Here is a 70707-nt window from a genome sequence, read left to right as displayed (position 1 = left end):
TAGAGCCTGAGTGGGCCAGGGGGCAGACAGAGATGCACATCACCCAGGCCAAGGGCCCTGAGACTGGGAACACAGGTTCATACCTAGCACACTGCTCTAATGGCACCCCAAGTTCTGGACACTGGAAAGGGAGACGATCTGAAGGAGGGAGGAAGCAGGGCAAGCTTCTTTTGGGGAATATAAGGAAAAAACATCTTTTGAGAGAGCACAGAGCCACAGACCATGATGACAGCAGTGTAAGATTTGCAGTTCGTTGAAATACTTGCACCTTCAAGGGAAAGCTTTGAGGCAAAGGGCCTCAGGGCTGGTCCTGGGAACATATTCCACTGCTCAGCCAACTCCGTAGGAGGGAACCCCAAAGATTTCAGGGAGTGGTGGCAGCTTTGAAGAAAAGAGGGAAGCAGAGCTTTCAGGAGTAAGGAAGGAGCCCTCAGAGAAGTGGCCCAGGCCGGGGCTTAGCTCCTAGAGGTCGGCGTACTTTGTCACATCAGCTGGCTACTGACCGACCAGTGGGAAGCCTGGAGATTTGGTGAGATGGTGCTGGTTACACACAACGCTGACGCACTTAGATGAAAGTGGCCAGGAGCCTGACCTGCTCCGCCGTCCTGTCAGCCAGGCACTAGCCCCACCGGGAAGCCTTCTTGATAACACTGCTCCTAGGCCTGCCCTCCTCTGCACTCCCCCACCCCTGCTCCTGCCACACAATCTGTGTGTTGCTCTTCTTCTGATCACCTGTGCTCTATTTCAAATGATGCTTAAATCACTAGCAGCTTCTTCGAGAAGTTCCTTAAGCACCAATCCACAAGCATACGAGGAGACTAACCTCCTATCTAACCCCTAAAACCTTGACCCAGCTTTGTTAGTCACTTCATTTACTTTGGCTGTTAGCCAAAGTAAAATTACTGATTGCCTCATACATACAATAAGCATTTACTGAATGCCTACTACATGCCCAGTACTGTGCAAGGCGGTGACTCCATTGTCAAAGGACTGACTGTACCACACACCAGAGCATACTCCAAAAACCCTCTCCTTCCAGACTGTCAGCTCCCTGTGTCCTGTGTGTCCCTCCACACGGGGCCTGACACATGGCAAGTTAAAGCTCAGTGGATGAGGGAAGAGGGATGATAAGGGAGAGGGAGGGGATCACACCCAGTCTTCCCAGGATGATCATGTAAACAAAGGCTCTTTAAGGACAACAGCTCCCTGGAGGTCCCTCAGGCCTAAGACAATCCCCACTCGGTACAGCTGGACTTCTCTTCCTCTCCTCCACCTTGGGCCTCTCGTCTTTTCTCCTTTCTTCCCCTTTAAGCTTTCCATAATATACAGGAAAACCACATCTCAGCTTTGTGGCTAAAGCTACAGGAGAGATAAGTGTGCCTGAGAGATCCATGCGGAAGTAAACGCTCTTATCCGATTACCCATGTGGATATCCAGGTCCTGGTGGGAAGGCAGAGGTAAGGTGGGCAGGCAACGGGGCTGGGCAGGGAGACCAGCAGAAGAGCATGTTGAGGGCAGCCCATGAACTACGGACAAAGAAAGAGGAGCTGAGCATCGAGGGGCAGGTGAGAGGTGGACACCCTCAGAGGGCACCCGCAAGTCGTGTCAACCCATCAGGACCAGGCCTTCTACCCACTTGCTGGAGCACAGGTGAGGCCAGGTGGAGGGTTGTCCAGGGGACTGTGTTCCGAGCAAACAGGCCCACCATAAAGGGATTCCAAGGTGAGAACAGAAGCAGTCTGCAGCTCAGCAAACTGGGAGTGAGGCCCAGGGAGGGAGGAGGGCCCAGTGAGTCACTCACAAGCAAGTTGTCACAGATGCCACTGGCCACCTTTCCCAGCGTGTTGGCATCGAGAGGAGCTACCAGCATGAGGTCTGCCCACCTCCGCAGGTCAATGTGGAGAACCGGGTCGGATCGGCACTTCCACATCTGGCAGAGGGAAGGAAGTGGGGTCACCGGGCCAGCCATTCTCTCAGTGTGGAGGGAGGAGCGGCAGGTGGGGTGAGGGCCAACATAGACCAGGTACACTAAGTCAGGAACCCAAGGGAGACCACCTGAGCGACCCCCGCCCAAGTTCACTGCCACCCCTCTTGCAGCTAAGCTGGTGAACATTGGCTGTGGAGCCAACAGCCTGAGAGAAACCAGGCCTGAGGAAACAAACGCCCCTTGTCTCTCTGAGCTATTCCCTTTATGGTTTGGTTTTCAAGAGAACTGACATCTGGCAGGGAACTCCTGGCCTGTCTGCTTGAGGCGGATGCTTGGGTTGTCCAAGCCAGTGGAAAGGCTCTGGGCGGTGAGAAATGGAGGGGGCGGAGTGGGGAAGGCGGGCCAGCCAGAAATGTTCTAGGCTGAGAATGTTTAAAAATGCCTGGCAGGGCACCCCTGTGAGGCCCACACTCGATGTCTAGTGAATTGGCCAGTGCCCGCCCCTCTGCAGGAGAGCAAAAGCAGAGCCCAGCAGCCGTGGGAAGTGAGGCGCTCTCCACAGCCCCGATGCTGGGAGCCGCGTGGACAAGGGCGGTGGGAACAGAGCTCCTCTGTGGTTTCATCAGCCCAGATAAGTACAAGGACACTCAACCTCAGGCACAGGGCCAAAGCTGAGGTCTGCCTGAGGTGGGAGGAGACTGCGGGCCTCCTTCAGGCCAGAGCTAGACAGATGTTTTCCTCATCGCCTCTGTCCAGGGAGCCCTGACCGCTGACTTGAGCCTGGCCTGTCTGCTCCGGCCACCAGAACCATAGGCTGCAGGGAGGACGGTCCTGTCCTACTGGTACAAACACGATGGAACTCAGCCCTGGGGCCCCCAGCACTGACCTCCCATTCATCAGCGTCGCTGTAGAGGGTGACAGGAACATCCTGGGGACTGTAGAAATGCTTGGCTCTCTCAGTTGTGACCACTGCTACTTCCAGCTGTCACCAAGAAAAAGTGGAGTGGGGGTGGAGAAGGAAAGAGAAACTTACCAGAGCCACCGGCCTGGAGGCCACACAGGGCCAGGCCAGCAAGAGCTTTCCTCACAGCCTGGCTGTGCGGAGGACTTCTCCCTCAGAGGCAGCGAGCCCCATGTTTGCATAGCTACTTCCGCTGTCACCCGAAGGTCAGGCCTCACCAGGTGCAGCCGTTTCACTTCCCTATCTGAGGGGCTGCCGAGGAATGAGTCACCAACTGCCCAGCGTATATAAAGCTGCAGGCTCCTGCCGCTCAGGCAGAGACAGACAGGAAGGGAAATTAGGGCAAGAGGGACACGCAGGCCACGGCAGGCAGGAGGGGCCACCCCAAGGAGGCTCACAGGTCCTGAGCTCTGGGCCACACCACAGCTCTGCCCTCTGCAGGCAAGGCACTGGGGAGCTGGGGTCCTGCATGTGGTGTCTGCAGCCATGGCCCAGCGAGAAAGCAGGCAGAGTCCCTTGCCGTACTTCTAGGAACAAGGCTTTGTGGGCTCTGGCTGCAGACAGGCTCCAGGAAAAGCAAACCTGTGTGCCCTGCACTCATGGGGCAAGAGTGATATTTACCTTCACACTACTCATTTAGCAGATAAATTAATAACGCAAACAAGAGGGATGGTTAAGGTGCTTAACAGAACAGAAATAGCACATGATAGGGTGAACAGCACTAGACCAGTTCCCATCATTTGTAAAACGAGACGTCAGACTAACAAGCATGCAGATTAAAGGGGCCCAGAAGAGGTGGCTGGGAGCGGAGGGGTGTAGGAAATCACATCTTTGGGGGACATTTATCCAGGAGGGAAAAAAGTCAAGGGTGACAAGGACAGAATCATCAACTACCCAGAGCAAAGGTCATGGGTGGCAGTGTCTGGGCTAGATGTGCTCTTTGGCCTGCATGGGGTTACAAACATTTTTTTAATTTTTTGCTGTGCCACGCAACATGTGGTACCTTAGTTCCCCGATCAGGGATCGAACCTGCGCACCCTGCAGTGGAAGCACGGAGTCGTAGCCACTGGACCACAAGGCAAGCCCCGGGTTATAAACATTTTTAAGCCAAAATATACAAATTGGGAGATTTCACATAGAAAATCCAATTTCCTGGCTCCTTTTAAAAAACTGAGTGCTCTGGCACTGCCGGGCCCACATTCCTGCTTGATAATGACTTGGTGGGACTTGGTGGGGCTGCCTCTTTGGATGCGCCGTGTCCATGCCATTTCAACCTAGTCCCTGCCCCTCCCTATCATCTCACCAAGGCTCCCTCTCCTCATTTGTTTCCTGCCTTTTGTGGGTTGTCAGACACTGTTCTGCACAGTACCTAGGAGTAAAGCTGGAACCAGGGAGTAGAAATCTCAGAGAGGCAGACTGCAGAAGAACTTCAGAAGGTCTGGTGCTCCCAGCTCTGCTAAAGAGCTCTCAGAATTGTCCATTCTCCCGTTCACTCCCCCTTGGAACCTACCATCCCCCAAACTTGCACAAAACCTGAGGGACCTTTTTAATGGTCGTTTAAACCAAACTCCTGCTGAGCAGGGGAGTCCCTTCTAGGATAGCCCTGAACGAGCCTGGTCCAGTTCTGAACAAGATGGCAAATGAACAGGGCTGCTGTCCCTCCACGGAACCCAGCCCTGAAGATGTCACAGGACCAGCACAGGTAGGGAGAGCAGAGAAAGGCAGGATGGTGCTGAGACTCTTAAGACACAAGACAGTAATGACGTAAGGTGTGGGGCATAGTAAGTTAGAAGTAACCACAAGAAGAATAATATATAACTTTCGAACCAGCAGAAGAAAATTCAATCTACACAAAAAAGGATAGGGAAAGGAAAAAAAAAAAAAAACCAGAGAGAACACATGATAAGTGGAAAGCATTAAATAAGATGGAAGAAGTAAGTCCTAATAGAATAGCAATTATAGTAATTATATAATTGGCTAAACTCCCTGATCAAAATTCAGACTCTCATACTGGATGTTTTAAAATCCATCAATCACATCAAAATGTGTCTGAAAAGACACATTTAAGACAAAAAGATATATAAAGCTTAAATAAAAGAATAAACTTTCAGTTAAATAAAGTGGATTAAACTCTACTCCCTCTCAAAAGCCCACTGAAATAAAAGTAAAGGGATTTTTTTAAAGGTATGAATCACCAGAACAAAGAGAAGAGGACAAAAACATAAACAAAAACCCAGCAGTTAAGATATGTCAACACGTAAGATATGGAAGTGGAAGGAAGCATTAACAGATCAGATTAGATCAGACAGGATCAGATTTTTTTTTTTAATGAACATTCAGGGAACAAAAAAGAACTCTTGGAAATTAAAATTACAAATAGTCAAATAAAAAATTCAGTATAAGTTTAGAAGAAATTTTCCAGAAAGTAGAAGAGAAAGTTAAAGAGATGGATAATACTATTAAAAAAAGATGAGGTGGTCCAGTGGTTAAGACTCCACGCTTCCACTGAAGGGGGCGAGGGTTTGATCCCTGGTTGGGGAACTAAGATCCCACATGCCGCATGGCACAGCCCAAAAGAAAAAAAAAAAAGGACTTCCCTGGTGGCGCAGTGGTTAAGAATCCACCTGCCAGTGCAGGGGACACGGGTTCAAGCCCTGGTCCAGGAAGATCCCACATGCCACGGAGCAACTAAGCCCGTGCGCCACAACTACGGAGCCTGCGCTCTAGAGCCCGTGAGCCACAACTGCTGAGCCCGAGTACCACAACTACTGAAGCCCATGCACCTAATGCCCGTGCTCTGCAACAAGAGAAGCCACCCAATGAGAAGCCTGCTAATCGCAACGAAGAGTAGCCCCCGCTCACCGCAGCTAGAGAAAGCCCGCGTGCAGCAACAAAGACCTAAGGCAGCCAAAAATAAAAATAAATAAATTAAAAAAAAAAAAAAAAAAAGATGAGATCAGAAGACCAACTCAAGAGGTCCAAAATCTGACTAATAATGAGTTCCTGAAAGGGAGAACAGAAAAATAGAGGGGTGAAAATTACAAAAGAAATAAAATGAAATTTCCCCAAACTGAAGAACTCAGAGGTAGGAGCCATCTCTTCTGCCTGTAGAGCTCTGAGAAGGTGGCAACCTGTTAGGCTCAGGGAACCTGAAGTCTCACGTCCCTGGCACCCACTGAGTGTAAGTCAATGGAGCCTGAGCCCACCTCAGCTCTCCTGGAAGCCACATCCTCCTACTGAAGTATATGGGGTTTGCAATCAGCAAAACCTCACAAGTTCTTTTCACCCATGTTGCTACTAAACCACAAGCCCCAAACTGTACTTGCATTGTTACTTTCCCAAATGCAGTCCCTCACATTTCCCTGGTGAATTCCACCTTTCCAGAGTTGGCCCAGTGTTTGCTCAGTCTATGTAAAGAGCTCCAAAAATCTCAATCCTGTTCCTCCTGGCCTGTTCTCAGCCAGTATCACCATCAGTAGCCCCAAGACACAAATCCAAATGATGAAAAGAACAAGGTCAAGAGCAGAGCCCTTCGCCAAGGTCCACAGGTTGGGGGGCTGGGATGGGAAAGAATCAAGAATGAACCCTTTCCAAGTAGGATCTTTCCCTGATTATAAACATGCTGATAACATTACCAGGTGGTCCAGGGGGATGTCCTAAGATTCCATCAAAGGCCTCACCAAATCCAAAAATACTTTGTCCAATATCCAAAATAAAATAAAATAAAATTGATATGGCTTGTCCCCAGTGAGCCCAATCAAACCCCAGTAACAACCATTTTCTAAGTGCTTTTCTAAGGGCTCACAAGCTTTGGCTAATTTGTGGAGCCTACCTCTTCCGCCTTTTTGATAAGTGGACATTAGTCATCTCCAGCCTCTAGCCCCTCTGCTGTTTCCCACACATCCTGTAGGTCACCAACCGCAACCTCAGCACCCCAGGACAGAACTTGCCAAGTTCAGGAGATGAATCACCCAACTTGGGTTCAAGTCTCTTCTACCACCATTTGTCCTTTTTTGAACTCAAAAGAAAAAAATGGAAGCAAAGTGGACTCAAGAGTCCCTGCCATTTCTTTCTGTCCCCCCACTAATGTTATACCATTGGCCTCCAGGACCAGGCATTGTTCCATTGCTCTTTTTCTAAATATATGTAACAGCCCTCTTGGTCATTCTGAGTTTCACTGCAAGCTTCAGCTCACTCTGGTGATCTCTGGACCATATTCTACCTTTATCTTTGGTTATATGTCCTCCTTTCCATTTAACTGCTTTCCAGTCTCCTTCAACAGACGGCTTCCCAGGTAGCCATATCAGTTTCTGGTCACTGCCTTCTTTTCCTTAAGAGGACTACTTTCTTTCATTTCTAAGAGCTTCCTGACCATCCTGAACAATTTGCCACTTAAGATCACCCCAGTTCATCCTCTCTCTATTCTGAAATTTGGAAAGCTGCTTCCTGAAGATCGAGTTCCCCTGCTCTCCCCAACTCCCAAACGGCCTGCCAGTTCTCAAAGTGAGGATTGTGCCTAGGACCAGCCTTCAGAAACATTCCCAGTTTGGTGATGGCCCTGTTCAGGGGCTCCCTCCTCTCTCTCAGCTCTACCCTTTTCTTCCCTCTACATCTCCCTCATAGTCTCCCCCTGGTTCCTGGGGAGTTCCAACCAGGGGTCCAAGTAGGCCTCCCACCCTGGTCCATAGCTGCAGCTTGAGATCTTCCCTTTAAGCTCTTCCCCTAGTCTCTCAATCTATCCCTCTCTGGTTACCCTCCCAGGTTACACTGTCATTGTTAGGGAGCTTCTTGGTGTCAATGTCTTTCCTAAAGAGTAATGTGAAGAGTATGTAATGAGCCCATCCTTCCCAATGTCCCTCCCTTGACCCCTATCAAGCAGCCACCTCTCCTTGGCAGTGACCCTGACCCCAGTGTTGTCTGGCAGGCTCAGGCTAGTTTTTCTGGTTTTAGAGGTATGTCACTTGATCTGATTCTTCAGTTCTGTGGGCTTTGTTCTTTCATTTTTATTCACTCTGTAAAAAGGTCCTGGGAGCCAAGAGCTAGGCCCTGGGTTGGCACACATTAAAAAAAAGAAGGCATGTTGTGTTACCTTCTGAGATACTAAATAACTTGGACTAGTCACTCATTCACCCTGACCTTTCCCTCAGCAAATGCTAAGGAGTCTTGGCAGAGCAGAAAACTCCTGAGGACAGGAACCCTCCTTGGCTTTCTCTTACACCCTCCTGGGTCATCGTAGAAGCGGGGCTGGACATTAAAACAATCTCTCACACACATCAGAGTTCCTGAAAGGCAGCTCTGTGCTTGGCCCCCTGGCGAGACCCCTGCCAACAGTTTTTATGTCTTAATATTTTTAACCTGAACTTCTGTGTGATGTGACCAAGGCTTGGCCAGACCCTATTACATAAGCTGCCTGCATTTTGCTTAGCATTTATAGAGATTCCTTCCTGAAACCAGTTGGCAAGTCTGGTGTTCCTTTCTCTGTTGAAAATACATCAGCAATCCCATCTGGGGCTCCTGGGGAGTCAGGGAGGAGAAATGGAAAACAGAATTTGGGGCAATACTTCCATTTTTACTTTTAGGCCCCTGGTCTGGCCCAGGCTGCTTCTGGGGCAGATATCAAAGGGATCTGTGGAGAAGCACTTTCACAGCCACAGGATGAGATAAATCCCATGGCTTGAATGTCCACCTCCAACCTCATCTCTGGCCTCTATCCATTACAACCATGAGCCAGTAGCGCCCTCTCCTCAAGTATGACAACCAAAATGACATTGTCCAGTGTTCCCTAGGGGGCAAAACTGCCCCAGTTGAGAACCACTACTCTACAGAATCATCCAATAGAACTCTCTGCAGTGAAGGAAACATGTGACACCTGTGCTGTCCAGTATGGCAGCCTCTAGCCACATGTTGCTATTGAGCACTTGAGGTGTGGTTGGTGTGACAAAGGAACTGAACTTTTGGCTTTATTTAATTTTAATAATTTAAATTTAAATTTGAATGTGGCTAGTGGCTACCGTGTTAGATAGCACAGCTCTGGCATATACAAGTAAAGAAGAGCCCCAGCTGGAACCCCCAGCTCAGTGGCTAGAAAAGAGCAGGTGTTTCTAGTAGGGCATGTGATGGTGGCTCCACAGGAGACTGATGAGGACTCTAAAGAGGAAACACCAGCTATGACTTAACCTGGCACAAGGCAAGGAACCCAGAGTTTTAGTGGCTTAGTCCTCTGGGCTGATACACACAGCAGAAGACCCTGACATTGGGCCTCCCAGTGTTGACACTGGTAGTGCCCGGGGCCTGGGGGCCAGCCAAGAAGCTGGCATGACCCTGAGCATGGGGGTGGCGGGCATACTCTAGAAAAAAGGACTCCGGGTGCCGTCAGCACATGGGGTTGGGGGGGAGGGGAAGCTGTGGAGGAGGTGGCCTCATTAAATCCCCGAGGGAGTTCCGGTTGGCTGAGTGGGTGTCCCAATGGTTCACAATGATGTCTCCACTTGACAAACATTTACTGAGCCTACTACACACATGGGAGCCAGAGCTGGTAAGAGCTCAGTGTGTCTGTCTAACAAGTGGGTGGGGTATATATGACCCCTGACTATAAAGCAAGACAGACCAGGCAGGAGTCCACAACTGCCTGGGGATTCTCAGCCTCATGGCCGTGTTTAGGTGGAGTAGAGAATGCCCATAATCTGAGCTCAAGTCCACTTGCTGATGGTAGTCAGGAAACCTGCCTTGAGCCCCAGTTCTGCCAGCCCACTGGCTGGAGGAATCTCTGGCGAATTCTTCCTCTCTGGCCTGGTTTCTCCTCCGGAGCCGTGAGCCATCTGGATCACAGGGCCTCCAGGGACCCCTCCAGCTCACTGCACCTCCCAGCCCTCTTGTGACCCTTGTCCTTTCCCACCAGGCTCTGCCACCAAACCGGCCTCCTGGGGGAGCTGGTATTCTAGTCGCATGGCCCATCCTGCCATTCAAGCAGGGCATAGCTGCCAATCCCTCCCCAACTAGAGAAATTTCTGAAGAATGAAACTAGAGAAGCAGACTGCAGAGGCTCTCCATAGGGACGCTATTCTGGAGTAGCAGGGAAGGACCCGGGGTGCAAGAGCCCTTGGCCCAGGGCTGGCTGCCTCCAACCAGTGGCCTGCAGAGGTCACTCCCTGGGAGAGCAGACCAGGGAAGGATGGGGCTAGCCAAGCCAGCGCAGGTCCAGAAAAATGCCTCAGAGTGCTACTGCTGAGTAGACTAGTTTCCAAAGCAGGACCACAGAGCAGGCAGGTGGCCCCTGCCTGGAAAGAAAGAAAAACCTCAAACCAGACCATGTTTCTCCTGCTCTCCTTTCCTCAGTGAGCATTATTTTAAAAAAAAAAAAAGGCATAAAATTACAAAGAACATTCCATGATATCCCCACTAAAAGCCCCACTGACTTTAAAAAATAAAATAAAATAAAATAAAATAAAATAAAATAAGGGGACTTCCCTGGTGGCACAGTGGTTAAGAATCCACCTGCCAGTGAAGGGGACATGGGTTCGATCCCTGGTCCGGGAAGATCCCACATGCCACAGAGCAACTAGGCCCGTGTGCCACAACTACTGAAGCCCATGCGCCTAGAGCCCGTGCTCCACAACAAGAGAAGCCATCGCAGTGAGAAGCCCACGCACCGCAATGAAGAGTAGCCCTCGCTCGCCACAACTAGAGAAAGCCCGTGCACAGCAACGAAGACCCAACACAGCCAAAAATAAATAAATAAATTTATTTTAAAATAAATAAAAAATGAAAAAATAAAACAAAATAAGTACACAGAGAGGTTAGAAAATCAAAATTGAACAGAATGACACAAAATGCAAGTCTCCCTTCCTGCCCCCAGGTCTCCACAAGGGTAACCACCTCCAGGGGGAAGATCACAGGCAGTAACTTGGATATGTGAACACACAAAAGGAATCATACTATATGCCAGCAGTTGGCAAACCTTTTCTATAAAGGGCCAGATACTATTTTAGGCTTTGTCACACTACTATACTCTGTAGTAGCAAGACTGTAGCCATAGGCAATACTTAAATGAATGGGTGTGGATGTGTTCCAATAAAATGTTACAGACACTGAAACCTGAATTTTATATGTCACAAAATAATCTTCTTTTGATTTTTTTCAACCATTTAAAAATGTAAATAGTTTACACATGCATGGTTCACAGGCCATACAAAAACAGACAACAAGAATTTGGCCTGTGGGCCACACTTTACTAACTTCAGCACCTTGTTCATTTCACTTATATCTTGAAGACTGTCCCATATCAGCACACAAGATCCACCCATTCTTCTGAACTGCTGCCTCGGAATCCATGAAGAGGCTGAACCACAACTGCACCACAGCTCTATTGTTGGATATTTTGTTTGTTTCAGTTTTCTTTTAAAATTATAAACAGTGTTAAAATGAACATGCTTGTACACCTGGTGAACTTTTGTACCCTACAGCAGCGGTCCCCAACCTTTTTTGGCACCAGGGACTGGTTTCATGGAAGACAATTTTTCTGCTGGTCGGGGTGGGGGTGGGGGGGTGGGGAGAATGGCTCAGGCAGTAATTCGAGCGATGGCGAGAGGCAGGCAGATGAAGCTTCGCTCGGTCGCCCGCCACTCACCTCTTGCTGTGCGGCCCGGTTCCTAACAGGCCGCAGACCAGTATCGGTCCGTGGCCCGGGAGTTGGGGACTCCTGCCCTATAGGGTTCAATCCTATGGGTGAATCAAGGGCTGTGACCATTTTTGCTTTCTCTAGATATTGCCACAACAGTCCTCCGGAAAAGCAGAATTTACTTCATTCTGCATACGAGCAGGGCCCTCTTCCTGCACCCTTAACAGTCCTGAATGTCCTGACAGGCATTCTGGAAACAGCCTTCTCTAAGGCCAAGGCCTGCCAACTCCCTGGGTGGGAGATTTTTTCCACTTTTAGAAATCCTCTTCTGGCTCTCAGCCCTGCTGACACCTACCAGGCAAAAGCTAGAGAGGTGTTCTGTTTTCTCTTCCATAGTGAGGAGGGTACCAACCAAAGGGCAGAAACTGACTAAGCTAACTGCTCAGACGTAAGTGCCACTCAATTACATGACGATCATAGAACTGCAAAGCAGCCACAGCTCCTATACCCCAGGACCTTCTCTCAGGCTGCCTTTGGTCCTAGTCCTTTTTGTCCTCACATCTAGAATCTTCTACCACTCATGCCAGAAGAGGCCTTGGAGATGTATCATTTGGGTACCTGGCCCCCACTTTATTGCAGGCATAAGAAAACTGAGGCCATAAAAAAGACCTGACTTGCCCAGAGTTCCAGCATGAGAAATCCTCTATGTGCAACACCTCTTTTGAGGGAGGGCTGGCCCCCACTGTCCAACTCCTCCCACCTCACACAAAGCCTCCAAGGCTTCTTTGCTGGTGGCCACACTCGCCAACTGCTGGTGAGTGAGGCAGAAAACCAAATCTACCCCTCCCCATCACTCCCCCATAGTCTCCCTGGTCTGGCTCCAGGTCAATGGTCCTCCTGGGAAGCCTGAACACACTGGTGGATCAGGAGTAATCCTGAGCCAGGTCTGCAGAATCACCCAGCTCCCCGCCGCCCATATCCCAGCTGCTCGTTTGCTAGTCAAAATCTAGGGATCCCTAAGGGAGCTCAGCAAAGCCTCAAGCATGTGAATCCATGACTTAGGCAAAGAGCTGAGAAGGACTGCTCCAAGGGACAAAGACTACTCCTGGGGGTGACCCAGAAGGGGGGCACTGGGGAGATCAGTACCATCAGGGAGTGTGGGGAAGAGCCAGGGGAAAGGCCACCACCCCGGGGCCAACACAAGGCAAGCAGGGATCCCCCTTCGGTTACCAACACCTCACAAGGACTCCACTGAGCAAATCCAGGCTCTCTGGAGAGCTGTCTACCCACAGGATGAGAGGGATGTGGGCCCCTCCACATAAGCGGATGGACGGTGGCTCCACGGCTCTTCCCACATGGGCCGTCTCACCAACCCCAACACCCCACACCACGTGTGGCTGCCCCAAAGGACACGACAACAAGGGAGAAGGAGAGGGGGACGGACAGGAAACAAACAGTGTTAAGCGCTTCCATGTGCCAGGAGCTGCGCCTAGTCGTGGGCACAAGATGGCAGTTTCATCTGTGTCCCCCTCCCCCAGCCTTGCAAACATTCCCAAGGGGATGGGTGGCAGCCATCATCTTTATTTTAAAATGAGAAAGGCAGGCTCCTAGAGGCTAAGTCGGGGAGTCCTCTCTCCTTGTCACCGCCCTTCTGGCTGCCTGACCTTCAGCTTCAACTCCAGCCAGAGACGGAGAGCCAAGTCCCATTCCACACGTGGCCTGTCCCCCACAGAGGCTGGGCTAAAAGGCCTAGGGCAGGCTGGAGAGCCTCCCTGCTTCAGGCAACCCTTTCCTCACACCCGCATAAATGCTGGCTGTGTGGGATGGCAGGAAGCGGTGGGGCTGCCATTTCCCTCTGCTCTGAGGCTGCTCATCTGTTTCCTGGGATAGGACTCCCTGCCCCCACCTACCCCAAGTCCGGAAATTCACTTGCTCTGGGGCTATGGGAAAAGGGAACTGCATGGCTCCCTCCCTCCCCAGAGGGCGGTGGCAGAGGCTGTTGCTGCAGCAACGCTTCCAGGCCTCCCGCCCTCAAGGCTCCAGCTGGCCGGCTCCTACCAACGGCTCTGGGCACATGAGCAGGGGGCAGGCCGAAGGCGTTACTGCCCCAAAGCACCAGTGCCCAGCCTCAGAGCAGCCACAACACTCTCCTCCCTTCCCTCTTCTGGCCTGACTGGCATCCCTGGCTGCCTGCAGGGTGGGGTGAGGGGGTGACTTTCTGGGTATAAGTTTGTGGAAAGTTAAAAAAAAAAAAAAAAGCAGCTTTCCCGCCCTTGCCTGTGACTCCCGACATAGTCATCTGCAAGTGAGCACTGCTCCCTGCTGGACACTTAGGGTACACCCGCCTGCGCCACCGAGTTAGGTGCTATGCAGATACAAGCAAGGAAAAAAGCACAGCCTGGGCCTCAACGGCTTAACACTCCACAAAACTAGTGTCTGACAACACAGGCAGTGTCAAAGATAACCTATGGTTCCACAGCTTGGTCAAGATTCTCTTCTTAACCAAACTTTAGTCAGGCTCCTTTGAGCCACTTTTTCAACTAGGCCTGTCTTCGGGTTTCGTCCTCCAGAGCAAGATCCTGCTAAGTTGGTTTAGCCAGAATCCCCTACCCTCGATATCTGATCAGCCTGGATATCTCATCAGGCTCCTCATCCCCCAGCAGCCCCCACATCACCCTGGGCTGCCTTCAGCAAGAATCCGGTCAGGACAGTTTTGCCAAAATCTCCCTTACCCCTGATGTTTCCTCTTAGTAATTTTCCATACACACACACACACACACACACACACACACACACACACACACACACACACACACACACACACACACACACACACACACACACACACACACACACACACACACACACACACACACACACACACACACACACACACACACACACACACACACACACACACACACACACTGCTCCTTGGCTACAAATCTCCACTTTTCCTTGTTGTATTCAGAATTAAACCCAGTTCTATACTGAGATCTATTTTCCCCTATTGCAATAGTTTTTCTGAATAAAACCTGTTTTTACCACTTTACTTCTAGTTTTTCTTTAATACATCATATGAGTTTTAAAAGGCAGGGAGCAAAACCACATGGGCTGAGGCAGGCCAGGAAGGCTTCTGCATGAAGTGTTTGTGGAGAATTTGAAAAGGCAGGGAAAAGTAGGCAGGGCGGCACAGCCTGGAAGGAGCTGGGCCAAAGCAAAGGCCATCAGGGTGGAGCGTGGGGCAGCTGGAGAGTGGCAGACCAGTGAAGGGCCCAGGTTACCAGACGAAGAAGTGGGGTTATCACCTGCTGGCTTTCACATTTTTTAAAGCCTTGAACTTTTCCCACAAAAGAATATGCCCCAGAACCCCTACATACAAAACTGATCAAAGTTGAGGTGATCTGACCAAAGGCAGGGGGCTAAGCCCCCCACCTCCAACACACTGTGGTGGCCCCTGGGCATCTCTGAACACCGGAAGGAGCAGAGTTTGAAACCAGAGCTGCGGGCAGCAGGGAGCCCCTAAGGTTCCAGTGCATTTGGACTGACAGGACACCCATGGTGTCTAACAAGGAGGGAGGATAGAGCTGCAATGTCCAGGATGGAGTGAAAGCAGAGGCAGGGAGCCCAAGGCAGCCAGGGGGCGCTGAGAACTTGCCACACTTCTCCAGCCAGCTCTTCTCTCATGCTAGGACTTCAGGGAATTCAAAGCCAATGTTTGGGAACCCCAAACCTCCATTCACCATAGCGTTCCTTTCGCAGTCTCCCCTCACTCTCTGTCTACTACCTAATCTAGCTCCTGGTTATACTGTCACACTGGTCTCTGTCTCCTGTGTCCCCCACATACCAATGCACACAGAGGACTTCCACAAACACCATGATTAAGAAAAAGAAAACCCTGTGCACTGCACAAAAACAGGCTGGCCCCAGAGCATCAGCCCTCTAATGCCCGAGGCTGTCTAGTAAGCATACTCACGCCAGGAATGTCCAAAAGCCTTGACACCAGAAGAGGCAACTTCAGGGCTGCAACACTCCCAGTGACACCCACAAGAACACGGAACTGTCTCTCCACCAAGGGTGCAGCAGCTGAACACGTGGCCCTGGGTTCCATGTGCGGTCTGGTGGCTTCAAGTCCTGGGAGCCTGCCAGAACTGGGCTCCATAAAGCTCTGCCAGGATTTAGGATCTAAAATCAGAACAGGGGGCGCCTGCTTCATTCATACATTCAACCAAAATGTATTGAGCACCCTGTATTAGACCCTGGGCCAGATGCTAGGGTTCCTGAGGGGTCAACAGTCCCAGCTTCTGGGAGCATACAGTGTGATAAGAAGGTCAGACACCCTCACCCCACGTGGGTCAGTCACAATGTAATGCGGCCAGTGCCATGAGGCTGTGCTGCCTACGAGTTACTGTCTGAGGAAGTCAGAGACCAAAAGAATAACATTCAGGTTGAGTCCTGCAGGACGAGGAAGTTTTTCAGAGAAACAAGGAAATAACTTTGCAAGAAGGAGCAATCTTGCAGAGGTGAAGAGGCCTGAAGGAGGGGGGCAGGTCTGGGGAACAGAAAGCAGCTTAGCAGTGAGGCTAAAGTGTGATGGAGGTTGCGGGGGTCGGGGGGGTGGCAGTGGGGCGGGCAGGAGGTAAGTCTGCAAAATCAGGTCGAGGACTAAGTGTCAAGAGCAGTGAGGGCTATGGTGCGTTTTCATTTTAGAAAGACGGTGCTGGTGAGAAGTGTGGAGGGGGTCTTGGTGGTGAAGAGACTGGAGGGGCAGACAAAGGAGCCACTGCAGTGGGCTAGGCTGGCTGAAGTGAACGGCAGGGCAGGGTAGGTTCCAGGGATGCCTTGTGGTGTAGAACCCTATGCAACAAAGGGGTTTGGGTGCTCCAGGGAGCTGAGAGATTTGCCCCTCTGTCCCTCCCTGTGGATCAGGCACCACCCTACAAATCCAAGGCCGAGAAGAGACAAGCATAAAAAGGATAAAGGCCACCCCATGAGATCAGCTGCTTGGTTTCTTCCTCCGGCCCTCAGACGTTGCTAGAAGTGAGTGTTCATAATGTGGCTGATGAACACATCAAACCCTACATTCTGGCAGACTGGGCCAGCAAAACATACTCCATCAGCAACAATTACCAAGGACCAACTACATCTAGCACCGGCAAAGAAATTGTGGAAGAGACAGCCGCTGCCTTTAGGGAATCTGCGGATGAATTGAGAAGACAGGAGTGACACCTGAAATCACTTGAGATGGGTCCTTCTCTGGGATGCACCTTTTTGGTGATCACTGATTCAATCTGTACATCAGTTTCCTTACCTTTCCCTCTCCACTTTCCCACGACCACCAACACCCCCAGCAAGGTCCCTGAATGTGTGACCCGGTCTAAACACCAACTGCCAGACAGGTATCGGGCCTGTAGTAGGTCCTGAACATCTGCTGAATGAGTAATAAACTGTACCCTCTGAAGCAGAGTGGGGCAGAGAACAGAAGCCTGGCCTATGAATCAGGAGCCCTGGGCCCTGTCCATGGTTGTGCTCCTGACCTGGTATGTGACCTTGGCTCAGGGTCATTCCCTCCCTGGACATGTCTCTTCATCTGAAAAATGCAAAGATAGGACCAGGTGATCTCTGAAGTTCCTTCCATCAGAAACCTTCTGAGTCAATGCATGAAAGACAGAGGTAAGGGACTCTCTCTACAAGGGGGTCCTGGGAGATGTATTCAAAAAGGGTAGAATCAACAAGGGGAAGGGAGACCAAGGCAGACCCCGAGGAGGAAGTCCAGTGAGTCACCCAATGGTTATCTACGTGGCTGCACACCCATAAGGGCTCCCTCTTCACTCCACAGGCCCCTTGGCTCCTTAGGGCCTCTTTGCCCATTTTTTGCCTTCAAGACTCAGGCACATAACCACATGGGCTGAGGATCATGTTTGGGTCTATTATTCCACTCCTACCTGGAAGGGTCTCTCCAAGGGGCCCAGACCCTTCTCAACAAGCGTTAAGCACAGGCCAGTTCCCTAGAACAGAACTTCCCCCAAAGTTCCATTTGCCAGCGATCTCAATCTCTACTCTACGTCAGGGCCTCAGCCAGGGCCATGCTTGCGCAGAGCAGAACTGAGTCTACACTAGGGCCTGGAGAGCCCTGTTAGCAATTGACAAGGTCTAGAGGGCCTATCAGCCAGCTTCCCAGAACTAATCAGTGTGCTAGTGAGCACCCACAGTAGGTGATAGAGGCACATTCTGGACTCTCCAGGGAAACCCGCCTGCCAAATCCCAAACCTTGACCCTGTCCTACCCCAGCCAACTGGTGCAAGGACATGGAGATTCCTGCAAAACCAGAAGCTGAATTTAAAACCTCCTCCAGGGAACTCCCTGGTGGTCCAGTGGTTAGGACTCGGCCCTCTCACTGCCGAGCGCCCAGGTTCAACCCCTGGTCAGGGAACTAAGATCCCACAAGCTGTGTGGTGCAACCAAAAAAAAAACCAAAAAAATTTAAAAATTAAAAAAATAAAAACAAAACCTCCTCCACATCAAATTGATATCATTCCTAAGGAATAGGTTACTGAAAGCAATCAGTTAAACTTGGGGCAGGAATCCATGCTGGTGACTTCAGCTGCTTCCCCATAGCAGGTGGTACAGCCCAAGATTTACTACTTAGCCTGCTGAGCGATCTTTGTTAAGGACCAAAGCCTACCTATCTTTCTAGAAGAGGGGTGGGGGTGGGGGATATGTACTTGAGGATCAGAAAGTGGAAAATTTAACCAACATCTGAAAGCAAGGTCAAATCAGTTCAATCTGACAGTCCCATGTAGGGTGACAGTTGGCAGGAGTTCTTTCTTTTTTTTTTTTAACATGTATTTATTTATTTTTAATTTAATTCTTTTTTTTTTTGGCCGTGCCACGTGGCATACGGGACCTTAGTTCCCTGACCAGGGACAGAACCTGGGCCCACTGCATTGGGAGCGCGGAGCCTAATCCACTGCACCTCCAGGGAAGTCCCTTTTTTTTTAAAATATTTATTTATTTGGTTGCACTGGGTCTTAGTTGCAGCAGGCGGGCTCCTTAATTGCAGCACGTGGGCTCCTTAGTTGTAGCAAGTGAACTCTTAGTTGTGGCATGCATGTGGGATCTAGTTCCCTGACCAGGGATCGAACCCGGGCCCCCTGCATTGGGAGCGCGGAGCCTAATCCACTGCACCTCCAGGGAAGTCCCAGCAGTTCTTTATGTTTACTCTCAAAAAAAGATCAAATCCCAAACCAGTAAGTCTATTACCCTACCCAGTCCCTGTTAGAACAATCTATTTGCACAGCCAAGGTAGCTGTAGACAGCACCTCATTTTCCTGAGCTCTGCTCTACTCATAGGAACTCTTGAGCAGCAGAAAGAGTTGGCAGGCAGAGGTTATAGGGCTGAAGGCTGTGATTACTGAGCCTCAAGCTCCCAGGGCACCAGCCATGCAGGTAGCCACATGCATACAGTCACAGCCAGAAAAATGACAGCTTCTCTGTCCTTTAGAAAGACAAGGCCAGACAGAGTAAAGAGCCTCAGCTGTGGCAGACTTGTGATGTGTAAGTCTCCTTCTCCGATGAGTTTAATTAGGGCAGAGTTAAGTAAAAGTTTCAGTAATACTTGCCAGTCACAATATGGGCAAGTGTGCAGCCAGGGCAGGACCAGGGCTAAAAAAAAAGCCAGACGGGGTATGAGCCCAGCACAGCACAGGAATGATGAGGAACTGGGGCCTAGGAAAAAGCAGAACCAAATTTGGGTGGGTGGGCAGGGATCCAGGATCCATTAAGAGCTTGAATCCTTTAGCCTGACGTCAAAGTTCCTACTACTGGCACCAAGAGTCTGCTCTGGCCTCATCTCCCACCAGTCAATACAACTCTGCCCCCGTAATAATGAAACACCTATAGTTCCCCATAGTGGCACTCTTCCCCCAAACCCAGTCATTACAAGGAGTCACGTGGCCACAGGGGCACTTTAAACCCCTTCCTCCAAGGAAAGGCAAGGAACTCTTCAGGGAGAGCTCAAGGTCTTGACATTCTGCTAAGACTCTTCTTCTCTCAGGACGTCTCTGGCAGACCAGTGGTTAAGACGCCGAGCTTTGAATGCAAGGGGCTCAGGTTCAATCCCTGGCTGGGGAGCTAAGATCCCATGTGCTGCCAGTGCGGCCAAGAAAATTAAAAACAAACAACAAACAAAGAGAAAGACTGCTTTTCTCTCAAACCAGAAGCAGGCATGCTTCCAGAGTCTGCTACTCCTGGAATCCCGTTAGGCACCCCTCCTCAAGGCCACATGTTGGGGATATATAGATATATATTACATTCACACGCGGTGGCTACTAGTGAGGGAGTGACTGAGAACTGCCACCTCTCAGTCACTGGGAGAGATGTGGAAAAGTCCTGCCCCAAGATACCCACCACTTCCCCAGCTTGGGAATCTCCCCTGCCTATTACCTGGCACAGGACTCCAATGCTTCAAAGTACAGCACGAAGTTTTTCTCTGACAAAATTTGGCCTCACTTTCATTTTTAATGCCATTCGGCACTTTTAGGTGGAGCCAGGGGACAACTGCAATATCCCAGGGCTTTCCTTTTTCTATTTTACCAACTTGTAAAATACAGTTTGTACTTTGGGCCATCATCCCCATTCCTTTCTGGAGGCAGGCTAATGGATTTTATTTTTGTTTCTTTAAGGCAAGAGGTTAAGTATGGGTAACCGATAGGACCACCTTTCAAACTAGATTAAATGGTACTGGTTAATTGCAGAGCAGCACAAAGCCGGGATGGGAGCGTGTATATATATATATATAAATGCCCCACTTCAGGATGGAGACGGGAAGGGGTCCATAGCGCTCCGGCCCCACAGGTTCCACAGGACGGACACACACACACACACACACACACACACACACACACACACACACACACCCCACCCCACCCCCACCCCACCCCCACCCCCGCAGATCCGCAGCGGCAAGCAAAGCTTCTCGGGCACCGATAGGAGAGGGAGGACACACACACACACACACAGTGAGGTCACACACAAAGCCAAAGACCCAAAATCGCGAATGAAGCTTTTCCAGCCTCCCTCCTGCCCCACCGCGAGAAACCAGCCTCCAGAGGGCCCCCCACACTCCTCACCCGCGTCAGGCGCGTCTCGGGGCAGCCCCCATATATCGCGGTACCTCGGTCGCCCCTCCCACAGATTCTGACTGGCACGCAACGCTACCACAGTCGCCGGCAGCCTCCGCGACTGCGCAGACTTCTGGGAGTTGCAGTCAACTTCTCAGCCTTCTGGGAACTGTAGTCCATTCCGGGGAGTCCTGTCGGGAACACCAGCTCCCAAGTTCTTGGTATTTCCTGTGCTCATCTGGGCCTGGCCCAGATTGTCTGACCTACTTACCCCCGCCCCAGCCCCATCCCACACTGCTCATCACTGCAGCACTTAATACTTAACATTTACTGAGCCTCTTACATGTTTTAAGTGCCCAGGATACAGAGCTAAATCAGACTCTTCTTTGCTCTTGAGACAAAGAGGGACACAAAAAATTACAGAATAAGGTCCATGAGGAAGGAGAGGGTCCTAAGTAACAATCAGAGGCAGAGAAGCCCTCTCAGAGAAGGAGTCACTCAAGGTGAATCTTGAAGGATGACCAGGAGCTTAAATAAAAAGTGCCAGTACGGCCCTCCAAGTGGAAGACACAGCATTGGCAAAGGGAAAGCAGCAGGGGAAAGCACGTTGGATACACCTCCCTGCCCTCTTCATTCTCCAGCATCCACAGGCCCCTGGGTCCTCAATCAGCTGCCAGTCTCCTTCAATGAGAGCTGAGGTGGGGCCCTCTGTGCTCTACCCCTGCCCCTGCCTACAGTGACCATCTGAACCAAACCACCCCTCACCCACTGATCCAGCCTTCTACTTCTTCCTCAGGGAACTCAGAACTCATCCTCCTAACAGGCAGAAGGCCTCTGTGGCAATTTCGAGGCTGCCTCAGAGAAAGAACCACACAGAGGTGTGTGACTTTTGGCCTCTGGGAATGACAGGCCTCAGACCCACTGAAACCACCCTACCCCCATTGCCTACAGCCCATGGTGAGGCTCCACACAGGCCCACATGAAGACACATGACACAGCAGGACACAGAGGGCCAAATGTTCCCCTTTATTATGGTTCATTCAGTTACCACTGACAGACACATTGGCTCAGGCAGGTCAACTGCCAGGTGGAGAATGGTCTGTGTCTCCCAGAAACAAGGAGGGGCAGGGGGCACCAGCAGAATGCAAAAGCAGGTGACTGGCTGGCCAAAGACCTGAGGATTCCCAGACTGACCTGGGCCTTCTTCCACCCAACCCTCAAGCCAGACCATCCAGCAGAGATGAATCTGTGCCCAGCCCCCACTTCTTGTACTGGCTCCCTCCCCAGGAAAGTGCATAGTTGCCTGGAGATGCAGCATCCCAGGGCCTGGACAAGCTGGGCCACACACAGGTAGCAGGTCTTCCTAAGGGCAGAGCCAGGGCATGGCCATACAGGTCTGAGCCAGGAAAGAGAAAGGGCAGGTAGGACAGGAAATCGACTGGAGGTGGCATCCAACAGGTCAAGAATGCTGGGCTGGCAGCTGGACCACAGGCCTCCTGGAGTTACCAGAGAGACAAAGAGAAAGGGAGCCAGAGGGCTGGGAGGGGAGAAAGGAAACGGGAGGAAGAACCTAGACCTAGGGTCTCTTTTCAGGTACTAGGGGCTGTGACAACTGCTTTCTGCAGAGAAAGTGGTGGAGGAGAGAGCCAATCACATTCTGGCCCAAGCCTAAGGGACCATTAGGAAGATAACTTCCCAGAGGCCCTGGCTCCCCTTATAGGAAAATGAAGTACCTGGAGCTCAAAGCTCAGGATGGCACCTGGAAATCCAGGTGTTGGGTTCTAAGCTGGAGCCACCCAGAGTGGCCAGGTGGGGTTTGGTTTTTCAAGCCAAATAGCCCAGGTGGGAGGTGGGGGCAGTGAGTGAGAAATGGGGAGCTGCTCCTTGGGTGAGAACCCACTCCCCTCCAGGCCTCCAAGAGAGCCAGGGCCTCTACCAACAACATTCTCACAACGCCTGGGACAGAACAGGCCTGCAGTCACTGTCCTGGAAAGGAAAGGGGTTGCTGACAGGGTGAGGAAGGGCCAAGAATCAAGTCTAGTAGGCAGAGGGAAGCAAGTAATCTTGATTTGAAAAAAAACAAGAGCCAGAGAATCTCCCCTCCCACCCCACCTAAACTGAAATCACATTCCAGCCATTGTGCTTCCACATAGGATTGGGCCTGTACTTCTTCCTGGGCCTTGAGTTCAAGGGCCCAGAACTGCCCTATGACCAAGAGTGAGCTGGGGTGGGGGGGATGCATGATCCCCTCTCACCGGGCCCTGCCTGCCTTCTCCTCTGATCTTCCCTCCAGAACCAGCCCTCTGAGCCTATCCCTTCTATCAGACCCAAACAGAACAGCTATTGCTCCCAGGAATCCAGTGGTCATTCAGAGACACCTAGCACCTGCCCAGTGGGCTTGAGCCAACCAAACGACACCCAGGGACCAGTACTTATTTACATACCCTCTGCTCCAGCTGCACCTTTACACCTGAAAATTGCCTGGACACTACCCAGCTCTTCAGGGAAGGCAGTGGAATCTGCCCTTATGGATGGCAGATGCCACCTAGAACACAGTAGGGGTAGGGTAGGAGAATCAGGCCACAGCCGGGACATAGGCAGACGGGGCTCAACGGGGCTCTGGGAAGAGAAGGAGGGGAAGGCAAGGCAGGGAAGAGAGGAGGCTGCCTTGCATTTCCATCCCCTGGGATTCAGGTACCCAGGTGGGCTCCGTATCTCCGGCTGTGGGCCCTCCCACATCAGGGCTAAGGCTCAGCTCCCCTGTCTGCTTCCTTGATCTGGGAAGGGGCTCAGTCTCAGGAGCAGATACAACTGGGACACTCAACCTTGGAGAAGACAAAGAAAAGCCACATAGAGAAGAGAGAGACCCTGGGAAGGAGAAGGGACCACAGGAATCTGACAGCAGGAAGAGAGGAGGGGAGGAGGAGGTTGGGGGTGGTGGCGGGGAGAGACCTGGATCAGAAGGAGCAAAAGAAGATCCTCTGCAGGTCTCCACTCTCCCCCCTACGATCCCCATGAGTTCTAAATACTGCTGCTTCCCAGTAAGACCAAAAGTGGAAAGTTTCAGCTCATAACCCTTGGGAGGGGGCCAGGCTCTTCTGCTATGCCTCCCCCTGCCCCATGAAGGGTCCCTGGGCCAAGGTCAGAGGGGGCAGCCTGGTGGAGGGTGGGGGGCTGGTTTAGTTCTAAACATACATCTAGCACCACAACAACAGAGACCTTCACTGCACACTATTCACAAGGGGACACAGACACAGCTATCACCACACGGGACAGCTCCACGTGAATCCAAGGGTGTGGGGGAGAGGATATACATATATATATATATAACTCTGATTCTTTGTACAAAGTGGAGGAGGAGAAAAAGGGAAGGGGGAACCCTGCTTGGTCACCACTACGTGTGGCTTGAGCCCCCGTTCCACCGGCCCCCAGCCAGCTTCTGGTAGGCTTGGCTCGTTCACATCTCATTGGAGTATGTGTAGTTGGGGGTGGCAGAATACTGAGTGTGCGGCTGATTCATGGCACCCTGCGCCGCCCCCATGGCTGCATTCTGGGCCGCCTGCTGCACGTGCGGGTTCTTCCATGCCCCTGTGGTCCACTCCTCCTGAGCTTTGCTGAAACTCCCCCCGCTGCCCCGATAGAATTTATGAACCTGTAGAATGAGGAGCACAAGGAAGGGTTAATCAAAGGGAAGAGGCAGCCCATCCAGAAAAGACATGGGAGCCAGAGAAAAGTCACCGCAAAAGCCAGTCCTCCCTCCCACCCATGCCCTGTGCACTGGGAGCAAAGTCCACCAAGCCATTCCAGAGTGAGTCCCTTGGAAGACCCCTGGGTCCTCTTGTAACTTGGGAGAAGGGTTGTTACAGATCACAGTCCCTTCCCAACACCACCCCCTAACCCTTGAGGTGACCACATACCATGCTGAGGGCAATGAAGGAAAAGACAGCCATGACCGTGAACATGACAGTGGGAATGAGCATCACCACCGCTGAGCCAACGTTCGTTCCGAAGAAGGAAATGGTAGCGATCCAGCCGCTGCAGAAATAGGCCAGCTGTGGGGCTGCCTTGCATGGTGAGGGGTACCCAGGAGCCACCCCACTAGAGTAAGGGACCATCTCATTGTCACAGGGAGAGACCATTATCATTGGATGCAAAGGGCCTGTGTCAGTGGTTCAGAAAGAACCCCTGGCTCAGGAAACAAGCTCCTCAGACATAAGGCTTCCTTCCCTCAGTTTAATCTCATGATGCTTGATACCCCTCAGCACTCCTAAAAACCACTGCAAGGTTCTCATTCCCCTCTGATGCTATGGCTCTGTCTACTATAAACTATCCTGAATCCTTTCACACTTCCAATAACTCATGGTGTTCCCACAGGCTAGGCAGCTTAGCCCACAAAAGTAAGCAAAGGACACACCCCAGGTGCCACCCTGCTAGCCCTGGGTCAGTCCCAGACACCCCAGTCTCTTACCAGACACCCCAGCCTGGGATGCCCACAGCCTGGATGATGCTGATGACCAGCTGGGCCATGAAGGTGAAGAAGAATGCCATGAAGCTGAAGGAGCTGTCAGTCCTGCAACAGAGGAGGTGGCTTCCATCACCTGGGTAGAGGGCCAGGGCTTCCCTGCCTTCAAGACTTCTAAGTCCTTCCAAGTTTAAGTGGGTACACAATAGACAGAAGACATTTAAAGGCCTTAGTTAAGAGGCCAAAATAGGACAGCGTTTACCCATGGATCTTTGCAAGTTTCCATGTGTTAGGCCTGTGTGTACAACGTTACATAGGGAGAGATCTCCTCACGAATGCACCACTCACTGGTACATGGATGGTTGGCCCCATTGGCACAGAAATAGATGGGTCCATTGTGGCAGGAATAAACAAACCCATTGTCAAAGGTTTGGACAGCCCTACCGGCACCAAGACATCTAGGTACATGGATGGATGGTCCCATAGGATAGAAAGTGTCATTGGCACAAGAACGGACACACTACTGGCACCAAGATTATAGCCTAATTGGCACATACATGGATGGGTCCAATAGGCAAAGATATTTGAGATCACACTGGCACTGAGAGGGACACTCCATTGGCACAAAGATTGAAAATCCCACTTGACACAAGGCAGACACCCATTGGCACTAAGACAGCTAGCCCTACTGATACATGGGTGGGTAATCCCTTTGGCACAGAGTTGGATGCCCTCATTAGCACATAGTGTCAGTGGCACATGGATGGCTTGTTCCATTGGCACGTGGATAGATGGTCTACTTGGCGCCAAATCAGCTAGCCCCACGGGTACAAGGATGGACAGCTCCATAAAGACAGGTGGCCCCATTGGCAAAACTTATCATGCAGCTAGCTGCCTGGGGTAGGGAAAACAAGAACAGGCCCGGTTTCTTTGTTGCCCCCACCCAAGGGTAGAGTGAGGAAGGAAGGAACTAAGAGAAAGGTTCTAACTTCCAGCCCTCTCACCCCAGCCAAGAGCTCCCAGGAAGCCTAAATCCTACCTGGCAGTCTGAGCTGAGGGTAAACAAAGGGAAAGTGAGTTTGCAGGATGGCAAAAAAAATAAAAAATAAAAACAAAAATACGTAGAGAAGAGACAGTAGAGATGGGCAAAGAGACAGGGTTAGGAGCTGGGGTTCAGCACCCATCACTTACTTGAAGGCCTTGTAAATGGGCCGAAACCAGCAGACGTAGGAGCAGGGTGTGAAGAGGATGAGCCAGAGAAAGGCGAGGCCAAAGTTGGTAGCTCCCCCGCCTCCGATCAGCCACGCGAGACAGCCCACCAGGTTCACGGCCAGCGTTACGCTATTCACTGCAGACCCAGGAGCACATGCACACACAGAGACAGACACCAGACACACACACAGACACCAAGGCCCATGCAGAAATATATGAGCACCCAGACACACACACATCCCCCACAACTCAACACAGACCCACAATCAAACACAGGCAAACAGCACAAGCACAGAAAGATGAAGACATACACAAACACGCATGCAAACCGCATTTGTACAGATTCACACCCACAAGTCACATCAGTGAATACACACACACAGATACACAAGACACACGTATACGTACACACACACAGGGAGTACAGACTGTGAGAAAGAAAACTGGGAGCTCAGACCAACCCCCTCCCACACCCGTTCCTGGGGATCTGAGAAATCCAGAGAACAAAGAGTCTCCAGATCAGGAACTCAGAGCCTCAGCCCAGCAAGCCCTGTTGAAGGGCCCCAAGGCCTCAGCCTGGGAGAAATGCTCTTCTCCTTATAAGAATTTCTCCTTATAAGAATGGCCTCAGCCCCTGGCCATCCCAGACCCACAGCAATCACCAAGCCCAAGGCACAGGAAACCCATCTTCCATCTTCTCTTGCAAGGTAGGGCATGAAAAGGGGAAAGTAAAAGGTAACATCTCTGTAAGCCATTGTACCATCCGCTCCACACTTAAATGGGGCAGGCAGCAGTGGCTGGGATCTGTCTTTCTTTAGTCCATTTCTTAGACAACTATTATGCCACCTCCTCCAAGAAGCCTTCTTTCACTACTGCAGCCTTATTCATCTCCCATCCCTCTGACCTCCTGAAGACTTGGGCGCTCTCATGCTTCCCCAGGTACAAATCCCAGCCCATCAACCAAACTAGAAGCTCCCCGAGAGTGAGACCCAGGCTCCCCCTCCTCTGTGCCCACATAATCTAGCTGAACCTCGGAATCACTGTATCCTTGAGTCACAGCCAGCAGGGACCTCAAGTCTGCTTATCTGATGCTGTCACTCACACACACCCAGGTCATCTGACAAAAGGGTGCTCCTTTCCTCGAACATTAGACTGAGTCCATTTAAGGCCCCACAAAGACTTACTGAATAAATGAAGGAAGGCAGGCTTAATCTTGGCCTCAAACAGCCAGGTATCTCTGGTCTTGGCTTCTGAATAGAACCCTGAAGCATCTCAAGGGTTATATACACTTCCTTGGGAACACAGCATCTGGCGGGCACCTACTGAGGACTTAGGAAGATATTTATAGCCCTTAAATCCAGCTCCTGGATGAGATCTTCTCAGGGGCAGAGTTCCCAGAGCCCAGGGCCAGTGCTCTCCAAGTCTGGCCTGACAATGCTGTCACCTGTGAAGGTACACCCTTCTCAGGGCCCCTCACAATGAGGGTAAGCATTTCTTTCTGTGAGTTTCAGCTGTATTTCCTCCACCCCTGTTTATAGCCCCCAGATTTCCTGGAACTTTGGTGTCCTCACTGATTTTATTTGCTCTTTATATAGAACAGACATTAAACTGTTTTTATATTGGTTTACATCTCTCTTCCCAGTCCCACTTCTCTCCAGCTCACTTGATCTAGTACCCCGGCCGTAATTATTCTACTGCCACAGACCATGAGAAATCGGCGCTTTTAAACTCTAAACCTCAAAATCTTAGAACATTAAAACTCTAGACTCAACACAGAGCTACACGGAACCACAGCGATCACTGAGACAATACCCTCTTTCCTATAAATGAGGAACCTGCCACTTGGGAAGTGGGGTGACCAGCCCAGCCTCCTCCCATATCTCCTAAATCCCAGCTGAATGTTCTTTTTGAGCAATTTTCCAGAGGAAGCAAGAAAAATGAGGCTTTGAGGGGAGGATTCCTCTCCAAATCCAGAATCCTGAGGCAGTCACCAGAGGTTCCCTGGAAAACTACTCCAGTGAAAAGGAGAAGGAGAGGAAGAAATGAGCAATTACACCGCAGACAGAGACCCCCACCTGGCTGCTCTGTGATTGGGAGATGGGGAGAGGCCTAGATGGGAGGTTGAGGGAAACTGAGGCTCAGCTGGGGAGTCGGCCCAGGAGAGGAGCCTGCAGGAGTCAGGCAGGGAAAGGCTTACTGGCCCACACAGATGCTGCAAGTGAGGCTGAAGGACACTGGGCCTGTGGGGACCCCGTCCCAATGCCCAGCACCCACCAGCCTTCCCCCTCCCCCACTCCCTAGCTATGGCCCACCCCCATCCCACAGCACTCACGCATCCAGAGGTAGTAGAGGCGCTTGGTCATGCTGAGATGCTGAGGAGGGATATCCGCCTCAAAGTCTTGGTAGAAACATGGCTTGAGCGGGATGAATTTGGGCAATGGTGGGAAGTTGTTCACTTTCTCTGTGGGCGAGGCACATCACATGGTATCACCCTGAATGTTCCCCTCCCTGATGATCCAATATGATCACTCTTTCCCCGGCCTGGGCTGCCCTCTTGGCCCCTGTGGGCACAGGCCACTTTGCTAACCCCACCCAGCTATCCCCGCTGCCTCAGGTCTCCCAAAGTAGCCCTGAGGCAGTGTCACTGTCTCTCAGAAGAATAAAAACAATAAACACTGTCCATCAGGGGTGCAGCACCCTCTTCAGTGGGGGGCCAGTTCCGGGTAGAGGAAGCAGGATGGTGAGTCTGGGTACGTGGGTTCTAGCCTCCACTCCAACACTCATGCTCTTGGGTGAGTCACTACCCCTCTCCAGACCTCAGTTTATCCAGTGGGGTGGGGGTCAAACTAGATATTCCCTACAGGTCCCTCCAGCTCTGAGCCTTTGGAAACCAGACAACTCAGAAACCAGAAGGAAAAGGTCTCAGAGTATTAGAGAGTAATGGTGACAGAGAGGATGGAGACTGAGCCACCCATGCCACTTATCAGTCAGACAGAGAGTAGGACGAGAGCATCAGGATGCGCTACCTTGGTCCCCAGGGTCAGAGGTCTGACAGAGGGCTAGACAGTGAGGGTCTTGGATAAATAGGCCTCAGTGGGGAACCAGGGGAAATCCAGGGGCAAGAGGACAGAAATAACCTAACCTTCAAAAACTAGGGGGTGTAAAGGGACCCCTACCTTAAGTTCACTGTTACATCCTACCCAAGTGGCCCACCCTCTCCTTACCTGACATGATGGCACCAGCCGGCCCAGCGGCCTGTCCACTCCTCTTTGTCCTGAACTGGAAGGAAAAAGAGCCAGAGAAGGTTGAGGATCATGGCTCACCCAACCTAGTCCTTCTCTTAGTCCCAGCCAGGCTGCAAACTCCCTGGAGCAGGACTCATCCCACATTTCCACGGTGGAATGAACCGGAGGCAGCTCCCACCTCACAGAGCAGCAATGAAGACCCAATGCAGCCAAAAATAAATAAATAAATAAATAGGTAGATAAATAAATAAATAAAATCTGTCAAAAAATTAAAAAAAAAATACTGATATGGAAAGAACTCCACAACTACAAGTAGTTGAAAAAATGCAAGACACAGAATAGTTTATGCTACCTTTCATATTAAAAAAAAGAAAAAAAAGGAGGGGAGAGGAGAATAAAAATATTTTTTGCTTTTGTCCCCAGAATCCTACTTCTAGTTATTTACCCACAAGTAAGAAACAACAAATACATGTTATTCAACATGACACTATTTTGCAATAGCAAAATGTTGGAAGCAACCTAAATCCAACTGTTTGAATAAACTATGGTACATCAGTCAATGCAGTAATATATAGATGTAAAAAAGAATGAAGATGGTCTCTATGAACTGCTATGGAATGATTTCCAGGATATACTGTTAAGTAGAAAAAGCAGGGAATTCCCTGGTGGTCCAGTGGTTAGGACTTGGCACTTTCCCTCACGGGACTGGGTTTGATCCTTGGTCAGGGAACTAAGAACCCACAAGCCTCGAAATGCGGCCAAAAACAGAAACAAACAAAAAAGAAATTGGAGAGAACCATTAAAATAGAAATAAACAAAAACAAACGAAGTTATCTATACTGTGAATTGATAACACAATCACACAGGAAAAAGAACTGGCCAAGTGACTTGATCTCAGTACTCTGTGTTCTCTTAGAGGGATATATCTCAAGAGCAAAAACAACTGGAAAGAAATCTGAAATCTTAGCGGGTTTACTCTTACTGTTGGTACTAGTGTGGTGATTCTGAAACTCTGTCATGTGAACCGTAGCAGACAGCATATGAGAGAATGTGTTCATGTTGTTGGAACCTGGGTTCTCAGTGTTAGGTATGGAGACAGAATATGGAATATAGGAAGGTAAGACAGAGTCCTGTGATGTTGGATTTGAATTGGAGGCATCAATATGAACTCATGACTTTAAAAATATGTGGCTGGTCCCAAGCCAGGACAAGGAAATACAACGTTAGCCTAAAACATCTTGTGGTGCCAGAAGCAAGAAGGAATTCAACTAATTGGTGTCAAGAGGACACCAGTTTGAAGGAACTACCACCAGCCAAATTTGGGAGAATTAAGAGCTTCAAAAATAATGACAGTAATATAACATTATTAAAAAATAATCCATGAGTCCAAAGTGACACTCTTATTTTTAAAAAGAAGAGGGAGGAAGGAAGAAAGAAAGCTATTCTTTGCAGAAGAATGCTAGCACTAAGTGTAGGAGTGACAGAATTAGAAAATCTCCTAATTTTGCAATCATGAATGTAATAGCTGATTCAGACAAGGATCCTCAGTGGCTGCTAAATATTTCACTGGATGAAAGATTGTTGGGGAATTCCCTGGTGGTCTAGTGCAGCAGTCCCTGACCTCTCTGGCACCAGGGACCAGTTTCGCAGAAGACAATTTTTCCATGCATGGTGCAGGGGTGGGGGGGTGGGGGTGGTTCAGGCGGTAATGCAAGCGATGGGGAGCGGCAGATGAAGCTTCGCTCTCTCACTGTGTGGCCTGGGTCCTAACAGGCCTCGGGCTGCAGACTGATGGGGGAGGGGGGTTGGGGACCCCTGGTCTAGTGGATAAGACTCTGCACTCCCAGTGCAGGGGACCCAGGTTCAATCCCTGGTCACGGAACTAGATCCCACATGCATGCCTCAACTAAGAGTTCACATGCCACAACTAAAGAGCCCAAGCGCTGCAACTAAAGATCCTGTGTGCCGCAACTAAGACCTGGTGCAGCCAAATAAATAAATAAAATATTAAAAAAAAGAAAAGCTACATGGCAACAAAAACTGATGTGTAAACCTTGACTGGATCCTGGTTCAAGAGGGAAACACTGGGATATCAGAGGAAACTTGAATATAGACTCTAGATAATATTATTATGTCTACGTTACATTTCTTGGGTGTGATAATGTTATTGAGGTTATGTAGGAAAATGTCCTTTTTCTTAGGAAATATGTGCTCAAGTGCTTAGGGGTAAAGTATCGTGATATCTGAAACTTGCTTCAAATAGTTCAGAAAAATAAGAAATAATGAATGGATAGATATAGACAGAATCAAAGCAAATGTGGCAAATGCTAACAATTGGTGAATCTGAGTGAAGTTATATGAGTGTCCCTTGTATTATTCTTTCAACTTTAGTTTAAAGTTTTCAAAATAAAAAGCTGGAGAAAAAATATGAGTAATGTCAGTAATGGATCATAACACACTGAAAGAATGCATAAGTGCACTATAATACACAAAAGAAAGGGAGGAGGGAAAGAAAAGTTCTAATATAGAAGGAATGACATAATTTTTTAAATCATTATTTTGCAACCCCTATGTCAGAACTGGTACAGGCAAGGATTATCAATGGCTGCTTACACCACTGGGTGGAAGGTGGTTAGGGAAGAGGGGAGTCACACAGTCTGAGTGTCACCCTCCAGATTATATATTAATCACAAGAGAGAAAAGGTACTTCTATGAGAGGATCTGGCAGACCAAGTGACCAAACTTAGCATTTCTGATAATGGGACGAAAGGACATTATGTGCCTCATGATGTGATACACACAGAAGGACATAAGATCATCAATGCAGTATTATTGCCAAAATCTTTAGTCTGAAAATAATTATTAAGAAAAAGAATCTGACAAATCCAGACTGTGGGAAATTCTCCAAGATAAACGTTAATGTCGTGAAAGATAAAAATTGGTAAAGGGACTCATCTAAATTAAAGGAGACTAAAGAGACATGCAACCAACTGCAATGACTGGTCCTGGCTTTTTAAATCACAGCTATAAAGGACATTTTTAGGACAAGTAGAAAAATTTGAATATAGACTGAACAGTAGATATCATTGTTCAATGTTAAATTTCTTAGGTGTTGTGGTTACATAGGAGAATATCTTTGTTCTTAGGAGATACATGCTGACATATTTAGAAATACAGTGTCTTGTCTGCTACTTACTTTCAAATGGTTCTGCAAAAAAATCAGAGATAGGGAATTCCCTGGTGGTTCAGTGGTTAGGACTCGGCGCTTTCACTGCTGTGGGCCCGGGTTCAATCCCTGGTGGGGGAGCTAAGATCCCTCAAGCCACGCGGCACGGCCAAAAAAAAAAAAAAAAAAAAAATCAGAGATATTGATAGACAAAGCAAATGTCATGAAATGTTAACAGCTGGTGAATCTAGGTGAAGTACCCTAGTACAAGCGTTCATTGCACTGTTCTTTAAACTTTTTGTAGCTTTGAAATGTTTCAAAATAAAAAGTTGGGGAAATAGACATACAGATGGCCAATGGGTATCAATACATGAAAAGACGCTCAACATCACTAATCATCAGGGAAATGCAAATCAAAACCACAATGAGATATCACCTCACACGTGTTAGAATGGCTGTTATAAGAAGGATGAGACACCAAATGTTGGTGAATGAAATCTTGCCATTTGTGACAACATGAATGGACCTTGAGAGCATTATGCTAAGTGAAGTAAGTCAGACAAGGAAAGACAAATACTGTACGATCTCACTTATTTGTGGAATCTAAAACAAAATAAAATTTAAAAAAGCAAACAAACAAAAAACCAAGCTCATCCATACAGAACAGATTGGTGGTTTCCAGAGGCGGGGGCTGAGGGGTGGGTGAAATGGGTGAAGGGGGTCAAAAGGTACAAACTTCCAGTTCTAAATAAATAAATCACAGGGATGTAAGGTACAGCATGGTGACTACAGTTAATAACACTGTACTGCATATTTGAAAGTTGCTAAGAGAGTAAATCTTAAAAGTTCTCATCACCAGGAAAAGAAATTCTGTAACTATGTGTGGCGGTGGATGTTAACTAGCCTTATTGTGGTGATTAATTCACAGTACATACAAATATTAAGTTGTACAAATATCATTATGTTGTACACTTGAAAGTAATGTATGTCAATTATACTTCATAAAAATAAATAAAGGGACTTGGTGGCGCAGTGGATAAGACTTGGCGTTCCCAATGCAGGGGGCCCGGGTTCAATCCCTGGTCGGGGAACTAGATCCCACATGCATGCCGCAACTAAGAGTTTGCATGCCACAACTAAGAAGCCTGGAGCCACAACTAAGGAGCCCGCCTGCAGCAACTAAGGAGCCCATGTGCTGCAACTAAGGAGCTGGCGAGCCGCAGCTAAGACCCGGCGCTACCAAATAAGTAAATAAATAAATATTTTTTTAAAATAATAAAATAAAATTTTAAAAATAAATAAATAAATACTTTTAAGTCAGGATGGGGATATATACAGTTGCATTTCATAATATATACACAAAGAATCTCTAGTAGGACATCAAGAAAAAAATAATTGTGGTTCCTGGGGGCCAGAGGAACTGAATACATGCGGAATAGGGGAGTAGGTGGGAGGAAATTTTTACTGTGTATCCTTATACCGTCAAATCCAAGACACCATCAATTTTAAGATAGATCATTATCTTATTGAACAAAAGAAAGAAAAAAATGCCACCAACTTATAATGATAAGATGCCAAAATTTTAAAGACACAGACATTAAAATGTTTTCGGAAATATCAAAATGTTCATCTTAGAACTGATGAAATTTAGGACATCTTTTTGAATTATGGATCACGTAACTGTATTACCTGTTTAGAAAAAAAAAAAGAAAAGTCAGGCAGAAGAGGATGAGCTGGCAAAGAATGAGTAGGAGCAGCTGATGAGGCAGGAGGAAAACCAGGAGAGTGTGAAGTCTCCAAAGCCAGGAGTAGAGAGTGGACAAATATGACAGATGCCCCTGAGAGGTCCAGCATGGAAAGGGCTGGACTGAAAAATGTCCAGTACGCTCAGCAACAGCAAGTCACCTGTGACCCCAGCAAGAACTACTTTGGTGGCGGTGGCAGCTGGGAGTTGGGGGGAGGGGTGGGAGGGGGTAGTAGCAGCCAAATTATATAGTTGAACACATAAGCTGAGAGCAGGTGTAGACAGCACGTTGAAGAAGCCTGCCTTGGAAGAGAACAGAGACAGGGTACTACCTGGGTGGGCTATGGGGTCCAGGGAGGACTATGTCTGAGGGTTGTTTGTTTAGGATGTTAATAAGCTAGAGATGTGAAAGATCCAGGGAAGAGTTGCAATTACAATAGAGACAGAGGTTAATTAATGGAGCAAACCCCTGAAAGGGGGAGAAGCATGAGGTCCAGTGCAAAGAGGTGGGACAAGCCTCAATCCTAACAGGTGGCAAGGAGAACATGACGCAAGCAGATCGGGGAGGTTTGAGGCCTTGGAAAGGACAGTGCACATCCCACATATCTGCTTCAATTTTCTCTGTAATAGGGGAGACACGTCTGAGTTGAAAGTGAGGTGGTTAAGAGTAGAGGATGCAGCTAAATCAAGGGACAGTTACAACAAAGCCTGAGAAGTGCTCCAGGAGAGCAAGTACACAAAGCTATGGGAACACAGAGGAGCACCTCCCTGGTCCATCCTGGAAAAGCCAGGGAGGGCTTCACAGAGGAAGCGATATCAGAGCTGAATCCTGGAGGATGAATAAGAGTTGGCCAGGAAAGGAAAGAACCAGGAAAGCACACGCAAAGGGAAGGTCAGGAGTAACAGCATGGCGAATTCAAGGAACAGAAAGAAGTAGAGCACAGATAAAGTCCAAAGTGGAAGTAAGGAAGAAAAGGCAACAATAGGGTTGAAAGGTGGGAGGGGCCAGTCATCCTGGCCTTGAAGGCCATGAGCAGGATTTGAGTTTTATCCTGAGACTTGCGAGCCACTGAAGGTTTCTATTCTTCTTCTTCTCCTTTTAAAAAATATAACCTCAAAATTTCTTTTTTAATAAAATGAAATTATGTTGCTTTTTAGCAACATGTATAAAAATATCTGCAAGTTAAAAAAAACAAATCAAAGTGCATGAAGTAGAAAATACAAGTTCTTCCAAAATCCACCTTCTCAGTGGTCACCCCTTTAACAGTCTGACCTTTAGGTTTTTGGTTTTTATGTATACATAAGCATATATGACAAAAATGAGATCATTTTATACACGCTCTTTTATAACCTGTTTTTTTCCACTCAATACCTCATGACAATGTTTCATGTCAATGAATACAGGTTACCTCAAACTTTTTAATGACTGGTCAACCAGGTCAACAACGTCCTTGGCCATAGAGTGGTCAGGTGTGACATGGGCTGATTTGGCAATTAGGAGGTCACAGCTTCAGGAAGTGGTGGGGTAGAGGCCAGCTGCCCAGAAATGAGGGAACATGAGGAGAGGAAGAGGGACAAGTCTAGCAGACTAATCTTTCAAAAAACTCAGCTGATGGACACCCCTGGTGGTCCAGTAGTTAAGACTGCGCCTTCCAATGCAGGGGGTGTGGGTTTGATCCCCGGTCGGGGAGCTAAGATCCCACATGCCTCGCAGCCAAAAAACCAAAACTTAAAAAAACAGAAGCAACATTGTAACAAATTAAATAAAGACCTAAAAAAAATTTTTTTTAAATCAAAAAACGCAGCTGAGACTCTAATATAACATAGAGGATATTAGTGTCAACAAAGAAACACCATACACTAAAGGATTAATAGTAGCGATCTCTTGATAGTGACATTACAAGTTATTTGTTGTCTTTCTTTTATCTTTATTTTCTAAAATTTCTGCAACAGTCATATATCACTTTTCTAGTGAGACAAAGCCACAGGTTTAAAACAGCAGCAGCTAGAGGAAGACATACAGTTAGAAAGGTTTTTCCAGATAGGAGACTTGAGCATATATATAAGCTGGGAGGAAGGTATTATTAAGGAAAACGGTGGAGAGGCTGAAGATACAGTAGAGGGGGAAAGAGCTGACAGACACTGCTATCTCAGGAGATAGGTAGGGCCAGCATCCATAGCACAGAGCAGGTATGTTAGATTAGGAGCCCTCCTTCTACTGGGATTCAAGAAGTGGAGAAACGTAAGTGTGGTTCCAACTCCCACATACAACCCCCCTCAACTAACCCTCTCCATGAGTAAAGGGCTTTGGGATAATAGTCCAAGTTTGGAATACTCCTCCCATGGAATAGAATGGAAAGCTGATGGGAAGAGGAAAGGGGTTTCTAGAAGTGATGGAGGGACAGCTGAGGCTGGAGACCCTCCACGGAAGCAGAACCAGACTGCCCTGGTATGTGATGGCCACCAGAAGCTTTCCATATTCTGAGTATAGAATCCAGAATTGGGGGGTCTGCTGCTGGGGTGGGACACACAGGCAAAGTGGCATGGTCACTGAGGGCATGAGCCAGAGAATGGTTAAAATCCTGGACCATGGAGTCCAGGAAGGACACAGAAGGTGTCATGCTCATGAGACAGAGAAAATGGAGGTGTCAGAGAACTTGAGGTCTCCTTGAGGTCCCAAAGTAGGTAAAGCAGAAATTGGACTGTGGTCAGAGAATGATACTGGAGTTTAAGATTTTGGAGGTGGCAACATGCCAATGATGAACAGACTCAGGTGTAGCTGGTAGAAAGGGTGGCCAAAGGAGGCATTGCCCCCCATGAGACAATGGGATGTGGAAAGGGAGACTGTGGTCCAGCACTAATGTCCTCCAGGGAAACAAAGAAGAGAGGCAGGGGGAGACTGGGCAATAACTAGATTGTAGGAGCCTCAGGGAAGGAGGCTCTAACCCTGGCTCCAACCTGACTCCCGTCTGGTCCCAGGCTGTCTCCCAAAGGTGTGCCCATGGTTACAGAGAAGTCAGTGTAGCAAAGTATGGATGGTGGGAAAGCCAGCACTCAGGGCCAGAGTACAGAGCAAGGCTGCCTTGTTTGTACATGGTTAGCCCAGAGAGAATTTAGGCTTGGGAGGGCTACAGGAGGCTGAGGTCACAAGAATGGAAGGTTCCAGGCTCTTCTGCTCTTATAGCAGGGCTTAGCCTTTATACTTGTATTGGGGGAGAGGGGAGCAGCAATGACTGGCCTCTGCAAACCAAAGTTCTTAAACTGCAAAATGGGAGAAGTAGCAATTCCTCAACTGAGAGTCTTTCATAACGCTGGGAGGCACTGGGGGTGCTACATATCCCCCCAAAGATGTAGGCCTAAAGAAGCACCTCCTTAGTTATCAATAAGACAGCAAATACTAACTGAATTTTGTTCGAAAAAACCAGACTATAATTTATTCCATTTCTAACTGTGAAGTTGGGAGGACAGAAGGTCCCACAGTAAAGAAAGTGAGGTCCATGGCAGAGAGAAGGGAGTCAAGTATGGCCTCAGATCAGGACAGGGACCTGGGGTTAGTTCCAGGACTCCCTACTCACCAGCCCTCCCTCCTCCCCAGCCTGAGCCCCCATCCTTGGCATAGAAATGGTCATTTTCTTGCTGTCTGCCCAGAGCCTATCTGCTAAGATGGAAGTTTCCCCCTCTTGCTCTACCTCTGGTCCCCTTAACCCACACCCAATCCCATATCTCCAGCCCTGATGTCCCCAAACTATGACTATTCCTCAGAGAACAGTACACTCCTAGCATTGCTATCACTGTCCTATGATGACTCTTCAGTAGCCCCTACTGATCCTGTGCTTGGCAGTCAAGACCTTGTGTCAATCAGCTACAAACCTCCGACCCACCACCTTTTGCTTCTCTACCACAGGCTGACCTACTTCCCACACAACCCAGCTTCATGCAGATCATATCAAGCCATCCTGTCTGCTTCCAGTGACCCTAAACCAGAGCCCTATCACCTCCTCTGAGTCCTACTATTTTTCTCACACCCCACCTCTTCTGGGAAGCCCTTCCAGACATCGCTGCTGTGCCTCCCACTGCTTAAATTCTGAACCAGTTATTGGGCACCAAGTGCTCACTCATTCTCATCCAATCTCTTCCTCGTTCCATCATGGATGGGGCTTCCAGGAGGGACCCAGCACAGGGCAGGGCACAGAGAATGGGCAATTATGTTCTTGCTTAAGCCTTGGACACCCTCCCGGGGTAGGAGTGGAGCAACTGATGCCCTCCCCAAATCAGGCTAAGCCCACAGCTTCTGTGAACCCTGCTGTACCACACTTCCTCCAGGAGACGTTCAGAGACTCCGGGCTGTCAGCAAGGAAGGAAGTGCAGCCTGTAGAGGAACTGCTGTGGGGAGGGGGCAGGGACAGGGAGAGGAAGGCAGAGGGAGGGGGGAGAAAAGGAAAAGGAAGAGGTAGAAGAACTGAGAAGGACGCTCTAAACTAGAACAAGCAGCTTCCTCAAGGGAGGTCAGTACTTAGTCCTATTATTTCATCCCTAGAGAAAGGTGCTGGCAAAGAGATACCCAGAGAGAGGAATCAATTTGTTCAGAGGTGGCCAGCCAGCCCACCAGAGAAAGGGTTAAAGAAACAGGAACAGAGCCCAAGGCCCCTAACCAGAGCTCCCCTCCCAGGACCCTGCTAACTCTCCATGGGTTTGCTAGACCTAAGAAGACCCTCTTTCTGTGGCCCATGACTGGTCAGTCCTCTCTCAGCAACTCAGGCTCATCAAACCCAGATCAAATCTCAACTAGCACCATCTGTGCAGCCCCAGACAAAATCTCTTTGCCAGTCATGCCCCTGCAAGAACCATTTCCCTCTCTCAGAGGCCTGCCCCTTGGAGGCAGAACAGTTAGGGCACAGGCTGCAAAATTCTCCAGACTTCTCCACCCCATGCGCACAGTCACGTGGCTGGACTCACAGGCCAGGCTCCCCAACAGCTATGCTTAATTCCCACCTCTATGCCTTTGCCCAGACTATTCCCCGAAAATGCCCTCTGTTACCTCTCCTCTCATCCCAATCTCACTGCCTCCAAGAAGCCTCCTATTCACTGCCTCTTGCCTCCCTTTCTCCTTGTGCTCCTAGTGTCCACGGGAAAGTCTGCCCAGCCCTCCCTAAACTCCTTATCCTGGAGCTGGGGCATTGCCGGTTTGAACTACCTGAGATAGTGAATTCTCAGTCCAAGACTATACTTGGTTTTCCCAACCTTTAGATTAGGAGCTCCCAGAGGCAGGGGCAGAGACGGGTTCCCAAACATCTCACCCCAATCCTCGTGACTGACTCCGGTCAGCGTTGGAATGAGCTTCATCTGGCGCCCCCAACACACCACCCCAAAGCCCTGGTGGCCCACAGGCTCAAGCCAATGCACCCATCCCATGAAGCACTGAGGTGGTTCAGACGAGTTGTCCAAAGGTCCGCCGCCTCGCTTAGGCGGGGTCTAGGAGGTGGGGAGTACAACCTGCATCCACCTGCAGGCGCCTCTTGTAAGGAAGGACCCAAAGGAGGCCACAGTCAACCCGCCTCCAGACGCCCCCATCCCAGGCCGCGTGCGCCATCCCCAGGAGGAGGAGGAGGCCTGTTTCCAGGGAACGCCAGGTGGGGCTGAGGGGGTATGGAGGGCCCAAGGCCCAGGCTCCAGAATCTAGGGGTCTGACGTCATCCAAGACTGGGTTCCTTCTGTGGGAGCCGGGAATGGGGATGGCGGGGGTTGTGGGGGTCTGGGGCACCCGAGGTTCTCTTCCCCGGCCCCAACAGGGAAGGTCACCTCGACTCTGCGCCTCTCCCGCTCGACCTGACCCCGGCATCCAAAGGTGAAGCGTAGGGGGTACAAAGCTGGAGATGGGGTGACCCCTTCCCGCCCTGCGCCCAACTTCCCTACAAAGCCCTTTTCTGGCCCTTTAGGCCCGGGACTCACCCGCTGCTGTCGCTCGGCTGCGGAAAGGCCGCCGCGCTACGCTGCTATGCACCCAACGATGAGGCGCGGAGCCGGCCGCGAGCGGCTCCGGGGCTGGCGACGGGGTGCGCGAGCGTGCGCGCGCCTCGGGCCAGTTCCTCGCGCGCCCGCGCCGGCCTGCCTGCAGCAGCCGCTCTCGCGAGATTCCCGAGCTTCCTCTAGGGCCGCTCCTCCTGAACTCGCGAGAAGGAAGGCCTGGCCATCCCCGCACCTTACAGGAGCTGTCCGAGGTGCTAAGTTCCAGGGACAGGGCCCGATCAGGTGGTCGGCAGGCACGGCGGGGACAAGAGCAAGGCGAGAACGTCGAGGAAGAGACCAAGAAATGGGAGTCTGGTACCAATAATCAGAGCCTCAGCTTCCAAATCTGTAAACTGGGGAAAATAACCTCCCATGCCAGTCCCAGGAGCCACTGGGACGTACCAGAAAGGAAGAATGAGAGGGAGCTTTGTGAGCAGGAGTGTGATGACTGGTGAAGGCCCTTCAGATCCACAGACCCAAAGTGACAGAGAGGGGATGGAGGATGGAAGATCAGAGATGAAACATAAAGAGACAGAAACGAGACATAGACAAGGACACACAAATCCAAAAATGATAGACATAGAAAGACAAGAGAGGAGAGCCATGAACATAGAGACACAGAAACACGAAGAGACAGAGACATGGAGAGATCAAGATTTGGAGAGGGAAAAAAAAAGACAAAGAAAGAGGGGAGAGAGCATGAGGAAGTGAGAAAGAGATAAGAAATAGGGACTGACAAACTACACAGAGGGATAGAAAGGGAGAGGCCTAGAAAGAAAAACAGAAAAAGAAAGAGAGAGAGAGAGGAAGGGAGAGATAAAGAAAGAAACTGTGTTATGCAGAGATGAACACTGAAAGTGAGTAGAAATCAGGCTAAATGTTTAAAAACCCAGAACCAATGAGGGTAGAGAGAGACCCACTTGGAGAGATGGGGCTGGGAGTGAAAGACAGACTGGCTTTTATTGTGAGTGATGTTTACATTGTAAACCTCCTGTGGGATATCTACAACCAGGGCCACCCTCTGTCCTGCCAGCCAATGGCTCCTGCCCTCCACAGTGCCCTCCGCCCACACCATCCTGGGCCTGGAAGGGGACCTCAGTGGGTGGGAGACACTGAGGGGATTCTTTGCCCAGAACAAGCGCCCATTGTCTGGTCTCAGCCTGCTGGGAGTGGGGCCTCACTCCCACAGCTGGGATAGAAAGGGGGTCAGAGTGAAGGAAGGCAGACAAGAATTAGTGCAGGAGAGGCAAGGAAAGGGAGGGAGCCTCAGGGGCTATGGAGTGTTGTGCAGGAAGCATAATCTATGCCAATCAGGACAGAAGAGTCATGGGCTACAGGGCAGGACAAAGAGGTTCTGCTTTTGATCCTGTCCCTGGTTCACTTGCATAATAACTGCCCTCTATCGTGCTATAAGACAAGCTTTAGCTGACTTACAGTGTTGTGAGAGGACCCAATGAAATGAACATGACCCTGAGGAGGTTATCAAACATGGCTCCTGCAGGAGAGATGTTGGGAGTCCATGTGGGCCTCAGGAAAGATATAGGGTTCACATCAGCCTCCAGGAGAGGGGTCTGAGGTCCATGTTGAAATCTACAGTGGAGATGTCTGGGATCCACAAGGAATTTACAGGAGATATCTTGTGGTCCGTGTGGGTCCGACAGGAGAAATATTTGGGTTCCCATCTGATATCCACAGATGACTTTTCCCGAATCAAGAGAATTAGAAGGGCCTCCTATTTAGCTAACAACTGAGGCAGGAAAAGTGCCCAGGTCCAAAGTCAGAAGCCCATCTTTGTCCCAGGGGATTGTACGTTCAGAATCTGGGTAAATAGAAGGAAACAATGCTTCAGGAGTCACAGTCATTTAAACAAACTTTTACTTGACAAGCATTTGTTGAGTAACTATGAGAAACAGCATAGTGCAGTCATTAAGAATATAGACCTAGAGGGGCTTCCCTGGTGGCGCAGTGGTTAAGAATCTGCCTGCCAATGCAGGGGACACGGGTTCGAGCCCTGATCCGGAAAGATCCCACATGCCGCGGAGCAACTAAGCCCGTGCACCACAACTACTGAGCCTGCGCTCTAGAGCCTGCGAGCCACAACTACTGAAGCCCGCGAGCCACAACTACTGAAGTCTGCGTGCCTAGAGCCTGTGCTCCACAACAAGAGAAGCCACTGCAATGAAAAGCCCTCGCACCACAACGAAGAGTGGCTCCCGCTCGCCGCAACTAGAGAAAGCCCGCGCACAGCAACGGAAGACCCAACGCAGCCAATAAATAAATAAATAAATAAATAAAATCTCTCTCTCTCTCTCTATATATATATATATAAAAGAATATAGACCTAGAAGGCAGACTGCCTACCCCTCCCCAATTGTGTACATTTGAGCAAGGCACTCACCCTTACTGAATCTTAGTTTTCCACGCATGTAAAATAAGGATGATGATAATAGTACCTATGTCTTAGAGTTCCTGTGAGGACTAAATGAATTAACACGTGTAGACATAGGTAACAATTGAGACATTGCCTGGTACACAATAAGTGTCTAATAAGTGCTGGCTCATACTGTGTGCCAGGCTCTAGGGACACGTCTTTCTCATGGTGGAGAGCAGGAGTAAAAGAGCCAGAGCCAAACCGTGCAATAACAGTTAAAGCTTCTTCTCAACTGTGGTGACTGTCACATCTGCTCACATGCCACTCACCAACGCATGTCCTATGGCTAATGCCAGGGCAATAGGGAGACTTGCTCCCTCTAGAGGATGCAAGACATGACAAACAGTGGGGATGTTTACTCCTATAACAGGGAGAGAGCAAATGACCGGGAACAGTAATCCAGTCACCTACAGGGCCAGTTGCAGGTTGCTTATCTTTTCCTGCTCAGCTATGGTAGGAGGCATGTTGAGGCATGTCCACCCAACAGTCTCTGGGAGAATATCTATTTACAGGACAGTAAACAACTGGAAAGAAAAGAGGATTAGCATTTACTGAACCCTATATATATCTGAGTGAGATGTTAAGCCTCGTGACTATCCTATGAAGTAAATCTTTTTACCTCCATTTTGTAGATAAGGAAAGTGAGGTTCAGAGAGGTAAGGTGATCTGCTCAAGAAAATAGAATTGATGTATCTAAGAAGTGGAAGAACCAGTATCTTTAGGTTGGGTTTCCCCAGAAGCGAACACTGCTGTATTTGAGAGATAATCCCAGGAAGCACTAGTAGAGGAGTGGAGGAAGTTGAAACAAAGAAATGAAAGGAACTCAGTTCAGGGTGCAGTAATGAGCAGGTTACGACTGTGGGCAATTCTACTGGGGACCTCCAAGGCACAATGCAGAATACAGTGAGTTATCCCGCCAAAAGAATGAGGATACTAAGTGTTGAGGGCTGCTCCTGGAACTTGCAGATTTCCTTGTGTGCCTTCTAAGCAGAGAAAGCCCTTAGGCAGAAAATCCCAGGGGCTCACATACAGTAAGAATACAAGAATAAGAATATAAGCATATATATGGAAAGAAGATAAGAATAAGAATATAAGAAGCCATCAGGAATGGCTAAAGGGACACTATGTAGTAGTATCGACTACAGCCAAGATCTAAATCCAAGCCTGTCTGGCTCTTAAGCAACTCTTGCTGCTTCTAATGTCACCCATTAGTCCTGTGGAAGTTTGCAACACGGAGTCTCCTTTCTTAAAAAAGAGCTTCCTGCTCCCTCTACCTTAGTCCATGCTCCTGGTCTTACAAGATGACAAGTCACTGACCCTTACGTAAGTATATATGCCTGATAGCACAGCACTGAGTATACAGTGACGCACATTCTTGCCTGTGAGCCGTGGCAATGTCAGTGCAACTCATCCACTCACTACCTAGGTGGGCAACCTGAAGCTCAGAGAGTTCACCCTAGACCTCCCCTACAATGCCTCTCCCTTCCACACCACCTTCCCACCACCTCACGCCCCCATGTTTGTCTTCTTTCCCCAAGCAGACTGGAACCTCCCCAAGGCAACCCACAGAATGGGAGAAAGTATTTTCAAGTCATATATCTGATAAGAGACTTCCATATAGACTTTATGAAGAATTCTTTTTTTTTAAGGGATATTTATTTATTTATTTTTGGCTGTGTTGGGTCTTCATTGCTGCGCCACCAGGAAAGTCCTATGAAGAATTCTTACAACTTAATAATAAAAAGACAAACAATCCACTATAAAAATATAAAAAGGATCTGAATAGAAATTTCTCCAGAGAAGATATACAGATGGCTGATAAGCACTTGAAAACACGCTCAACATCTTTAGTCATGAGAGAAATGCAAGTCAAAACCATAATGTGATACCATTTCACATCCACTAGAATGGCTATAATCAAAAAGACAAACAATAATAAGTATCAACAGGGATGGGGGGACTTCCCTGGTAGTCCAGTTGTTAAGAATCTGCCTTCCAATACAGGGGACTCGGGTTCGATCCCTGGTCGGGGAACTAAGATCCCACATGCCGCGGGACAACTATGCCCACGTGCCACAACTACTGAGTCAGAGTGCTCTGGAGCCCTCGCACCACAACTAGAGAGAATCCTGTGCACTGCAACGAAGATCCCACGTGCTGCAACTAACACCTGATGCAGCCTAATTAATTAATTAATTAATTTAAGAAAAAAACAAGGATGGGGAGGAGTTTCCCTGCTGGTCCAGTGGGTAAGACTCCATGCTTCCCAATGCAGGGGCCCAGCTTTGTGGTCAGGGAACTAGATCCCACATGCATGCATGCTGCAACTAAGAAGTCCACATGCCACAACTAAATATCCCGCATGCCACAACGAAGATCCCGCTTGCCACAACTAAGACCCAGAGCAGCCTAAATAAATAAATAAATAAATAAATAAATAAATAAATAAATAATATTTTTTTAAAAAACAGGGATGGGGAGAAATCGGAACCGTTATACATTGCTTGAAGGAAGGTAAATGGTGCAGCCACTTTGGAAAACAGTCTGGCAGTCCATTAAAGAGTGAAACGTAGTTAAACCTATCAGTTCTACTCCTAGCTATATACCCAAGGAAATAAAAACATATATTCACAAAAAACTTGCAAATTCATTGCAATTTTATTCGTAGTAGCTAAAACCCAGAAACAGCCATCAACAAGAGAATGGATAAACAAATTATTGTATATTCAAACAATGGAATATGAATCAAAAATAAAAATGAATGAGCAATTAATAACTACAACACGAGTGAATCTCAAAAACGTTATGTTGAGCAAAATAAGGCAGATCAAAAAATACATGCTAGGAGGAATTCCCTGGTGGTCCAGTGGTTAAGACTCCAGGCTTCCACTGCAGGGGGCCCAGGTTCGATCCCTGGTTGGGGAACTAAGATCCTGCAAGCTGCGCACACAGCCAAAAAAACAAACAAACAAAAACCATACTATATGATTCCACTTATATGAAGTTCAAAACCAGGAAAATTAATGTGATAGAAAGCAGAATCGTGGTTCCTGGTTGGCGATGGGGGTAAATTAGATTGACTGGAAAGGGACAGAAAAGAAATTTCTGGGTGGTGGAAATATTCTAGATCTTGTTTGGGCTGATAGTTATAAGGTATATAAAACTGTCAAAACTTACCAAACTGAAAACTTATTGATTATAACTCAGTAAAGGACTGTTAGCTTAAAAAAATGGGGATCCCTGAGGCAGCTTGAATCTAGAGAACAAAGGTGATTCCGGACCTCCAACCTCTTGCCTATACATGAAGCCCAGGTCAATGACCACCTCTCATTGCTTCTCTTCTACCAGCAGTGCCCCCCATAGACCACTTGGGGGCGCCCACGCCTGCACTTGCACTTGGCATCCACTAACACTTGCAGAGCTAATTCTCTGCAGGCAGCTAGAAGTGCTGGGCGTTGGGTAGCCTGCTGGCCTACACACAGCTCATTTTCATCACCACCGCCTCTTGCAGCCTTGCCAGCAGCTCTGAACATGCAATACCCACTGCTCACTTGTCAAGTTAGAACTGGAGTGCCCCTCCCAACCTGCTCCAACTAACTGTCAGAGAGAAAAAATACCTTTCACAAGTCCCAGCTTGGGCCTGGCCTGATAAACAGTGGCCTTGGTCACTGGCTGAGCCCATGGATACCAAAACCACAGGACATGTTCCAGTCCTCACCTGCCTGAAAAGTTATATTGCAAAGCCAGTCTTGCTTCTACCTCCTCAGCCTGATACCTTCTTCCCCTGGCAACGTTGCCCCCTGCAAAGTCCTCCGCTACCTCTAAGGAGCCCAGGGCTCCCAGAGCTCTGTCTCTGGTCTGAATTCTCTTCTGCATTCCAGCCCCATCCCAAGCTAGAACCCCAGATATTTTCCCTCTATTTGTTCCTCCTCCTGTGATCCTGCCTCCAAAAATGGCGCTATCATCAGTGATAAGACATGTTGACATCATGTACCTCCCGATAGGCTTCACTGACTTCTGTGATTTTCTTGCCCCCCAAAATGCATAACCTCAATTTAATCCTGAGGAAAACATCAGACAAACCGAAGTTGAGGAACATTCTACAAAATAACTGACCAGTACTCTTAAAAAAATGATTGTGTCAACCCTCAGTTACCCAAGCCCGACCCCTGGAAATTAAGTCCTATCAATTCTGTTTCCCCATACCCACTACCCAATTCCAGCACCACTGCAATAGTCTCCTCAAAGACATTACATCCTTTAATGCAGCAGTCCCCAACCTTTTTGGCACCAGGGGCCGGTTCTGTGGAACACAATTCTTCCACGGAAGTAGCAGGGGGAGTGGTTCAGGCAGTAATGCGAGTGATGGGGAGCGATGGGGAGAGGCAGATGAAGCTTTGTTCGCCTGCCTGCCACTCACCTCCTGCTGTGCGGCCCGGTTCCTAAGAGGCCGCGGCCTGGTACCGGTCTGCGGGCCCGGGGGTTGGGGACCCCTGCTTTAGTGTTTCCCCGCCTGACACCCTCTCGAGCCATTCTCCTCCAAGCAGTCACAGGAATCTTAGTTATGCCACTCTCTTACTTAGGACACTCCCAAGGCTCCCCACTGCTGCTGTCACCCAGCACAGCTTGTAGTTCTAAGAATTCAGATTCTCTTTTACCTCCTTGCTTTTGCACATGCTGTTCCCTCCTCTCCTCTCCTCACCTGACTCCCATCCCTGTCCCTTTGCCCAGAAATCCTTACTCTTTTTAGGACTGGGGTCCAGAGGACCCTCTCTAGTAGAAACTGCCCTTACTCCACCCTCCAGGTACCACAAGGCCAGATAGAGCATCCTGTAACCTGCCGGTTTCTCCCTGGCAGACACACGATGGCCTGTGTCCCTCGACTTGCCACTCTCTGTCCTTCATTGTTGCTGTCAACAGCTGGGTTTAGCTCACGTTGTTCCTCTGGCTGGCTGATTCCTACTCATCCTTTGAGTGCCTACATGAGTCTCACTCCTCTGGATGGCTCCCTGGACTAGATACCTCTGCTTCGTGCTTCTCTCCCTGCCACCCAGTGCTGTGTTGTTATCTAGGTGCCTGACTCCTCATGAGCCTGTGAGTTCTGGAGCAGGAGGGAAGGAGCAGGTCCACATCTGAATTGTTCACCATCACCCCAGTGCCAGTCTCAGGGGAAGGAGACCTTAGTTGAGAGGTGTGTTTGCTAAATGTTTAACAACTGGCTCTTTAGGGGGAAATGTGTACATAAATATACACATATATTTATTATGTTTTACTGATATGTATGTGTAACAAATAACTTAACACATAATAAAATATACAATACTCTTTATTGTAAATTTCATATAGCCAGTTGATTCTCAGAGAATGTTTTCATTGGTTTTTCCTTAACTCTTGTATCTATAGCCAACTTCCAGTTACAATTGATGAAGGAGTGTAGATAATCAACAAAACAATAAATCAAACTGTAATTATAGTATCTCTAATTTCTGTGATGTAAATATTTTCACCATGGCTGATTTTGAGCTACCAGCATGATGTCACTGAATGCAGAGTTGAGAAAAGATGTACCATAGCACACCATTATGTCATAGTTCCACCACACAGAGACAAGAAACATAAATAACTTTAAGAGCATGAACAGTAAAATGTTGTAAAGTTATTAGAAAGTGATGAGGGTTTTTTTTACAGCTCAAAAAATATGATTTATTACTAACATGTTTATTTTAAAGTCTATGGAAAAGCTTCTCTAAGGCACAGTAGAAAGTGAAACAACATTATCTGTTTTGTTTTTTCATAATTGAATTTGGTTTTTGCAAGCTACATGTTCTCACAAATTCTTGGCACCAGAGTAATGTTGATAGAGATCATTCCATACAATGAACTTTTTAAAAAAATAAATTTATTTATTTTATTTATTTATTTTTGGCTGCATTGGGTCTTTGGTGCTGCGCGTGGGCTTTCTCTAGTTGCGGCGAGCGGGGCCTACTCTTCGTTGCGGTGCGTGGGCTTTTCATTGCAGTGGCTTCTCTTGTCGCGGAGCACGGGCTCTAGTTGTGCGGACTTCAGTAGTTGTAGCACGTGGGCTCAGTAGTTTTGGCTCACGAGCTCTACAGCGCAGGCTCAGTAGTTGTGGCGCTCGGGCTTCGTTGCTCTGTGACATGTGGGATCTTTCCGGACAAGGTCTCGAACCCGTGTACCCTGCATTGGCAGGTGGATTCTTAACCACTGTGCCACCAGAGAAACCCCATATACAATGAACTTGTAAGCAACACCTTTTCCTGGATCATCTATATTTTTATAAACATAAAAAATATATCATCATGAAAATTATTAAGCAGTTGTTTAAAGCTGAGACATGAAAAACATTTTCTACCTTTAGAGCTCTGTATCTTAAACACAACTTGTTGGAGAAGTAATAGTGTGCAGTCATAAAGAGACAAGGTTGGATTTGATTTCTAGCTCTGCCATTCATTAGCTGTGTGACTTTAGGCAAGTTACTTAACTTCTCTGAGTCTCTTTTTCCTCATCTGAAAAATAAGGCTAAAAAAATATTTTTCTTTCCATAGGGTGGCCATAAGACATGAGAAATAATGTATGAAACTCACTCAGCTCAGTGCCTGGTACAGAGGAGCAAAAGGAGAACACACAGAAAAACGTGTGGGAAGCTGAAATTCACACACTTGCCTCATCCCCCTAGGGCCTGTGCTTTCTTCTTCCTCTGTGCCAGCACTACCTTACATATAACTCTACCACACTCCGAATTTAGGATTGTTAACTGTTCTCATGTTTCTTCTCCTTGAAGACAACTAACAAACATGTCTGAAGGTGATGAGTTTTGAATATTTATTACCTTTGTTTTAATATAGTTGACCTCGTTGTAAGGTAATATAATTAAATTTTTAATAATGGCTGTGTTTACCAAGCAGATCACAAAATTGAAATTTTAACAATTGGCTCTCATGAGCCAGTACAAGCTGCTTCCAGCACATCACTGGACCCCCATTTCTCCTCCAGGCCCAATCTTGCTGCCAGTCTAGAAGACTTCTGAGTTCACTGGGTGACCCACCATACACCCTGGGCTTATGACTCCTCCTCACTCCAGTGACCTTTGTTTCTCCTTCAGCCATCACTCTGTTCCCATGGTCTCACTATGGGACTTGTCATCCATCACCAGGAACAGCTTTGCCCAAGAATCTCATTCTCCCCTCTTGTCTCGGGCTATAGCCTGCTCTTCTTCCAGTCCTCTCGGCACTGCCAGACAGGTCCTTCAATCTTGAAGGACATTATTCCCTGAGCCCTGTTTATCAGCCTCTTCCTGATGCCTGAAACGTCCCCCCTTCTCTGCTCATCCTTGTCCTGTAACTATACTCAAGCCTTTCACCCTGGGCATATAATAATTGTGCAATAAAGCAATTCACATTTACTATCATTATTTCAGTAGAAGCCCTCTTATCTGATGCAACTGAAACCAGAAGTTGGTCAATTCAACAAAAAAGTCAGCTTAAAAGGAGTATCATAAAAAATGATATGTATTTGGACATGTTTTAACTTAAAACATATAAATGTGTATTAACTTGCCAATTTTTTTTTTTTTAATAAATTTATTTATTTATTTTTGGCTGCGTTGGGTCTTCGTTTCTGTGCGAGGGCTTTCTCTAGTTGTGGCAAGCGGGGGCCACTCTTCATCGCGGTGCGCGGGCCTCTCACCATCGCGGCCTCTCTTGTAGCGGAGCGCAGGCTCCAGACGCGCAGGCTCAGTAGTTGTGGCTCACGGGCCCAGTTGCTCCGCGGCATGTGGGATCTTCCCAGACCAGGGCTCGAACCCGTGTCCCCTGCATTGGCAGGCAGATTCTCAACCACTGCACCACCAGGAAAGCCCCTTGCCAATCTTTTGATGTAATGCTAAGGCTTTTTTTTTTTTTTTAATATGGATCTGCTGATTGGAATTCCTCATTTCTTGTGGAACATACCCATAACAAATTGTCTAGACTTCCAGATTCTATAACATGCATAAGAGTTTTAGGACAAATGCAAAGCAATTTGAGTGCAGACTCTTGAGTTTTTATAGTTTCCCAAATCTTTTACAGTGGTTTCCCCAAGCCAAACTCAAAAGCTATTTTTTTAATTTATTTTTCATTGTGGTAAAAAAACAAAACCCACACAAGATAAAATTTACCATCTTAAATTATATGTGTGAAACTTTTGAAAATTGTAAAGCACTGTAGAATTTAAAGAATCTTTCACTCAATTAAAAAAATTTACTACACAACATTGTAAATCAACTATACTTAGATAAAAAAATAAAAAATAAATTTACCATCTTAACCATTTTAAAATATTCATTTAAGTAGTCAGTGTTAAGCATATTCACATTGTTGTACAAAGAACAATTCATCTTGCAAAACTGAAACTTTTTACCCATTAAACAACAATTCCCCATTTCTCCCTCTGCCTCAGCCCTTGGTAACCACCATTCTACTTTCAAAACCAAAATGAATTTGATTACTTTAAATACCTCATATAAGTGGAATCATATAGTATTTATCTTTTTGTGAGCAGCTTTTTTAAAAAATGACTATCTTTTCCAAAAGTTTCCAAAGCAGTAAAGTTAGTTTTCATAGAAATAAATAACTCACTTTCCTTTTGCACTCATATTTCTTTGGTTTAGTTATACTTTATTAAATTATGTATTTACAATAATGAGTACAAAAGACATAAATAGGTTTGGGAATGTGTTAGTCTGAGTTCCCAGAGAAGCTGACACCAAGATGGGATTAAATACCCAAGATATTTATTAGGGGAAATGATTTGTTAGAGAAAATGAAGAGGGAGCCAGGTGAGCCTAGGAGAACCATCAGACCATGCTACAAGTCTGAGCCTGAGTGAAGGAGAGAGGGAAGGAAGGAAGGTGGGTGGAAGCATTCTAGACTGCGGTGCAGGAAAGTTCAGCAATGCAACTGGGGAGTCCTCCAGCAAAAGCCACCCATCATCCACCTTTTCCCAGGAGTGGGCCTGCTTTAATATCCCATCTGTGCTCATTCATTAGCCAGGAGCAGCCATGGGAAATTTGGCCTTGTAACAAATGCAGTGATGGATTTCAGAAAGCAGCAGCTGGTTCCCTTGGTCAATTGCACTCCCTGTCATGAAAAATGTGAGAAGCCATTCTCATGGCCACAAACACAGATGATTCTTGGTGTATCATGTATGGATTTAGCTTGGCTACATGTAACAGAAAACTCAAATAACAGTGGCTTAAACAAGATAAGTCTTTTTCTCACATAATGAGAAGTCCAAGAATAAGTGAGTTGGCTTGGTGACTTTAAGATTCAGGGTAGAATTCCCTGGAGGTCCAGTGGTTAGGACTCTATACTTCCACTGAACTGGACACAGGTTCAATACCTGGTCAGGGAACTAAGGTCCTGCATGCTGTGCAGTGCACCCAAAAAAAAAAAAAAAAAGATTCAGGGTAGACAAAGTGGATATAGAGGGAACACATCTCAATGTAATAAAAGCTATTTATGACAAACCCACAGCCAATATAATACTCAACGGTGAAAAGCTAAAAGCCTTCCCACTAAAATCTGGAACAAGACAAGGATGCCCACTCTCACCACTTCTATTCAACATAGTATTGGAAGCCCTAGCCATAGCTATCAGACAAGAAAAAGAATTAGAATGTATCCAAATTGGAAGATAAGAGGTAAAATTGTCATTATATGCAGATGACATGATATCATACACAGAAAACCCTAAAGACTCCACACAAAAACTACTAGAACTGATAAACAAATTCAGCAAGGTAGCAGGATTCAAGATTTTTTTTTTTTGGATTTAAGATTTTGACATACAGAAATCATTTGCATTTCTTTATACTAACAATGAAATATCAGAAAGGGAATGTAAAAAAAAAAAACCAATCCCTTTTAAAATCACATCCAAAAAAATTAAAATACTTAGTAATAGACCTGACCAAGGAAGTGAAGGACTTATATGCTGAGAACTATAAAACATTAATAAAGGAAATTGATTGCTCTTGCATTGGAAGAATTAATATTGTTAAAATGGCCATACTACCCAAAACAATCTACAGATTTAATGTGATCTCTATCAAATTACCCATGACATTTTTCACAGAACTAGAACAAATAATCCTGAGATTTATATGGAACCATAAAAGACCCAGAATTGCCAAAGCGATCCTGAGGAAAAAGAACAAAGCAGGAGGCATAATCCTCCCAGACTTCAGACAATACTACAAAGCTACAGTAATCAAAACAGTATGGTACTGGCACAAAAACAGACATATGTATCAATGGAACAGAATAGACAGCCCGGAAATAAACCCTCACAACTACGGTCAATTAATCTTAGACAAAGGAGGCAAGAATATACAATGGGAAAAAGACAGTCTCTTTGGCAAGTGGTGTTGGGAAAGTTGGACAGCCGCAAGCAAATAAATGAAGTTAGAACACACCCTCACACCATTCACAAAAATAAACTCAAAATGGCTTAAAGACTTAAATATAAGACATGACACCATAAAATTCCTAGAAGAGATCACAGGCAAAACATTCCCTGACATAAATCATACCACTGTTTTCTTAGGTCGTCTCCCAAGGCAATAGAAATAAAAGCAAAAAATAAACAAATGAGGGACTTCCCTGGTGGTCCAGTAAGACTCCACGCTCCCAATGCAGGAGGCCCAGGTTCGATCTTTGGTTGAGGAACTAGATCCCACATGCATGTCACAACTAAGAGTCTCCATGCTGCGATTAAAAGATCCCGCATGCCGCAACTAAGGATCCCACATGCCACAGCGAAGATCCCATATGCCACAATGAAGATCCCGCGTGCCGCAACTAAGACCCAGCACAGCCAAAATAAAAATAAATAAATAAATAAATAAATAAATAAATAAATAAATAAATAAATATATTTTTTAAATGGGACCTAATCAAACTTACAAGCTTTTGCATAGCAAAGGAAACCATAAACAAAATGAAAAAACAACCTATGGAATAGGAGAAAATATTTGCAAATGATGCAAATCCCTGACAAGGGATTAAGTTCTGAAATATAGAAACATCTCATACAACTCAACAACAACAAAAAACAAATAATCCAATCAAAAATGGGCAGAAGACCTAAATAGACATTTCTCCAAAGAAGACATATAGATGGCCAACAGGCACATGAAAAGATGTTCAACATTGCTAATTATTAGAGAAATGCAAATCAAAACTACAATGAGATACCACCTCACACTGATCAGAATGGCTATCATTAAAAAGTCTACAAATAACAAATGCTGGAGAGGGTGTGTAGAGAAGGGAACCCTCCTGCACTGTTGGTGGGAACTTAAGTTGGTGTAGCCATTATGGAAAACAGTATGGAGGTTCCTCAAAAAAACTAAAAATAGAGTTGCCCTATGATCCAGCAATTGCACTACTGGGCATACATCCAGACAAAACCATAATTCGAAATACATGCACCCCTATGTTCATAGCAGCACTATTTACAAGAGCCAAGACATGGAAACAACCTAAATGTCCGTCAACAGATGAATGGATAAAGAAGATGTGGTACATATATGCAATGGGATACTACTCAACCATAAAAAGGAACGAAACAGTGCCATTTGCAGCAACATGCATGGACCTAGAGATTATCATACTAAGTGAAGTAAGTCAGAAAGAGAAAGACAAATACCATATGATATCACTTATATGTGGAATCTAAAATATGACACAAATGAACTTATCTATGAAACAGAAACAGACTTACAGACATAGAGAACAGACTTGTGGTTGCCAAGGGGTAGGGGGGTGGGCAAGGGATGGAGGGGGAGTTTGGGATTAGCAGATGCAAACTAGTATTATAGAATGGATAAACAACAGGGTCTTACTATATAGCACAGGGAACTATATTCAATAGCCTGTATAAACCATAATGGAAAAGAATATAAAAAAGAATGTATAGGGAGTTCCCTGATGGCCTAGTGGTTAAGACTCCATGCTTTCACTGCCGTGGCCCGGGTTCAGTCCCTGATCAGGGAACTGAGATCCCTCAAGCTGCACGGTGCAGCCAAAAAAAAAAAAAGAATGTATATATGTATAACTGAATCAATTTTCTGTTCAGCAGAAATTAACACAACACTATAAATCAACTATACTTCATTTAAAAAAATGATTCAGGGTAGAAATCTCTGCAAATCTCTTGGCCTTTTCCTCAGACTTTTGAGATGACTTCTCAACTGCAGCTACCACGGCTGCATTGCAGGCAGCTGGAAGGAGGAAGGGCAAAGGGCCAGAGGGCATGCTAGCTGAGTCTGCACCCCCATTTAATGAGCTTTCCTCATGAAGCCCTACCCAACAATTTCCATTTATCTCTCATTGTCCTGAACTGTCACGTAGTCACTCCTATTTGGCAAGGAAGTGACTGTGTGACACATTTTAACTTTTTAACTGGGCACAATTGTCTCTGCCAATAAAACCAGGGTTGTATTAGTAAGGAAGACGGGGAGAATGGATACTGAGGAGGGTACCAGCATTGTCTGTCACACTTGGTGAGCACCAGCTGGGCATATTCAGGGGGCCATGGGCTTTGTTCTGTGTGCTGACTGCAGAGGCAATCAGGAGTTCAGTTCATCTGACGATTCAGCGCCATGGAGGTGGTGATGAGCACATCTACTGGGCTATTTTTATTTCACTAGAATGTGAGCTCCACCGAGCAAGTACTGTTCTTGTGTTGTTCACTGCCGTATCCCCAGCACCTACATCAGTGCCTGTCACATAACAGAGACCCCATACATATTTGGAATGAATCAATGATCAATAATAGTGTTGCTTTCTTCCCTGGGTATCCTTTCAATAAACTCCTATCAACTGATGTCCTTGAATGTGGACCTTGCAAAAGCCCATTGGGGATAATTCCTCCCAATAGTGCCCACTCCATTTAGTCTCAGCAGGTAACCTCAACTCTTTCGGGGGAAAAGTTAACTAACATGCCCCTATATCTGTTCCTCCTTCCTACTTGTCTCAAAGGAAGAGATGTTGCTATAGGCTGAATATTTGTGCCCCCTCCAAATTCATATGTTGAATCCTGACCCCCTAATGTGATGGTATTAGAAGATGAGGTCTTCGAGAAGAGACTAGGGATTAGTGTTCTTATAAAAGAGACCCCCAAAGAGCTCCCTAGCCCCTTCCACCATGTGAGGACACAACAAGAAGTCTACATCCCAAAAGAAGACCCTCACCCCACCGTGAGTGCATCCTGACCTTGGACTTCCAGCCTCCATAACAATGAGAAATAAATATCTGTTGTTTATAAGCTACCAAGTCTGTGGTATTTTGTTATAGCAGCCCAAACAGACTGAGACAGATGTCTCCCCATCTTCTCCCAGGCTAAGGACAGCCCCCCAACTTTGCTCTGATTTCCACCTCTCCTTAACTCCTCAGGGATTTTTTTTTTTTTTTTTTTTGGCTGTGCCTCACTGCATGCGGGATCTTAGTTCCCCGACCAGGGATCGAACCCGTGCCCCCTGCAGTGGAAGCAGAGTCTTAACCACTGGACCACCAGCAAAGTTCCTCTTCAGGGATTTTTTTTCTTTTTTTTTTTACTTATTTTTTTTTAACATCTTTATTGGAGTATAATTGCTTTACAATGGTGTCTTAGTTTCTGCTTTATAACAAAGTGAATCAGCTATACATATACATATATCCCCATATCTCCTCCCTCTTGCGTCTCCCTCCCACCCTCCCTATCCCACCCCTCTAGGTGGTCACAAAGCACCCAGCTAGTCTCCCTGTGCTACGTGGCTGCTTCCCACTAGCTATCTATTTTACATTTGGTAGTGTATATATGTCCATGCCATTCTCTTCGTCCCAGCTTACCGTTCCCACTCCTTGTGTCCTCAAGTCCATTTTCCATGTCTGCGTCTTTATTCCTGCCTGCCCCTAGTTTCTTCAGAACGTTTTTTGTTTGTTTGTTTGTTTCTTTTTTAGATTCCATATATATGTGTTAGCACACGGTATTTGTTTTTCTCTTTCTGACTTACTTCACTCTGTATGACAGACTCTAGGTCCAACCACCTCACTACAAATAACTCAATTTCGTTTCTTTTTATGGCTGAGTAATATTCCATTGTATATATGTGCCACATCTTCTTTATCCATTCATCTGTCGATGGACACTTAGGTTGCTTCCATGTCTTGGCCATTGTAAATAAAGCTGCAATGAACATTGTTGTATGTATATGACTCTTTTTGAATTATGGTTTTCTCAGGGTATATGTACAGTAGTGGGATTGCTGGGTCGTATGGTAGTTCTATTTTAAGTTTTTTAAGGAACCTCCATACTGTTCTCCATAGTGGCTGTATCAATTTACATTCCCACCAACAGTGCAAGAGGGTTCCCTTTTCTCCACACCCTCTCCAGCATTTATTGTTTGTAGACTTTTTGATGATGGCCATTCTGACTGGTGTGAGGTGATACCTCATTGTAGTTTTGATTTGCATTTCTCTAATGATTAGTGATGTTGAGCATCCTTTCATGTGTTTGTTGGCAATCTGTATATCTCCTTCGGAGAAATGTCTATTTAGGTCTTCTGCCCATTTTTGGATTGGGTTGTTTGTGTTTTTGATATTGAGCTGCATGAGCTGCTTGTAAACTTTGGAGATTAATCCTTTGTCGTTTGATTCATTTGCAAATATTTTCTCCCATTCTGAGGGTTGTCTTTTTGTCTTGTTTATGTTTTCCTTTGCTGTGCAAAAGCTTTTAAGTTTCATTAGGTCCCATTTGTTTATTTTTGTTTTTATTTCCATTTCTCTAGGAGGTGGGTCAAAAAGGATCTTGCTGTGATTTATGTCATAGAGTGTTCTGTCTATGTTTTCCTCTAAGAGTTTTATAGTGTCTGGCCTTACATTTAGGTCTTTAATCCATTTTGAGTTTATTTTTGTGTATGGTGTTAGGGAGTGTTCTAATTTCATTCTTTTACATGTAGTTGTCCAGTTTTCCCAGCACCACTTATTGCCTCTTCAGGGATTTTAACCCATCAATTATCCTCTTTCTTCAGTGCCCTCAGCTTCTTTCTTCTATTTGTCCTTCAAATATCTCCCAAAAGAAAAAGCAAAATTGTTATTCCTCTGTCCATAGCCCACTCAAGCTATTGTTTAACTCATATCCCCGGGTGATTTCAGCCACTCCCAAGGCTGTAAGTATCCCACGTGTGGGATACTTACTTTTTTGTTTGTGTTTTAATATTTATTTATTTATTTATTTATTTATTTATTTATTTGGCTGTGTTGGGTCTTTGCTGCGGCACGCGGGATCTTCGCTGCAGCATGCGGGGTCTTTTTGTTGTGGCGCACTGGCTTCTCTCTGGTTGTGGTGCTCAGGCTCTCTAGTTGCGGCACACAGGCTCTCTAGTTGTGGCGTGCGGGCTCTAGAGCACGCAGGCTCAGTAGCTGTGGCGCAAGGGCTTAGTTGCCCCACAGTATGTGGGATCTTCCCCAACCAGGGATCGAACCCACATCCCCTGCATTGAAAGGCAGATTCTTAACCACTGGACCACCAGGGAAGTCCCTGGGCTTCTTTTTTGAAAACACTGGACCTCTGTTGCTCACTTGAACTTCAGGGAAGAATCTGAAAGATGTGCCCATACCCAGAGTGAAGATCTGTGGATACAACAAGACAACTGCTTTAGAAAGGGGAGTTCTGCCTGTTCCCATGGCTTCCCTGGAGGCAGAAATGATGGGAACTGGGCACACCCAATCACAACTATTATCTTTCGCAAAGAAGGTTCACTGAACAGGTCATTCATCAGCAAGTATGCATGATTTCTGGGCAGAGGGAGGGTTCTCCCAGGAATTCTGCAAACAAAACATTCTCTTTTCCCTTGTTGAAATATGTAAAATTTATCTTCTGGGACAGTATACACAAGGCACCTTGTGATTCAATTCAGAACAATAGAGGGCAGGCACACTTGGTTAACTTCATCTTTTGCTCAAGAGAAGGGAGACAATTAATTACCTGGTGGTGACAGGGGACCCTCATGGCCATAAAGTTGGATTTGACCAACTAGCTCGTTGAACTGGGATGAACCCCAGTTGGGATGAACCCTGGGATGGTGGTGACAGGAGTATTATGTGAAAAGAGCTGCTTCCATTCTCACCACCATGAGGAGGTGGGGAAAGGACAATTGCCAGGAAAAGAGGCGGTGCAGGGAAGAGGAAACTATTTCCTGGCTTCTTCCCAGTGCTCCAAATCCTAGGGGCCTCTACAGCAACAAAATTACAGTTCATTATAAGCCTGACTCTGACAGGATGTGATGGGAGAAGGGATCTATGCGTGTAACATTCAGAAAAGCTGATACAGCCACTCCCCGTTGAAATGAAGCAGAAAATGTTAAATCACACAGAAGCAAAACAAAACCACTGGGTCTGCATTCCTACCTGTCAACAAACAGCTGGGGCCCACAGCTCTGGCTGCCCCATGAGGGCTGACATCCTACTCTGCCTCTCTCTCTCTTTTTTAATTTTTTTAACCCCACCCACCAGGTTTGCCTACAAGCTTTGCTGCTCAGTAGCTGAGTCTTTGGACAAGGGATTTAGCCTAGATCTGCAAAGTGGGAGTGATGATCCCATGGAGGTACTGGGACATCACCTGAGGCAATTCCAAGAAGTTAAGTCCTATTATCATCCTCATAGATTCCATTTTACAATAGAGGAAACTGAGGCACAGGGAAGTCCCATAGCTTGACCAAGAGCACAGCTAGCAAGCTGCAGAGCTGGGATTCAAACCCAGGCAGTCAGGCGCCAGAGTCCATGCTCTTAACCACCTCACCAGCTGCTCATGTGTGTTAGATAGGCAAGCATTTTGTAAGTTGTAGAAAAACTCAGTGCATCCCTGAAGGATAATTGTAATTCTGGGAAGGCATAAACCAAGCACCCTAGCTGTGGCCCAGGTCAGAGTGGGAGGAGGAAGAGCGGCCCTGGTGCCCCCCACCCCCCATCCCAGGCAAGCACCTGGCAGAGCAGAATTCTACCCTGGAGTTCCAGGACCTTCGTTGTGGGTAGCTGCAGGGGCCTAGAGCTGGTGGTTTTCTGCCCTGCTTCCCCTTTTTCCTGCAGATGGTCTAATGCCATGATTAAGAGCAGGCTCAAGCCATACTGACTCTGGATCTGGCTCTACTTCACTTATGAAACGGGTAGTGGCTTCACTGTTGTATGAAATGAGTTAATATGTGTGAGTGTCCGGCACAAAGTAAGTGCTAAGTAAGTGTCCGCTACAATTGGTAACTATTCCCACACCTTATCAGCTCTATACTTTCCTCCCACCCCAAGGTTCTCAAACATGCTGATTCTTTTGTTTTTGATCAATTCCCACCTTGGAATTAGGAGTACAACCTTATCTTCAGAGGGCAAAACTGACCTAAAGGTGGAAGAAATAATGGGGGATTTCAGGCATCCCAGCAGGCTCTTGGGAAGTCTTTTGGGGACAAGCACTCTCCTGGGAACTCTAACTTTGCCCAGGTGAGTGGCTTTTTACTAGACTTGCCTCTGGAATCTGGAAGGAAGATGGATGACTAGCGGTAGCACCCACTCCTGAAGAGATGGAGAAGGAGCTCCAATGGCTTCTTTTGCCTCTCCTTCCCCATCCTACAGACCCCTCTCCTCACTCATTCTAGGCCTCACATACCCCCTCTGACCTCTCCCTCCCAGGACTCAGGTGACTTGGCCTGTTGGCTAGAAAAGCAAGTGAATTTCGTGCTAGGTTAATGGCTCTTGTCCCCAAAGGGAACCACTCACTGGGTCTGCAATGCAAACCCCTGTTCCCCATCTGTGGGGCCACAGCCAGCACAGCAGGAGGAGTGGCCTGAAGGTAGAGGCTTTGCTGGTGTTGGGACTCCTGGGTTCTATACTGGCTGGCCCAAGGGGAAAAGCATTGATGGAAGTGAAACATGGTGAGGAGGCTGGACTATGGTGGAGACAAAGATGGGGAGCTAGAATCAGAGCACTGGCCCAGGGCCCCGGACTCAGTCTAATGGAAGAGGTACCTGTCGTGGGCAAGGACGCTGTTATAGCAGAACTCTCTCCCAGGCCACGCTCGCCCCCAGGCATCATTGCCTCGCAGTGTTAAATTTACAAAGAGCTCGAATAGCCATAATCCTACTCAACTTCCAGGAGAGCCCTGTAGAGCGGTGACTGCTCTTATGCCCATGACCAAAAACAATCTTGCAAAAGTTGTCACTCTTACATCCATTTAACAATAAACAGAAAAATCCAGTTCTCCTGATTCAAAGTCTTTCCACATATTTGCTTCGATATGTTGAGTCCTGATTCCCTCTCCTCCTGAATTTGCCTCCCAAACACTCCCCTTCTGTTGTGGTTTTGAAATGTCTACAAATTCTTCGATACTGCTCCCTTCAAGAATTGGAACCAGATTCCCCTTCAGAGGAGGTGGGGCCATAAAAGGCACTGTGGCTTCATGCTTGTTCTCTCTCTCTCTCTCTCTCTCCCTCCCTCCCTCCCTCCCTCCCTTTCTCTTTCCCCCTGTCTCTCAGCTCCAGGGGAAGCCAGCTGCTTGTCATGAGATCTATGGAGAGATCCATGTGATAAGGAACAGAAGCCTCTGACCAACATGTGAGTAAGCTTGAGAGCAGATGCCCCAGACCCAGCTGACATCTTGGTTGCAACCTCATGAGAGGCCCTGAGCTAGAACCACCACTATAAGCTGCTCTTGGATTTCTAGCCCTCAAAAACTGGGTAAGAGAATGAATGTTTTTGTTTTAAGCTACTGAGTTTTGGGGTAATTTTTATGCAGCAATAGATAACCAATACATCTTCCCCACTGTAGGAACTGCCTCTCTCCCCAAAACCAACTCACACGTTTACTGGGGAGCTCAAATCATTAAGAAGTTCTTTTTTTTTTTTTTTTTAACTTTTTTTTTTTTTTTTTTTTAAATTTATGGCTGTGTTGGGTCTTCGTTTCTGTGCGAGGGCTTTCTCTAGTTGTGGCAAGCGGGGGCCACTCTTCATCCCGGTGCGCGGGCCTCTCACTATCGCGGCCTCTCTTGTTGCGGAGCACAGGCTCCAGACACGCAGGCTCACGGGCCCAGTTGCTCCGCGGCATGTGGGATCTTCCCAGACCAGGGCTCGAACCCGTGTCCCCTGCATTGGCAGGCAGATTCTCAACCACTGCGCCACCAGGGAAGCCAAGAAGTTCTTTTTTTTTCTTAAACGCAGGTGAGGTAGAACACCTGCATGCAGGTATCTGTGATTGCTGCTTTCTAGCTGTGGTATATTGGGCCAGTTACTTAATCTCTCCATGCTTCAGTTTCCACATCTGTCAAACAATGATAGAAGGGAAGATTTCAAAGGTTAAATCAGGGAATAGATGTGAGAGTACCTGGCCCAATGCTGGGCACTTGGTGGGTGCCTGATAAATCTGACCTCCCTCTGGCCCTCTCTAACTTTCTAGTTCCTGACTCCTTTGCATGCCCCCAAGCCCCTGCCTGGACAAGCTGGGACTAGGACCAGGAGTTTTAGGGGATCCCCATCCTCTTCCTGCCACTGGAGACAGAGGAGGAAGAGACCTGCCCTGAACCAGGGATCTTCTCCCAGTATTGGGGTGACAGGCGACTTGTCCACGAGAGGCGGGATGTACTGCTGGAAAGGTCCCGTTGCAGATCAGGGGCTGGTGCTGCATTGGCGAGGCTTGGACTCCAGCCTAGTCACCCCTCCACCTCCTTGGAGGGTGAAAGGAGTCTACTTTGCCACTCACTAGTCCCCAACATATTAGGAAAACTGTTATTTCCAAGGCTTTGCCCATTTCTTTTCCTTTTCACCAGCTTTCTTCCTCCCCCTCCCTTTTTAATTTTTTAAAATTTATTTTAATCACAAATAATGTACGAAAAATAACATTAGCCAACATTTCCTGAGAACTTACCAACCAACGTTCTAAGCCTGTTATGTGTCTCACAACCACTTTATGAGGCATGTTCCTGTATTAGCCCCATTTTACAGCTAAGAAAACCAAGGCATAAGGATTAAGCAAATTGCCCAAGGTCACAAAGAGGCAAAAAGAAACTAATGAAGCTCAGGCTTCAAGGTCAGGACCTCACTTACACAGACTGTTCTAAAACTCTGGGCTTAATTTTGTATTCCTATTTAGTAGTTCTTCCCTTACAGAGGCCCACAAAATGCGGCTTCAGAGGTAACAGATGCAGTGTGCTGTTTTCTTGCAGATATTTTAAAATTATTGTAAAAATACATTTACATCTATAAACATGCACACATGGAAACAGACTCCCTAACTTTAAAAAAAAATACTTGTGGTCCTACTGTGTGGATAGCTGCCACCCGACTTTTTTAACAGAAAATCTTGACTGTTCACGTTTCTAACTGTCGCGGAGTGTGCGCCACAGATGCTCACATTTATTTACCCACGTTCCCAGATTTGAGCTCTCTACTCCCCTCCCAACCTCTTCCGCCCTGTCCTCCCGGTTCCTCCCTGCCTCCCCCAGCGCATCCTCCCTTCGCCCCGCTCCTCATCCCGGTTTCTCTAACACAGCGCCCCCTTCCCCAGCTATCCTCGCTACCTCTCCTTCGCCTCCATTCCTAACTGCCTCGTGCATCTCTCCGCTCTCCCTGCCCCACTCCCGCACTTCACCATCGAACACACTGGCCCCTTTCCCGCCCTCGCGTCCTCTCTGCCAACCTCGCTCCCCTCATTCACAGTTCCCCCCCTTAAACCTTTCCGCTCCCCTCCTCAAGTCCCCCGCCACCACCACCACCACCACCCCCCCCCCCATCCCTCACTCGTTCCCCACCAGGCCCTGCCACTCCGCGGCCCGGCAGGAGCGCACAGCCGGCTGGCTACGACGCGCGCTGACAGTGTAATGAATGGCTTCGGCGGTAATTAGCGACCCGGCGGCTAATCACGGAGTACATTTACATTTTAAGTGCTGCAGAGGGAGCTGGGAAGGGGAGGGGAGGGACGGGAGGGGATGCGGGCCTTTTCCGCGGTCTCCCTTCACTGACTGGGGAGCGAAGTGAATCGAGACTTCCACAGCTGGCGGCAGTGGAGGGGGATGGCGGTGGGGCGCTTTCCAGGGCCAACTCAGGCGGACGCATAACGGCCTCACTCTCACCCGACGTAAACTCGGAGCTCCCAGGCCCCTTCCTCCAAATTGCAGACCCCCGCGTAATCCCCTCCAAGCGAACGTTCAGCCTAGGCTTGCATACCCGCGTGGATGGAGAGCTCGCTTCTTCCCTAACCAACCCGTTCGAACATAGATTCCAGCTGTTCGGGGACTTTTTCTCAGGCCTAGAGAAACTGATGCCCTTTAAGTCCCACAACTGCCCGAGTCTTACAAAGCTTGAGGCTCCCTGTGCCCCGCCACGCGCTGCAGACTCTTGTGTCTTCTCCAGACTGCTGTGCCTCCGACCCCTACGGCTGTTCCTTGTGGGGCCCGCGGGAGCTGGGGCGAGACGGAAATACAGGTTCCGAGGGGAACGCGACCTCGAGGGCCCCTGATCCCAGAATGCGAGCAGAAGATCCGAGAGGGGGTTGGTCATTCATACGCTGGGGCTCAAAGGTCCACCTGCTCCAGTCACTCCCAAGGGGCGGTAATGGGGTCAGCCCCGGGTTCCAAACAGGAAGGCCGAGAGCTGGGAGATATAAGATGCTGAGGAGGCCGCGAGGGGAGGGAGGGGGACCCCGGCAGCCCCGTCTCAAGACTGGGGCCCAGCTCCCCCGGGCACTGTCATGCCCCCAGCACTTCAAGGGCTTCCCGCCCGCCGCAGCTCTCTGCGCTCCTCCCCGCCAAGCCCCGTGGTAGTCACTCCCGCCGGATCACGTCTGGCCCACTCTCGGTTCTGTGCGTGAGCGAGGGGGTGGAAGGATGAAGAGCGAGACGCTAGGGCAGTTCTAGGGAGGGTCCAGCTCCTTCTCAAACCCCCTCCCTCTCATCAGCAGTCCTTCAACCCCAACTTCACCTCTCCCTTCACTGTTCATCTCTCCTGGCAGGAGATCCGGGGCCACTCCCTCAGTCCTGCGGAGTTCCCGGGGAGGGGCACCCAGTAGCTTCGTAATGCCCCCGGGGCTTCAACTTCCCACCTACCTCCCTTCTCTCTCAAAACCTGCCCTCACCCAGTCTCCTTTCTGAAAAAGGATCCTGCTGGGTCCCAGCGAGCCAGGCTAACAACAAATTCCACTTGAGAAAAAGGGGGACCCACTTTAGCAGGGAACAATGCCTGGCTTACCCTAAAGCATGCAGCTCAAATAACTCGACTTTCAGGCATGGATGGAGGGAGCTTAACTCCCCCTTGAGAAGGGGTCTCCTTGCTCTCTTCCCATTCATCTCAGGGAACAGCCTGGCCCAGAGCCTCAGTCCCCACACCCTAGGGGTGTGCGGGCGTCTAGGAGCCTCCAGCCCCAGACAGACACGGCGAGGCTGAGACCTCTGTCTCCGGCTGCCCTGCGAGGACCACGCCGCGACGTAGTCGTCGAAGGCAGGCGCGGAGCGGAGCCGGAGACAGCGCCTCCCGCACTCTGCTGACGGTGCACAGGGCTGTCCTTGAGGCGAGAATAGCGGCTCGGGAGCCGAAGGGACGAAGGTGGGGGTGGCGGGTTCCACTGAGGAGTGGGAGAAAGAGGTCCCAGCCCCCAGCAGGCCGCTTTGAAATCTCTCCTTGGGAGGGGACAAGGGGTGGCCTTCAGCTGAAACGCGGAAGGGCTCGGGGACCCGGGTCGAAGCGGCGTTTGCCCTGCAAACGCAGTTTTTATTTAGGTTGCCCGTTTATCAGGGTTGGCTCTGGGAGGGCTGATGGCGATTACAGGGAAACTTCACCTGACAGGTCACCCCCTAGCACTGCCACGGCGCCCCACGGTGCGCGCAGCTCTCACGCCCGGGTAGCTGAGGACCGGACTGGATCCGAGAGGCTGGTGAGGCTGGGGCTCCAGCGGGGCGGGCTGAGTTAGGGGCGGGGCCTGGCGGTAAGGGCGGGGCTCCTAGGCTCTCAGGCGGGGCCTCAGCCAAAGGCGCGGAGCCCAGGGCGCGGAGAGCGCGGAGTAGAGCAGCGCCCAGTGGAGAGAAGTGGAAGACGAGGATCGCACCGTCCTAGCCCGCCCGCCAGCGTCCACGCAGCTCCCTCACCCTTACCCCGGCCGGCCCTTGCCAGACGCGACCGGCCGCCATGCAGCCCCGGGGCTGAGGCGGCCCAATGGCGAAGCCTGCGTCCCCGCGGTCCCGGCAACGACGGCGCATGGAGAACTTCCGTAAGGTGCGCTCAGAGGAGGCGCCGGCGGGGAGCGGGGACGAGGGAGGCGGCCCGGGCTCGGGCCCCTTCGCAGACCTGGCGCCGGGCGCCGTGCACATGCGGGTCAAGGAGGGAAGTAAGATCCGGAACCTGCTGGCCTTCGCCACCGCCAGCATGGCGCAGCCAGCCACGCGCGCCATCGTCTTCAGCGGCTGCGGTCGGGCCACCACCAAGACCGTCACGTGCGCCGAGATCCTCAAGCGCCGCCTGGCGGGTCTGCATCAGGTCACGCGGCTGCGCTACCGGAGCGTGCGCGAAGTGTGGCAGAGCCTCCCTCCGGAGCCCACGCCGGGTCAGAAGCCTGGCGAGCCAGCCGCCAGTCTCAGTGTACTTAAGAACGTGCCCAGCCTCGCCATCCTACTTTCCAAGGATTCACTGGATCCGCGCCAACCCGGCTACCAGCCCCCGAACCCCCATCCTGGCCCCTCGTCCCAGCCAGCTGCACCGACGTCCAAGAGGAGTCTAGGGGAACCCGCAGCTGGAGAAGGCTCTGCGAAGCGGTCACAACCTGAGCCAAGTGCTGCTGAAGAGGACCAGAACGCCTGAGAGCTCCGGCCCCTGGGCCACCTAGGCGGGCTGGATCTTACCCCCAGAGCTTCCACCTTGAGATGTACCTCCAGCCTTTCATGCTTTGGTACTCTGGAACCCACGACCTGGCAGCATGGACCCCAAGGCGACAAGAAGGGGACCCCAGGGAAGCTTCGTGGTGGGGTTGCTCCTTCACCTATGTGGACTGACGACACAGAACTCCACCTTCAGCTTTTCTGAACCATACGGGGACCTTCCTCAGGGAGGGAATGGTGGGCAGTGGGACTCTTGAGCCTTGCTCAGGACCCCCAAGGCTTAAAGGCACCTAGGATTCTTGAAGTGGGCCTGGAGGGTGGAAGCTGAGGAAAGCTCTTGGAATCACCCCGCCACTGTCAGCAGAGGGCAAGGGGTTGGAAACCACTGCCTGAGGGCAGTGGATTATGAGTTGTGGGGGTGCCCTGTTGTGCCCCTCACCTAGGACACAGTTTCCTTTCTAGTTTCCCTTCCCCTGCTTTTAAGGAGCATCCTGAGATCATGCTGGCAGGGGCGTCTCCATAGGCTCTAGCTCTTTTAACATCCCCCTTTCCCCATGCTGGCCCAGAGGGAGAGACCCAGGACAGAACTTCCCATGCCTCCTCCCCTGAGCCCCACAGCTGGAGTCTTGCTTCCAATAAAACAAACACAAAAATGGCTCTGTCCCTGGGTTTTTTCCTAACCACTTGCCTGTGCAGAGACTGCTCTGGTCTGCCCCCTTGTGTCTCAGTCCCCTCCAGCCTGGATCCTTAGCCTTTGGAGTCTTAGGGGTCAGGCACAGAAACTGGACAGCTTCAAAATGGTGCAAGGGGCACATTACCCAGTCCCCGGCTTCTCCCTCTTTCTCAGCCCTCCCTGGCTGTCTCTAGCTTCAGGGCTTGTGGCCAGAAGGGGACCATTTTCACCTTACACATTACCACTAAGGGAAAGGGAGCAGCACATTGCTTTTCTGAAAGAGGAAGGAAGATGAGCATCGATGAACTCGTCTGTCACTGCCAAGGGTGGCAGATCCAACTGGGGTCCCTAAACCTGCAGCCTCCTGCCAATAGACAGCCTTATCCAGAAGGCTGGCACAGCCCCCCCATCCCCATGGATAGGATCTACCCTTCACTGCTTTCTTCCTCTGAGAAAGGACAGCACACCCTTGGGAGAGGGGGAGGAGAGACGGAGCGCAAATCCACTGCTGGAAATTACTATTCAACAGAGAAGCTGGGACTTGGGTTGTGAATCACTGCAGGCTCCCTGATAAGCTGCTGCCTCCAGCTCTGCACAGCTGTCTGTTGAGAGATAATGGCCTTATAAGCCTTTCTGCCCAACTCCAAGTCAGGTGGGAGGGTGGAGAGAGTGCTGTGTACTGGAAGCACTCTCGCAGGTAGGGCGGCGGCGGCGGCGGGGGGCACATAGCCCCGGGATCTCAGAAGCAGACCCTGCCCCCTTGCAACTTAACAGCATCCTTGCAAAGGAGGAGATGGGGAAGTATGTAAGTCACTTGGTAGGCAGAAACCTGAAATGAATCCTGCTGGTAACAAAAGGTAGGTGTCTGCAGTTGACAGAAGGGGCTCTTCGGGGAGTCCACTCCCACCCCCCTATCTCGGCTTCAGCTTTGGATTAGAGAGCCCTGCCATACAGACTCTGACACTGGTTGCCCTCCTCAATTTCTTGTTCTTGATAAGTCCCTAGGGAGGGCCAAGGGCTTTGGGTGTGCTTGTCTGACTCTCAGGGGTGGCCCAAGAAGTGTGGAGAGAACGTAAACTATCCTGACAACTAAGGTGCCCTGAGCTGGCACTGGGCGTCTGCATCTAAAGTACATGATAAAACTTGGAAGAGGTCCTGCACGGTAGGATCTTAAGAGAGACTGGTCTTGGTTCTGGAAAAGGGCCAACTTTCAAGACCACTAGTGTCTGAAGTCCTGATTGGCAGGTCACCAGGACTATGCAAGCAGGGACTTTCTCTTTTGATGCCTTGGGTCAGGTAAGTCCCCTTCATGTTGTTTCCCAACCTTCAGAGCGTTAACCTGTTCACATGTGGGCTGCTTCTGCCCCCATGCTAGAAAGCAGGTTATGAAACTGGCTTTCTTTTGTGCACCTCTACTCTACCCCAGCAGCTTCAGTTCCCAGGATTTTGATAGGTGCTCATGGGTGCCAATGGAACCCAGCACCTGTGAGCTCCCCACCCCTGCTTTACTGGACCCTCTGGCCCTGCTGACCCAGGAGCAGGCTCCAAAGGAAGGTGACAGATATCCCTATACATCCCCACGCCCAAGGCTAAGGTGGGAACCTGAGAAGTGCTGGAGTAAGGCAAGGAGTGGCAAGGGGAGCATCTCAGAGACACTCACTTTGAGAACTGACTAGTGGCAGAATGGGAGGGAGTGGGAAACCCCACGACCACCACCACAACTGTGAGACCTCATCTTTCCAATAGTGGCCTCTAACCAAGAGCTTCCCGGGCCCTGCCTTGGGGCACTTCCAGGCTAGGGGTGGCAGTGAAGACTCACCCACAAAACTGTCCCGTCACATAATCAAAATCCATTTGGGAACATAAATGTGTATCATCCAAGGCCAGAGCGTGTGGTCAGATGGGCACTGGACCACCAGCTGGACCTCGAGGGACTTCATTATTATGCCAAGTCCCAGTCTAGGCACAGGGTGGGACTGGGGTGGAAGAATCAGAATAATCAGACATTGTTTCTACCGCAACGATGTCCTAGTCTAGGAGAGAGAAAAAAGAAAGTTACAGCACAATGCAGTGATAGTGGGAGAAGGGAGATCTGAGAAGAGGCATTTAATTCACTCAGAGGTGCTGATGGAGCAGGTTCCCCAATGATCAGAAGGAATTAGCCAGCTGGACAGGACTGGACAGGGAATTCCAGGCAGAACACAGAGAGGTGATGCTTGTCTGGTGTTGAGGCAGCCACAGTGTCTGAAGGAAGCATGGCGAGAGGCAGGTGGGACTGGAATACCAGGTGGGAGCTAGGTCACAAGGAGCCTCCCTGCATAAAGGGGAGGGGGGGGGGGAGTGGAAGCCAGGGAGTGCCCTGGTCTGATTGATGTTTGAGAAGGATCCCTCTGGCACCTGTGTAGGTGGGAGGTGGATTGGAAGGGGCCTGACTGCATTCCGTATACTGCAAGGAGGTAGGAGATGGGACAGTGGGAGTGGGGACAGAGATGGGGACAGATTTGAGAGCTACCCAGGCTAGGTAGGATTTCACTGCCATTACAGCCAGGATAGAGAAGGGTTTCTCCTTGTGGCATTAACCCTAGCTTGGCCAGAACTTAGCCTGCCTTCCTGGCATCAAACAATAGATGGATTTTGGTGGGGAAGGGGAGTGAGGTAGGGGGCTCCACAGCTTCAAATTGGTAAAAGCTTTAGAAGCTCTTGTCCACTGGCCATGAATGTGCCAGGGCATGTTCACTGTACAGTTGGGGGAAGACCTGGATCAGACACTCCCACCCTGCCACGCCCATCTCTCCCACCAGCTCCCTTCATGTTCCAGCCCCCACTCCATAGTTCTGCAGTTTGGATCATTGCTATGCCCATACTGGCCACTAGGGACTCTCTAGTCCCCTCTGTTTCACTGAGGTGTTGAAACACCTACAGGTCTCCCAGAGAGAAGGGTAATTGAAGAAAGGGAAGGAGGAAATATAGTCACAGGAAGCTCTGCTTGGTGACACCAGGTTTCTTCTTGTCAGAGCACAGATCTTAGTTTGTAATTGTGCCCTCATTATTGTGAACCTCTGGTTGTCAGTCACCCCAGTAAACCATAAGGCATGATTGAATGGATCCTGCCTGCCTTGCTCCCTACCCAGATCTTGGAACACAGGAAGCCCACAGCGAGCTGTTGACTGAGTGAATAAAGACTGGCTGAACCAGATTTCTGAACTGTTCTGATGCCACATCAAAGTCCTTAACTGTCCAGCCCCATAGACAGTGAC

General features: G+C 48.7%; 3 protein-coding genes across 9 annotated transcripts in view; 1 reads left to right on the top strand and 2 right to left on the bottom strand.

The window, feature by feature from the left end:
• Nucleotides 1-20687, bottom strand: part of PPCDC (phosphopantothenoylcysteine decarboxylase) — a 23688-nt gene extending 3001 nt beyond the window's left edge. Inside the window, exons 1-6 of one of the 6 annotated variants that reach the window (XM_068555879.1) lie at nt 20637-20687; nt 19128-19233; nt 15482-15690; nt 2814-2909; nt 1802-1930; nt 1422-1526 (exon numbers count right to left, since the gene is read on the bottom strand). In XM_068555879.1, coding sequence (XP_068411980.1) covers nt 1422-1526; nt 1802-1930; nt 2814-2909; nt 15482-15667 — 516 coding nt within the window. In that variant the 5' untranslated portion in view covers nt 15668-15690; nt 19128-19233; nt 20637-20687. Of the gene's footprint in view, nt 1-1421; nt 1527-1801; nt 1931-2813; nt 2910-15481; nt 15691-19127; nt 19234-19950; nt 20348-20636 lie in introns of those variants that run through there. The other 5 variants (XM_068555870.1, XM_068555859.1, XM_068555843.1 and 2 more) reach the window with 5 other exon arrangements.
• Nucleotides 20688-21630: 943 nt separating this feature from the next.
• On the bottom strand, nt 21631-40493 carry SCAMP5 (secretory carrier membrane protein 5). Of its 2 annotated transcripts, XM_068537123.1 has the most exons (8): nt 40406-40493; nt 32743-32853; nt 29526-29580; nt 28634-28762; nt 26281-26437; nt 25096-25197; nt 24545-24662; nt 21631-24279 (listed from the first exon to the last, which is right to left on the bottom strand). In XM_068537123.1, the coding sequence occupies exons 3-8, from the start codon at nt 29530-29532 to the stop codon at nt 24085-24087; spliced, it is 708 nt and encodes a 235-aa protein (XP_068393224.1). In that variant the 5' UTR covers nt 29533-29580; nt 32743-32853; nt 40406-40493; the 3' UTR covers nt 21631-24084. The 2 variants fall into 2 exon arrangements, with proteins under 2 accessions (XP_068393224.1, XP_068393234.1); XM_068537133.1 differs by lacking the exon at nt 40406-40493 and having other exon boundaries at nt 32743-32863.
• A 25466-nt stretch (nt 40494-65959) lies between these two features.
• Nucleotides 65960-67417, top strand: RPP25 (ribonuclease P and MRP subunit p25). The gene has a single exon (XM_068537109.1). The coding sequence runs from the start codon at nt 66119-66121 to the stop codon at nt 66758-66760; it is 642 nt and encodes a 213-aa protein (XP_068393210.1). The 5' UTR covers nt 65960-66118; the 3' UTR covers nt 66761-67417.
• The last annotated feature ends 3290 nt before the right edge of the window (nt 67418-70707 follow it).

The sequence above is a fragment of the Eschrichtius robustus genome, chromosome 1 (genome assembly GCF_028021215.1).
Source record: "Eschrichtius robustus isolate mEscRob2 chromosome 1, mEscRob2.pri, whole genome shotgun sequence".
NCBI lineage: Eukaryota > Metazoa > Chordata > Mammalia > Artiodactyla > Eschrichtiidae > Eschrichtius > Eschrichtius robustus.
Note: the sequence above shows the minus strand (reverse complement) of the source record. Positions and strands in the feature narration are given on the sequence as shown.

Coding starts and splice junctions, on each gene's coding strand:
- SCAMP5 (XM_068537123.1), bottom strand. Junction 26,438..28,633: donor CCTCTACTACCTCTGGATGC/GTGAGTGCTGTG, acceptor CTGGGTCTGCAG/TGAATAGCGTAACGCTGGCC. Junction 24,280..24,544: donor CCTTCATTGCCCTCAGCATG/GTATGTGGTCAC, acceptor CTCATTCTACAG/GTTCATAAATTCTATCGGGG.
- RPP25 (XM_068537109.1), top strand. CDS start 66,119: ATGGCGAAGCCTGCGTCCCCGCGGTCCCGGCAACGACGGCGCATGGAG.